This window comes from Heloderma suspectum, chromosome 7 (genome assembly GCF_057233095.1).
Source record: "Heloderma suspectum isolate Gila_16-S chromosome 7, 16-S_ref, whole genome shotgun sequence".
NCBI lineage: Eukaryota > Metazoa > Chordata > Lepidosauria > Squamata > Helodermatidae > Heloderma > Heloderma suspectum.
The window spans coordinates 49,028,200-49,100,288 of NC_139464.1; the positions used below are offsets into that span (position 1 = coordinate 49,028,200).

Here is a 72,089-nt window from a genome sequence, read left to right on the forward strand (position 1 = left end):
GTTGGCATATTGAGTGCAGCACTTTAACAGCATCATCTTTTAGGATCTTAAATAGCTCAGCTGGAAGACTGTCATCTCCGCTAGCTTTGTTGTTACTAATGCTTCCTGAGGCCCACTTGACTTCACTCTCGAGGATGTCCGGCTCAAGTTCAGTGACCGCACTGTCATGGCTATCAGGGACATTCAGATCTTTCCTGTATAGTTCTTCTGTGTATTTTTTCCACCTCTTCTTAATCTCATCTGCTTCTGTTAGGTCCCTGCCCTCTTTGTCCTTTATCATGCCCGTCTTTGCACAAAACATTCCCCTGAGATCTCCGATCTTCTTGAAGAGATCTCTAGTCTTTCCCATTCTGTTGTTTTCCTCGATTTCTTTGCATTGTTCATTTAAGAAGGCCTTCTTGTCTCTCCTTGCTATTCTCTGGAACTCTGCATTCAGTTGGATATATCTTCTCCTTTCTCCCTTGCTTTTCGCTTCCCTTCTTTCCTCAGCTACTTGTAAAGCCTCATCAGACAGCCACTTTGCTTTCTTGCATTTCCTTTTCTTTGGGATGGATTTCGTTGCTGCCTCCTGAACAATGTTACGGACCTCCGTCCATAGTTCCTCAGGCACTCTGTCTATCAGGTCTAATCCCATAAATCTATTCCTCACCTCCACTGTATATTCATAAAGGATATGATTTAGGTCATAACTGAATGGTTTAGTGGTTTTCCCTACGTTCTTCAATTTAAACTGAAATTTTGCAAAAAGAAGCTCATGATCTGAACCACAGTCAGCTCCAGGTCTTGTTTTTACTGACTGTATAGAGCTTCTCCATCTTTGGCTGCAAAAGACATAATCAATCTGATTTTGATATTGACCATCTGGTGATGTCCATGTGTAGAGTCGCGTCTTGTGCTGTTGGAAAAGAGGGTTTGCTATGATCAGCATGTTCTCTTGGCAAAACTCTATTAGTGTTTGTCCTGCTTCATTTTGTACACCAAGGCCATGCTTGCCTGTTATCCCAGTTATTTCTTGACTTCCTACTTTAGGATTCCAATCCCCTATGATGATATAGGGCCGCGGTGGCTTAGTGGTTAAGACGCTGAACTGCAGACTGAAGGTCGGCAGGTCAGCAGTTTGAGACCCAAGTGCTGCGTGACAGAGTGAGCTCCCGTCTTCAGTCCCAGCTCCTGCCAACCTAGCAGCAAGAAATTGCAAGTAGATAAATAGGTACCGCCTCAGCGGGAGAGGTAACAGCGTTTCGTGCACCTCGGTATTCAGTCATGCCAGCCACATGACCACGGAAGCGTCTTCGGACAGCGCTGGCTCTTCGGCTTAGAAACAGGGATGAGCACCGCACCCTAGAGTCGGACACGACTGGTTGGGGACACCTTTACCTTTACCCCTATGATGAAGAGGACATCTTTTTTTGGTGTTAGTTCTAGAAGGTGTTGTAGGTCTTCATAGAACTGATCAACCTCAGCAGCTTCGTCGGCCTCAGTGGTTGGGGGATAGACTTGAATTACTGTGATGTTGAATGGTTTGCCTTGGATTCGTACTGAGATCATCCTGTCATTTTTAAGATTGTACCCCAGTACTGCTTTTCCCACCCTTTTGTTGACTATGAGTGCTACTCCATTTCTTCTAAGGGATTCTTGCCCACAGTAGTAGATATGATGGTCACCTGAATTAAATTCGCCCATGCTTGTCCATTTTAGTTCGCTGATTCCCAAGATTTCGATGTTCAATCTTGCCATCTCATGTTTGACCACCTCCAGCTTACCTTGATTCATTGACCTTACATTCCAGGTTCCTAAACAATATTGTTCTTTACAGTATCGGATTTTCTTTTCACCACCAGACACATCCACAGCTGAGTGTCCTTTTGGCTTTGGCCCAGCCGCTTCACTCTTTCTGGCGCTACTTGGAAATACCCTCTGCTCTTCCCCAGTAGTATATTGGACACCTTCCGACCTGAGGGGCTCATCTTCCGGCATCATATCTTTTAGCCTTATGATACATTCCATGCGGTTTTCTTTGCAAGAATACTGGAGTGGGTTGCCATTTCCTTCTCCAGTGGACCACATTTTGTCAGAACTCTCTGCCATGACCTGTCCATCTTGGGTGGCCCTGCATGGCATAGCTTATGGCTTCAATGAGTTACGCAAGCCCCTTTGCCACAACAAGGCAGTACTCCATGAAGGCGTCATACAGAATTACAGAACCAGTATTACAGTATTTAAAATATGAGGAATTTCTACTCATACAGACGTGTGAGAGACCCTTGGTTCTTTGGATGTAAGGTCCCACGAACTGTTACTTTTAAGCAGGGCTGGCCCTACCATTAGGCAGGGTGAGGCAATTGCCTCAGGTGGCACATGCTGGGAGGTGGCACCAAGGTGTTGTAGGAGAGAGTTGTGGGCCATGCAGCTTGTCCTGTGCCCTCTAAGCTAGCTTGCTGGCTCAAGGGCATGCAGAAGGTGCTGATCCATCGCCAGTGTTGAAGAAACGGTCTGCTCAGCTTTTGTGCATGACATGGGAGAGGGTGCTATTTTGTTCTTTGCCTCAGGCAGCAAAATGTCTTGGGCTGGCCCTGTTCTTAAGGGAGCTGTTAAGGGAGGGGAGCGAGTTCTGTCCAAATGTAACAACACAGCTAACTACCAATCACAGCAAAGTCACCTCGCAAAATGCATGTGCACCATGACAGCTAAAGCAGCCGTTTAGGACTTTGCAGCCTCTTGCAGGTTTTATTCCTGCTGGATACTATAAGGGAACAGTCGAATGCTCTTCCCTCTCTCCCATGTGTTTCTGCATTCCTTGATATGCCTGCTTTCCATCTGAAGATGTCATGCCGCAGCATTTGTTTGGAAGAACTGGGAGGATGCTCTGAAGACCTTTGGTGAGCTTTGGTGCTCTGCTGGGAGTATGCAGGACAGCCTCCAAATACATTTTTGCCTCCCACAAAGCAGTAACGTCACAGGCTCGGGTACATCGGCCACACAGGTTCCTTAATTTTCAAGGTCACTATCAAAGCATGTGTAATATTGGATATGATTGCAGTTGGGAATACAGATTGCCAGTTTCTGCAATAATTGGCAGTCAAAGACAGAGCTCATTGGCTTCCACCAGTCAAACCCAACGCAAAACAATTGCTGATCAGTCATCAGTGGCAAAACTATTGCTAGTCATTCCCTGACCTCTAGTGGCATAAAACAACAGAATACAGATCCTGCCCTGATGAGCATAAGGAAGGAATGCTGACATGGAAAGTAGAGCTCAGAAATGCTTAGAACTTCAGGGTGCGTGTTTCACTAGGGATGTATGAATTTTGTTCGATCCGCTCCATCTTTGTTTCGCAGCTTGTCAGGTGTATTCCATTCCATCGTGTGCTCATTGCCAGAATTTGATTTTTTTAAAAAAAACAGATGTACAAGAATTTCATTCCCCTTGTGCGAATGCACATCGGTTCAAGTGTGCATTAGTGCAAGTGCAAATTTGTGCAAATCTCCCCCCCGAGTAAAAAAAAAACCCTACCCGTTCACAAGCGTGCAAAATCTGCACAACTCGGGAAAAGCCATCCTGCTGCAGCATCCGCAGGTCAAATTAGCAGAAATCTGAACTCATTTAAATCAGCTGCAGATTTATCCGACTTCCCTATGTCTCACCATACAGTTTTTATTGTGGCTGAACCATAATGGACTTGTACAAAGTTAGTTTAAAGTACAAAGACTAAAAGTGCTGTGGCACTTTCAAGCAGCCTTCCCAAACCTAGTGCCCTCCAGATATGTTGGACTACAGTGGCAGGGGGGTGTTTTGCCTGGAGTGTATGCGTTTCACATGGGGGAGGGGTGGTGGTGTGCGGTGTGTATCTCTGAGTGTCACCCAGTTTGGCTTCAGTGAAATGAGTATTTTGTTGTGCTTTGTGGGGGCAAATATGTCACTTGGCATTTGGGGCCCACCACTGCCTTGTACTCAGTTTCTTGGGCAGGTTACTTGTCTCCGAGCCGCATCAATTTGACTTCTGTGCAATGGGGGTTGGAGCGGAAAACTGTGGGTTCAAAAGAGTGGGTTTGTGTTCTGAAGCTTAGACTCCACTTCTGCCTTGCATTTAGGTTCTTAGCCAAGTTACTTTTCTTATAGCCTCACCAGATTGCCTTCTGGAAAATGAGTGTTTTGTAACTGGGCATGCCCACCATAGAAGCTATTTTATGCATGGTCAACCCCCATGGCAGCCATTTTGCAAGAGTGGCCATGACTTTCTCAAAATTCTAGATGTGCCCACTGACACAAAAAGGTTGGGGATCCCTGGTGTAACTCATGTATCTGAGGTAGTTTAAGTATGTTCCCACATAGGCCTTGGTTCCTTAGCAGTAGTAGTGTAATTACTTCTGAGAGTGGCTTCCTTCTTCGTTTTGCTTCTCTTTACCTCAAAACTGCTGGGCCTCAGTGCTGCTGTGTGGCTTTTTTAACACCCTCCAACCTTGTTCCTCATAAAGGAAAGGGGCTACTCAGTTCCTTGTAAGAGACAGAGGGCCCAGGCCTCTAACCAGGTGCATGATAGGAAGAAATTAAATTGGTGCATGTTTTTAAATAGGTTATTTTCTGAAGGAGCACTCACAAATATTTTTTCCAGTGTGTTTTCACTATGCTCTTGCACAATGGCACTATACACCACTGCACCTTCCGGATTTTACAAAATCATGGTTGTTTTTAGTTATATTATTACAGGAAGCCTCATTTTCTATGCTCACCAACCAGGCCTCAAAGAAAGATAGGCACCTGTGATGACCGGGCGTGGCCAGATTGTACATTTCGGCCTTGATTTCAGCTGTGAATAGATCCCAGCCTCAAAAAACAACAAACAAACAAGGTAAATTATAATTGCTTTCTGCAGAGAATTGGACAATCATTTTTTAAAGAAGAAATCCCTGTTCTTTGGCTAATTCCTCCACAAGTGTTTGCAAAAGATCACTAGAGGCTATTTTAGTTTATCATGCTAATTATAGCATCATAATTCTATCCAACCCAACGTCTCCCTGTTGCCTAAGATAATAACTTCCATTACTTGGGTGTGCGCTAAAAGTAGGCATTTTCCGTATCTGTCTTTCTTTCTCCTCCTAATAGTAGAAAGGCTAAATTCACCTAGATATTCCACATAATGTACTTGAGGTCATGTTAATTCCTTTGGTTCTCATAGACCCCTGCTACCTTATGTGTGCACTTTTTCTTTCATCTCAAAGACTCCTGGAGGTATGAATAACTGCCCCCCCCCAACACTGAATGGTTAACCCAGCCTTCCATAATGCAGTGTCCTCCATGTGATTTGCAAAACAGAATAAGGAAAAAGTTCTCAGGTGCCTGAAAAAAATGTTATTCCACCCAACACGTTTCGGAAAGATATTTCCTTCCTCAGGGGCCACTTATCTTTCTTCAGATGTATTGAAAAGAATCTTTCCAATATTTCTTCTATCTTGAAATGCTCAAAAACAGATAGAAGAAACTTTGGAAGGATTCTTTTTGATACATCTGAAGAAAGAAGAGCAGCCTCTGAGGAAGGAAACCTCTTTCTGAAATGTGTTGGGAAGAATAAAAAATAAAATAAAAAATCAGGCACCTGAGAACTTTTTTTCTCTTCTGTTTTGTGACACATAAAGTGCCTTCCCCTCTTGCTGTTTGCTGCATGTGTTTTGGACTACAATTCCCATCAATCCTAGCCAACATGGCCAATGGTTAGGGATTATGCCCAAAACGAATGGAGGGCACCATGTGAGGATACACCTCCTTATCTTAACTGCTGCATCAACATATGTGGGAATTGTGTTAGTTAAATGAAAGTGAAACAATGGGCTCCTTCACACGGTTTTTTGTGGTGCGATTGTTGTTCTTCATTCACAATATTTCCTATGAGAAATGCACAATGTCGTCCTGCAGCAGCTGTCCCGCACCTTCCCCATTTTCCCTGTGATATTTCTGTATGTGGAAAATGCAGTATTATTTGCAGCCACGCAATGGATCTGCCATCACCTGCACGTGTATTGCTGACATCGTGTTACAACATGCTTTGTGTAGGCAGGTGTCGGGCAGTGTGGTGTTGACATCACCTAGTGACAATAATGCCATTCTTTCATATTATGGCCATCTCACCTTCCTTTCTCATGATATAACCTACCCCTTAGGGTTTTTTTTATGTTTTTCACCTTCAAGCTGGCATCTTCATTATGCTGTCAACAATTTCCCCTGGATCTTGTTGCTGAGGTGTTGAGATACTTCAGATTATATATGAATGTTTCCGTCTTCTTTCTGTGATGAATTACAGAGTGTTTAACAGGACAGTCAGCAGGATGAAGAATGAGGATCACAAAAAAAAAAATGTATCATGATATAGAGCACTGACATCCGTTTAGTAAGTACTAAATACGTATGTAAATTAGCATTAGCGTCATTTGCATCTAGTAACTATGCACTTAGATACCAGGCCATGACTGAGGCGCATTATATACTATTCCTATGATGCAATTGTATGTATTCCAGTGTTCAATTAAACGAGGTCTACATTTGAATTGGGATGCTAGTTGCACTGGGGCGGGGTGGGGTGGGGCTGAAAATGAAGAGTGATCCTTGACCAGGTCAGATCCAATGTGCTACAGATTTGTGGGCCTTGGTTCCCATTCTGGCACAAAATGAGTCCAGCCCTCTCAAAATGAATGAGTTTTCCAGGCCGCTGAGGTGACTAAAGATGCAGTATTACTCAGTCTAAATATCTCAAGAAGATTACAGCCCACCCGCCGCCAACCCCCCCATCACAATATGGGCTTTGAAACGATGAATTAAAAAAACCCAGAATCCATTTGATTTGCCATCTTGGTTCTGTGCTTTTTATCGTAAAATCACACTGTATTTTAAACTTTTCTTCCCAGCCATGAGGACTAGAAACCTGCCATTCACCATACTGCAGTAAAGTACTAAAGGGTATATCTGTGGTTTGCAGTATAGTTGTCTGTGTAAATCTGTGGTTTGCAGTGTAGTTGTCTGCGTAAATATTTACGTAGCCTATAATGGCAAAAAAAAGGGAAAGCAAATGGCGGCCACCGTAGCCGCCGCCATTTGCGTTCCCCCTTTTTTTTCCCGTGATAGGCTACGTAAATACTTATGTAGCCTATCACAGCCTCCGCAGGGATGCAAATGGTGTCCCTGCGTTAGCCGTGATTGGCTATATAAGTATTTACGTAGTCTATCACGGCTATAATGAAGATGTGAATGGCGGCCACAGACGCAGCCGCCATTCGCAAAGCAGCGCGAACGGCAGCAGGTAGGTGCTCCGTTTCACGTGCCTTTCACAGGGTGGGGAGGCAGGGGGCTTCGTTCTGCCACGGATTTCGGGGGTCCACCGAGATCCGTGGCAGAATTTTCTGACATCCCTACTTCTCATCCATGTAGGAACAAATGATACCACCAAGCGGAGCTACGAAGAAATCATGTCAGACTTTGAAGCTTTGGGAAGGAAACTCAAGAACTTTGGGGACCAGATAGTTTTCTCATCCATCCTTCCAGTAGTTAGAAGAGGGATAGAAAGGGAAAGAAAAATACTCAAGGTGAATGACTGGCTATGACGGTGGTGCCGACGAGAGAGATTTGGATTCTGGGACCACGGGCTATACTTCCTGGAAGATGGACTGTTGGCAAGAGATGGGTTGCACCTCACAAAGGCTGGGAAGAATGTGTTTGGCCACAGCATGAAGAACTTTATCAGGGGGGCTTTAAACTGAATGCTTCGGGGAAGGGAGACATAAAGTTGGGGGTAACAATGGATGAAGGCTCATGCACCGCAACGGAGAGAACAGCTCTAATAGCACCCAATAATAGTCTTCACAAACATGTAGGAAGAAACCAAACTATAAAGCACATGGTCTTCAGTGTCTATACACTAATGCCTAGAGTATGGGAAACAAACAGAACGAACTTGAACTCTTAATACAGGAGGGAAATTATGTCTTGATAGGTGTAACTGAGACTTGGTGGGATGACTCTCATGACTGGAATACAGCAGTTGAAGGATATAATTTGTTCAAAAAGAACAGGAGGAACAGAAAGGGAAGTGGGGTTGCAGTGTATGTGAAAAATACATATCTCTGCACAGAAATACAAGAGGATGAGCTTGGTAGCCACATCGAGAGCATCTGGGTTAAAATAAATGGAGCAAAGAATAAAAGGAACATGGTGGTCGAAGTCTACTACCAGCCACCCAATCAAGGAGAAGATGAGGATGAAACTTTTAGCTAGTGTTTCAAGGAAGCACGACGTAGTAGTAATAGGGGACTTCAATTTCCCCGATATTTGTTGGGAGACAAATTCTGCAAAACATGGCCCCTCCAGGAAATTCCTTACTTGTGTGGCGGATAACTTCGTCCTACAGAAAGTAGAGGAAGGAACTAGAGGATCGGCTATCCCTGGCGGCGGTGGCTCCGGCGGCGATTCGGCGGTGGCGGCGGCCGGTCTTCTGACCAGCTGCCGCCGCCACCATTTCCAAGTTAAAAAAACAAAAAAAACCCGCACATGATAGGGTACGTACAGGTTTACGTAGCCTATCACGGCTAGATTTTTAAAAAACACCGTGATAGGCTACGTAAATGTTTACGAAGCCTATCACAGCTGAGTGGGGGAAAAAAAAACGCGCGTTTGCAAATGGCGGCGCCCATGGGTGCTGCCATTTGCGTACATGCAGGGTTTTTTTTTTTTCACTCAGCCGTGATAGGCTACGTAAACATTTACGTAGCCTATCACGGCTGACTGCAGGGACGCAAACGTTTTGCGTCCCGGCAGGACAGGAGGATTCGCAGCCGGAGGGACGGGGCGCCTCCCCCCCAGCCAGAATTTCGGGGGGAGGGACGGAGCGCCTCCCCCCCACCGCGAATCAAGCTTCGGGTTCAGGTAAGGGACTTTCGTACATCCCTAACAGTTACAGGAACTCTGTGGGAAAGCGACCATGTTATACTTGAGTTCTTGTTTCTAAAGGAATTATAAACCCTTCCAACAAGAAAAGAAGGTGGAAGACAACAGAAGAAGCCAATGTGGCTTCACAAAAAGCTTAGGGATGACCTGAAAACAAAAAAGGGCACATATAGAAAGTGGAAGAAAGGCCAAGCAACAAAGGAAGACTACAGGCATGTAGCACAGAATTGAGGGGATGGTGTCAGGAAGGCTAAAGCTGAGAATGAGCTGAGGTTAGCAAGGGATGCTAAAAGCAACAACAAGCCTTTCTTCCATGCATAGTAAAAGACAGAGGAAAGAAATGGTGGTTCAACTAATGAATAAGGATGGCAAAATGATAACAGATGACAAAGAAAAGGCAGAAGTGCTCAGTTCCTACTTTGGCTCAGTCTTCTCCCAAAAGAGGGTCTATGACCCCCCTGGCAAAGGCGAAGTACAGGCTGAAGGAGCAGGATTGCAGCTTGAGATCAATAGGCATATGGTCAAGGAACACCTAATGACTTTGAATGAATTCAAATCTCCATGACCAGATGAACTGCTTCGTAGAGTAATAAAGGAACTGGCAGAAGAACTCTCAGAACCGCTGTCTATTTTCTTTGAGAAATCATGGAGGACAAGGGAAGTGCCAGATGACTGGAGGAGGGCTAATGTTGTCCCTATCTTCAAAAAGGGTAAAAAGGAGAAACCTGAGAAATACAGACCAGTCAGTCTGACATCAATCCCTGGCAAAATTCTAGGGATGTACGAAAGTCACTTACCTTTAACGAAATTTGATTCACGGTGGGAGGGAGGCGCTCCGTCCCTCACCCTGAAATTCTGGCCGGGGGGGAGGCGCTCTGTCCTTCCCCCCCCCTGAAATTCTGGCCGGGGGGGAGGCACTCCGTCCCTCCCCCCCCCAAATTCTGGCCGGGGGGGAGGCGCTCCGTCCCTCCACCCCCGAATCCTGGCCGGCCGGGTTCGCAAATGGCAGCAGCCATAGCCGCCGCCGTTTGCGTCCCTGCAGTCAGCCGTGATAGGCTACGTAAATGTATACGTAGCCTATCATGGCTGAGTAAAAAAACAAAACAAAAACTGCGCGTACGCAAATGGCGGCGCCCATGGGCGCCGCCATTTGCATTCCTTATTTTGGCATGTCTAGTCTACGTAAACATTTACGTAGACTATGGAAAAAATAAGGGGAACGCAAATAGCGTAGACGCTACGCTATTTGCGTTCCCCTTATTTTCGCCATAGTCTACATAAATGTTTACGTAGACTAGACATGCCAAAATAAGGAATGCAAATGGCGGCGCCCATGGGCGCCGCCATTTGCGTACGCGCAGTTTTTGTTTTGTTTTTTTACTCAGCCGTGATAGGCTACGTAAACATTTACGTAGCCTATCACGGTATTTTTTAAAAATCTAGCCGTGATAGGCTACATAAATCTTTACGTAGCCTATCACGTTTTTGTTTTGTTTTTGTTTTTTTACTGGAAATGGCGGCGACGGCAGCCAGTCAGAAGACCGGCTGCCACAGCCGCCGCCGCCGAACCGCTGCCAAGCCGCCGCCATGAGGATTCGCCCAAGGTAAGTCCCGTCCCGGGGGGGCAGACCGTTTCGCCACCAATTTCGGGGGGGCGAATGCGCTGGCATTCGGCCTCCCCGAGTTTCATGGTGAAATTCTCTGACATCCCTAGAAAATTCTGGAGCAGATTATAAAGCAAGCCATCTGTAAGCACCTTGAAAACAATACAGTGATTACTCAAAGCCAACATGGATTTGTCAAGAACAAATCCTGTCAGACAAATCTGATCTCATTTTTTGATCAGGCAACCTCCTTTATGGACCATGGGAATGCTGTGGACATCATATAATTTGACTTCAGCAAAGCTTTCAACAAAGTGCCCCATGATATCCTAGGGATGGCGGAGAATTCATCCACGGATTCCAGTGAGCGCTATTTGCGTTCCCCTTTTTTTCGCCGTTTTATCTTACGTAAATATTTACCTAAGATAAATTGGCGAAAAATAGGGAACGCAAATGGTGGCCACCGTAGCCGCCGCCATTTGCGTACGCTGGGTTTTTGGTTTTTTTACCCAGCCGTGATAGGCTACGTAAATTCTTATGTGCCCTATCACGGCTGCAAGCCAGGACAGCAATGGCGGTGGCAGCAGCCCGGCCACAACCAGCCAGGAGACCAGCCGCCACCGCCAGAACCGCCGGGCGTCAAGGATTCCGCGGGGGAGGACTGGATCGCCTCCCCCCTCATCGAGGATTCCAGGGGGAGGGACGGAGTGCCTCCCCCCCCCACAAAAGATTCCACGAAAAGGTGAGTTTCGTACATTCCTATGATATCCTGATGAGCAAACTAGCTCAAAGTGGGCTAGATGAAACAACCATCAGATGGATCCACAGTTGGCTACAGAATCGGACTCAAAGAGTGCTTATCAATGGGACCTTCTCAACCTGGGGAGAGGTAACGAGTGGGGTACCGCAGGGCTCAGTCCTGGGCCCAGTGCTCTTCAACATTTTTATTAATGACTTGGATGAGGAGGCGCAGGAAATGCTGATCAAAGTTGCAGATGACACAAAATTGGGAGGGATAGCTAATACTTTGGAAGACAGAAACATCAAAGTGATTTTGATAGGCTGGAATGCTGGGCAGAAAACAACAGAAGGGATAAATTAGTAGGGATAAATGCCAAGTTCTGCACCTAGGAAAAAGAAACCAAATGCACAGTTGCAAGATAGGGGATACGTGGCTCAACAACACTACACGCAAGAAGGATCTTGGAATTGTTGTAGATCACAAGCTGAATATGAGCCAACAGTGTGATGTGGCTGCAAAAAAGGGAAATGCTATTTTGGGCTGCATTAATAGAAGCAAAGCTTCCAAATTCCGGGAAGCACTAGTCCCCCTCTTCTCAGCACTGGTTAGGCCTCATCTGGAGTACCGTTTCCAGTTCTGGGCACTGCACTTTAAGAAGGATGCAGACAAGCTGGAGAGGTTTCAGAGGAGGGCAACAAAGATGGTCAGGGATTCAGGGGACTGGAAACAAAGCCCTATGAGGAGAGACTGAAAGAACTGGGCATGTTTAGCCTTGAGAAGAGAAGACTGAAGGGAGATATGAGAGCGCTCTTCAAGTACTTGAAACGTTGTCACAGAGAGGAAGGCCAGGATCTCTTCTCGATCTTCCCAGAATGCAGGACACGGAATAATGGGCTCAAGTTACAGGAAGCCAGATTCCTGAAAAACTTCCTGACTGTTAGAGCAATACAACAATGGAACCAATTACCTAGGGAGGTGGTGGGCTCTCCCACACTGGAGGCATTCAAGATGAGGCTGAACAGCCATCTGTCGGGGATGCTCTGACTTGGATTCTGCATTGAGCAGGGGGTTGGACTCAATGGTCTTATAGGCCCCTTCCAACCCTACTTTTCTATGATTCTATGATTCTCTCTGTAATTTCCTACTAGTGCAGGAACTAGCAGATCTATGAGCGTTGGCAGCAGAGTTTTGGTTCTCCATCCCATCAGGACATATACTGGCATCCCTGTGATGGAGTAGTTTGATGGGCCAGGAAAGACATATGGGAGTCCAACTCAGGTGACAGTTTTGTGCAGCACCTTCTTTGCTGATTAACTACTGACTCTACATTTCCATTGCTCTGTGGATGTGCTGGGGATGTCCATTATCACTAATGACTGTGTCAGGAATTCCATATATGGAAAAGTGTGCCTTTAACTTCTGGATCACTTCTCTGGCTCCTTATCCTGTAGACTACTGGTTCCCAGAAGATGGAATAGTAATCTACAATTATGAGGTACTGCTTTCTCTTAAAATTAAATAGGTCTGTACCAATCTTCTCCCATGGTCATGTCAGAAGTTCATGTGGCAATAGTCTCTTTCTGTTGATGGTTGTCATGAGAGCAGCAGGTCTCACACCTTTCCATATACATCCCCAACTATGTGTTCATTCCAGGCCAGCCCAGTACACACATTCTCAAGCTCTCCGCAAGCAGCTGTCAACTCCCAAATGTGAGGCATGAATCTTTGTGATGCCTCTCTTGTGCAAAGAAGCTGGAATGACAAGTGTCTGCCTCCATCTTGGGCAGCCCGTCTTGTCTAAGTCCACCTTGGACACCGAGTTCTTCCTTGGATCAAAAATATGCTTCTGCTCCTGCAGGTGCTGGCCTTTTGTTTGCGGCCGGGCCATTCATCCAGAATTACCCACTTCACCACTTGCAGTTGTGCATCGTAATCCGTTGCCTCTTTAATTTCTGTGGCTTTGCTGTTTTCATTTGGAGGTAGCGCATCATGTTGATCAACTCAATGTCCTGATCCCCTGTACAGCTTCTCCTGTGCTGAGCTGATAAGCACTACTCATTGTGTCTGCTTTTCCTGGACAACAACTGATCTCTACCTAGTATTTCTGTAGGCACATCAACATGTAGTATAAACATTTAGGTACTCCAAGAAGAAGCTTTCTCACAATTGTCTCTAGCAGTTTGTGATTAGAAAGCACAGTTACTGGGTATCCATACTTATAGTGGTGGAAACACTCTATTTCAAACACCACGAACAGTAGCTCTTTTCCTATTTGTTCTGTCTCTGACAGGGCTTGGCTTGCATATTCAGTTGGTTGCTCCTGTAAAAGAACTGTACCCAGTCCCTTTTCAGATTCATCACACTGTAGAGTCAGCTGCTTTCCCAGCTGATAGTACCTGAAAATGGTTGATTAATTGCTTAAGGGTGCAATCCTATGTATGTTTAGACAGAAAATGTCCTACACCTCCCAGCTAGCATGACTGGCTGACAAATGTTGGGAGTTGTAGGCGGGACTTATTTCTGTCTAAATATGCATAGGATTGCACCCTTCATCTCTAAAATGTTCACTAATGTGGCCCTGCCCAGTCCCACTCTACAGTGTGTTTTGTCAACTGGTGTAGAGATTCTGCTTCTGCTGCCAAATGTGGGCAAAATTAACCAGGAAGTGTATCATTCCCATGATGTACTGGACCCCGGTCACATCCATTTGCGGTGGCATGTTCTAAATTGCCTCTCCCTAGCTGGGATCGGGCCTTAGTCTTTCAGCTGATAGCACATGCCCTATGCATGTCACCTGCCACTGTTTGAGTTTCATTTTTTCTGGGTTTACTTTGATGTTCCGCTCTCTGCACTGCTGGATGAGTGTAGTTTGTAATTATGGTAGCTTTCTGCCTCTATATCATTTGTCCCTTCCTATAATCACAATGTCATCTGCAATTATCTTCACACCCAGCAATCCTTTGAATGCCTGGTTTAGTTTCCTCTGAAACACTTTAGGTGCTGACGAAATGCCCATGGGAAGGCAGAGCCATCTATAGTGGCCAAAAGGTGTAAAAAATGCAGTCAATTTGCTTGACTCTTCATTAGGGATGTACGAAAGTGACTTACCTGTTCGCGGATTATGTTTATGGTGGGGGGGAGGCGTTCCGTCCCTCCCCCCGGAATCCTCGACTTGGGGGGAGGCACTCCGTTCCTCCCCCCCGGAATCCTCAAACGGCCGGCTGTGCTCTGCAGCAGCTCCACAGAGGAGCCGGCCAGGCCCAGCCAGGCCAGAGCCGTCTGCAGCCAGATTTCTGGTGCAGAGGGCTCTGGGTAACCCCCCCCAAAAAAACCGCGTACGCAAATGGCGGCGGCTATGGCCGCCGCCATTTGCGTTCCTTCTTTTTGGCCGTCTTAATCTACGTAAATATTTACATAGACTATGACTGCGAAAATCAAGGGGAACGCAAATAGCGTAGCGGGCGCTATTTGCGTCCCTTTTTGATTCACCGTTTTAGCCTACGTAAATCTTTACGTAGGCTAAAACGGCGAATCAAAAGGGGATGCAAATAGCTCCCGCTACGCTATTTGCGTTCCCCTTTATTTTCGCTGTCATAGTCTACGTAAATATTTATGTAGACTAAGACGGCCAAAAAGAAGGAACGCAAATGGCGGCGGCCGTAGCCGCCACCATTTGCGTACACGGGTGTTGTTGTTTTTTAAACCCACCCAGCCATGATAGGCTACGTAAAGGTTTACGTAGCCTATCATGTCTTTTTTAAAAAAAATCCACCCAGCCATGATAGGCTACGTAAATCTTTACGTAGCCTATCACATCTTTTTTTTTTTTTTTTTACCAAGACTGGAAATGGCAGCAGCGGCAGCCGGTTGGAAGACCAGCCACCGGAGCCACCGCCGCCACCTGGAAGATCCGCCCCAGGTAAGTCTCGTCCCGGGGAGGATCCGCAGAGGGGCAGGGGGGGCAGGCCGTTCCGCCACAGATTTCGGGGGGCCGAATGCACTGGCATGTGCCCTCACCGAGATCCGTGGCGGAATTCTCTGACATCCCTACTCTTCATCTAGCTTTACATGCCAGAAGCAATTGCCGACATCACAAACTGAATCTTCAGGCTCTGGAGACATCAGGCAGGATATCATCAGTTGTAGGCAATGGGTAATGGCACCTTCTGAGTGCATGGTTTAATGGCTTGGGCTCTATGTAGATCTGAGCTTGCCTAATGGTTTCTTTACTACAAGCATGCTGTTTATCCAGGGAGTGTTAGATTCTTCTATGATGGTGCCCCTTTTCTGCAAACTATCTAGTTCTTTACAAACAGGCTCATCCAATGCCACTGGAAGTTTCTGCCATGGCAAGCAAACTGGATGCAAACTAGACTAAACTCTTAGTGGGTCAGTTTCTAGTCATAGCTCTCCATCAAAACAACCATCTCCCTTGAAAATTTCTCCATAGTTCCTCAGAATAGTAGTTTCCATGGTCCAGAATCTGGGAGAATTCTGTACTGTACAGACAAAATTCTGGTGCTGCAGTCAGATCAAGTCCATTGCTTGGATGGCTGCATTACCTAAAAGGGTGGGTTGATCCCTTTCCTTTACAACTACAGATGTAAGTTGATACATTTTGTCATTTGGGGGATACGTTCGTGCCAGATTGCATTTCCCTGTTGTCTGTGTGATGCTCGTATTGTACGTTATCAGGGAGTGGCTGCTCTGCCTAATGTTTATGTTAGAGTCTAATTCATACTGGGGAACCACATTGCATGATGCGCCACTATTCAGTTGAAATCTCACAGGTTGTTGGCCCAGTAACATTATTGCAAATAATCTTTTTGCTGGTGATGTACCCAGAGTCTGGACTTGATATGGGTTGGGGCTCAGAGAGACTGTCATGACTTCCATATCCTCAGCACTGTCTGTGGCGTTTGCAGTCTCCTGCACATGTCTTAGTACATCCCCCTTCCCTTTTTTTTCTACACACACTCTGGAAGTGGTTGGGTTTACCACAATGTGCATATTGCTGGCCAAACTCAGGGCACTTTCCCTTTCTCTGTTCATGCTACCTACCACAGTAGATGCAGCTCACAATGGGTACAGAATCCTGATTTACTTGTTCCTGCTTTGATGTATTTGTGTATAACAGGGATTGCTTGCACACGTAGGGTTTTTAGTCTGGTTTTGGAGGCCTCTGCTTCCCAAGTTATATCCAGGTATTTGCCTAAGGTAAGATCACCCTCTCGGAGCAGGTGCTCTTCCAACTCGAGTCCAGTATGCCACACACAATTCTGTCCCTGATCAGCGAAACTTCTAGCTCTCCAAACTCACATGTACTTAGGGATGCTGGAGAAATCCACAACGGAACCAAATGAGTTCGGATTTTTATGAATCTGACCGCAGATTCTGCAGTAGACTGGCTTTTCCTCATCAGATGGATTCCAGACTTCTAACCTTCAGGAATCTTGCACAAATTTCATTGTAGAAAAATGTGCAAAAATAAAAAACAAAATCCTGGCTGAAAATGCACATTTCCTCCATAGGCTAAAGCATGAAAACGTGCATTTTGGAGGGATTTGCACATTTTGTGGGAATTTGTAAACTAAAAAATCCAATTCCAGCAATGGGTAGATGACAGAACGAAAGGTGCCTGACAACGTGCAAAACACAGACGAAATGGATTTTACACAATCCATACATCCCTACATGTCCTTTTCAGCACTGTGACACAGCAATCTAATCCTTCTCCTTTCTGCTGATTTCGTGTAAAGAATGTATATCTCGCCACTGTCTCACTGCACTTTGGACAGTGCACTTTGGAGACCAGTAGGCCTCTAAAGCTGCTAGCAGATCTAACAATGTTGAGGCAGTGCTGAGCTTTAGGCCGGAGTATATCTTTCTTCCCTGCTCCCCAGTAAGGTAAAATAAAAGTTTCACTTTCCTGCTTTCATCTTCTTTAGGTGCGGCCAGGTCTATACAGAGCTCAAACTCCTGCTTCCAGCAGGTCCATTCTTGGGCCAGGCTCTTGTCTACAAAATCCAGGCCTCCTGGAAGTTTCAGTCATTGTGCCATGTCTGCTTGTCCTAAAAATCACTCCAGATATTTTTAAAGCAACCACTGCCGCCATGTTTCATTAGCATAAATCTCTTGCAGTCTTTAGATTAGAGGAAAGAACTTTATTCTGTTCTATGAGTGCTCATCCAGACTTCCCTAGGCAAGCTGCAGTGAATGAGAGCCCCTACCACAAACTTCCTGTCCCAGAACTTCCTGTTCCCTTACTAGATTGTGAGTCTCTTGACTTAGTTCCATTACTCATGATACACTGCCTCCGCACATGGAGGATCAGGTTTAGTTGTCATGGCTAATTACCATTGATAGGCAATCCTCCATAAATCTGGTACTCACTGCCTTTTGTGAAGCAAGGTTCTGCTCCGTTGGGAGTGTGGTGTTGTTGTAAGTAGGGATGAATGAATCTGCCAGTTTTCTCCCACATTCAGTTTTCTTAGATCTCAAGTTTTTTCCCTCCCGAATATGAAGAAATTAGCACATTTTGGTGAGTTCTTATCAAAAAGTGAGCTGAAATGAAATTCTCACCCATCCATAATTGTAAGAAGTATATGAACCTTATCATAGAATCATAGAACAATAGGGTTGGAAGGGGCCTATAAGTCCATCGAGTCCAACCCCCCTTATAAAGGGCGTAGTGATGGGTCTTTAGCATGGAGCAGGAGCTAGAATAAAGAATGTTCCTTGAGTGTTTTCACTGTTGTCAGCAGCACCATTACCATAGTCATTTCTAAATGTTTCAAAATAAAAACTGTTTTAAATGTCTTTGCTGCAGTGTCATCTCGCTGCTGTTTTAGGGCAAAATGATGTATGACATGACTGATCTGTGTGTAGATTTTCAGATAGATAGATAGATAGATAGATAGATAGATAGATAGATTATCTATCTATCTATCTATCTGACTGTAAAGCAGGTTACAAGTGCTCCTATTTTGATCAGAGCAACAGTTTTCCCAGTCTGAATGCCCCCCTCCCAAGTTGTTATTAGGCTAGCCCCACAGCAGAAAAAACACAGGCATGGCACAGGTACCTGCATTTTTTTTTTCCTCCACTGCTATGCTCTGTAGCAGTTTCGGGGGGATGGGGTGATCTGATGAATGGCAGACGGGGAAGAGTCCTGTCCCCCTGCTTGTGCTGTTTGAGTTAAAATAAGACACACACACACACACACACACAACTTGGCTTACAAAGTGTTTTTTAAAGCTAGCAGATTCAGTCTCCTGCATTGTATGTGGTTTGGCCCTTACACTCTGTTAGCCCCAGGCACTGGCTCTTTAGATCAGAGGTGGGTGGGCAGAAGTTAGACCTCGATCTCCTGCTAGATCTATGGGTGATTTGCAGTAGATCAGCAAGGATTTCAGAGTCAGGGTTGTTGAACAGCAGCAGCAACAAAATGGCTCCCCTGACCCCTCCCACCCTAAATTATACTGCTGAAAGAAAGAAAGCTTGGGATAACCAGGAGTGGATTTTTGTGTGGAAGGACTGTAAACTCCATTCCGTTCTGATATTCAAAATAAAGTCCTGGGCTCAGAATTCTTTAATTTGAAGTGTATGTCTTTTTTGCATCAGGCTCCTGTTGGTGGATCTTGGGGTTCTAACAAAAAACAAAGTAGATCTTGAAAGCCTGAAATCTGCCCACCCCTGCTCTAGATCACCCAGCCATGTGGTAGTAACACTGCACTTGGCAGGTGTGTGTGTGGCAGTGGGGGCGGGGGAGCAACATGATATATGCTGAAAGAAGAACAATTCAAGAAAGATTCTTTTGTATGATAAAGGGAACTGGATTTTATTTATTTATTTACTTACTTATTTATTTATTTATATCCCTACTGCTAGGAACACTTGTATAAAAATATTTACAATGACTGCACATGAAACAAACGTTGAAAAATGGCAAGTACAATAGCAAAACATTATCCACCAAATTACAAAAGTGTACATGTAAAAAGAATGTACAGAAAGAGAGAGACAGAGAGAGACAGAGAGAGAGAGAGAGGAAGGAAGGAAGGAAGGAAGGAAGGAAGGAAGGAAGGAAGAAAAAGAAAGAAAGAAAGAAAGACTGTTTATACTAAACTTGCAGCCCTGAATTTGTCTCCCCCTTTCACATGGCTGGAGTGGCATAAAGCAAAGAGAGTGTCAGCCTCTTGCCACTCATAGTTTCCACTCATTATTCTAACATCTAAATGGCACGGATACATGGACTTAAAATCCTGATGCAGACCATAATTATGACATAATAATTCTTTCCATCTCCATGCAGCCATTTCCTGCTTGTCCTTCTGTTTGCAAAATGTAATTAGCGGGGCTTCTCCTTTGTCCCCTGGGAGATGTTTTGTATGAGATGAAGGCATGGGGAAAAAAATTAAGACAGGCACAACAAATTGAAGGCCCTTCCCCGAAGTGATCTAGCTAAGCAGAAATCTGACTCAGGAGCCCTCTTCTGACCCACAGGCAACATTTCTTGTTGGATATTATGCCCTTTAAAAAACAAGGTACATATTATACTGTTATCTAAAAAAAAACACCCCTATTTTAAAAACATCCCCCAACCCTGTCCTATGCATCAATGAGATAAAGTTGTTGATTACTTATAGATAGTTGGAATTTGGTGGTGAGAGGTGAGATTCCATGAGCCAAAGTTGAATGCCTCAATGATCTGACTAGAACCAGCCCTTTCCATCTTAGTGCTTATGGAATATGCACATCACAGACCTAACAGTTCGGTGGCATCACGGGGACCCCATCAGATTTTCATCATGCAGCGGCATCAAGTGGGTGCACAGTGAGCTCGAATGGAAAGTCACACGCCTTAATGACATTCCTCTGAGCGCTAAGGACTCCATTCTACATAATTAAGGCCCTTGCCTGCTCCTCCTCCCTATCCCACCTTCTGCCCACCTCTTTTTTTATTCCCCATTGGCTGCTGTTTTCCCCCTGATCTCTTCAGCAGCAGTAGTGCTATTCCTTTTCTTTAAAAAAAAAGATGGTGATGGAAATAGAAAAGCTTACATTTGTTATAATGATGGAATTTGGCCTCACTTCAGTCAGGCTGCTTCGATGATGTCATGTTTTTCATTTTTCAAGAAAATGTAACTAGGGATCTGTACTGTCATTCAATTTTGCGGGCCTGACACTCACCTCACTACACCTTCCACAAGGCATGGGAATGGGTAGTGGAATGCCTGGTGATGGATCCTAGCTGCTGAAGGTTTAGGGAGGGAAGTGGTTGAGCTTCGAGCATTTCTGTAGCCTGTGAGGCAGAGCATTAAAGTCCTTTAAGGTGGGATGCACAAATGATTGTGTGAGAGAAAGGAGATCGCCTCTGGCTACTTTGGAGGTTCTTCAGCCATTGTCATGGTCCCAGCGTCCATGATAGTAGAGAGTCTGCAGCAGCTTTTCTCTCTCTGGTGGATTCATTTCCACGACTGAGCATGTTAAGTGAGCAGTGTATGAATTAATTACTTTTGACAAACAGTTCTCATAGCAAAGTGACTTTACATCCCTCCCGCAAACCCCCCAATTTCCAATCCTCCCTCCCAATTCTACCCACATGACTCTCTCATTTCTTTCTGAGTACAAGATACAGAACCCCAATGATGAAGCTGAAGCAAAAGCAAATCCAGGTGAGGATGAAAGAGTAGCCATGGTGGTCTAGTTTGCCTTTGTAGTATCGTGGAAATCGAGCAGTGTAGATAGAGGCAGCGATCAAAATGAACAGCCCTGTGAAGGGAAAGAGAGAATTGGGGAGATGCCCTAAATCTACAGGTCATCTATACGATCTCAGGAGCCACAATGGTGGCACATGTAAGTGAGCAGCAAGACATAGAGAGACACAGGTTGGCTCCCATAATTTGAAGATGAAAAAAAATCTATACGGAGTTGATTGTACACGCTTGTTATTAGAAAACATCAAATCCATGATATAGCTTTCAATGACTGGGTAGCTCAAAAATTATGGGGTTATCTGGCCTCTTCCACATGGACAAAGTCTACCTGAATATTTTTATTTATTTATTTATTAAATTTATTAATTGCCCATCTGGCTGGTCACCCAGCCACTCTGGGCAATGTACAACATATAATAAAACAGTTTAAGACAATAAAATTCTACAGTAAAAACATTTTCTAAAATACCCTAACCCACTCCAAATGCCTACCTGAACAACCACGTTTTTAATGCACGGCAGAAGCTCATTAAAGAGGGGGCATGGCGGAGTTCCCTAGGGAGGGAGTTCCACAGAGTGGGGGCCACCACAGAAAAGGCCCTCTCCCTCGTCTCCACCAGTCTAGCTGTCCTGGCTGATGGGACAGAGAGAAGGCCGTCCGAGGCTGATCTTGTTAAACAGCCTGTCTGCTGTTGCTGGAGGTGCTCCTTAAGATAGGCTGGGCCGGAACCATATAGGGTTTTAAAGGTCAAAACCAACACCTTGAATTTGGCCCAGAAAACAACTGGTAACCAGTGCAACTCCTTCAGCACTGGAGTGATGTGATCTCGCCGGTAGCTGCCTTTAATCAGGCGAGCCGCCGCGTTCTGTATCAGCTGCAGCTTCCGAACCGTCTTCAAGGGTAACCCCACGTAGAGCACATTACAGTAGTCTAAACGAGAGGAGACCAGGGCATGTACTACTGATGGGAGCAGATGGTCGGGAAGGAAGGGGCGCAGCTGCCATATCAGATGGAGTTGATACAGCGCTGTCCAGCTCACAGCTGACACCTGAGCCTCCATGGACAGCTGGGAGTCTAAAATGACCCCCAGGCTGCTGACCTGGTCTTTCAAGGGTAGCAGTACCCCATTCAACACCAGGTCAACATCCCCCAGCTTCCTCTTGTCTCCCACCAAAAGTACCTCGGTCTTGTCAGGGTTCAGCTTCAGCTTATTCCTCCCCATCCAGCCACTCACTGTCTCCAGACATTTGGACAGGGATTCTACGGCCAACTTTGGTGAAGATCTGAATGAGAGGTAGAGCTGCGTGTCATCCGCATATTGGTGACACTGCACCCCAAACCTCCTGATGATAGCCCCCAGCGGCTTCATATAGATGTTAAATAGCATCGGGGAGAGGATGGAACCCTGTGGCACCCCACAAGTGAGCGGCTACGGGTCTGAAACCTCCTCTCCCAGTGCTACCCTCTGGTACCTGCCAGAGAGGAAGGACCGGAACCATTGCAATATGGTGTCTCCAATGCCCAACCCCTCCAGGCGGTCCAGGAGGATACCGTGGTCAATGGTATCAAAATTTTGGTATCAAAATTCAAAGTCAACAGTATCAAAATTTTGGAATAAATGCACTTGCACTCTGGACTAGTGCACTTAAACTCATGCACAAAGATAGCAGCTTACACTGTCACAAGGGTAGGATACTTGAAGGATTGCCTCTTCCCACATGTCCCACCTTCATTATCCGAGGCTCTCCTCCAAGTGCCCCTACCAAATGAGGTGCAGTGGGTGGCCATGAATGAAAGGGCCTTTTTAGCAGTGGCCTCCAGCTGTAGAATGCCCTCACCAGAGAAGTCTGCCTGGTGCCTACTTTAACATTTTTCCAGTGCCAGGCAAAGTTTTTAATTCCCACCCACCCTCTTCCGCACAGCCCTTTTAATATATGTGGTGGTTTAGTATTGTTTTAGCTCTGTGGATTTCTATCTGTTCTTCTCCTTTGTATTTTAATTTATTTAATGGTGTGAAGTTGTGTTCCCCTGCTGTTTTTTACATGGCCTGTGTTGTGTGAGAAGTTCTTTCATTTGTTTGTCCTGAACCTACAGGCAAGTAATTTCACTGGATGACCTCAAGCTCCAGTATTTTGAATGAGAGTAGAGTATTTTCTTTCCATTTACTGTATTTACAGTGTTCATAATTGTACACACCTCCATTATCATGTCCCCACATAATCGTCTTTTTTTCCCCAAAGGCCTCGTACACCTTCTGTCATAGGGTAGATGCTCCAGTCCATCTTCCCAATCATCTGAGGGCTGCTTTACATGTTACTGTCTTTGAGTCTTATCCTATGCACGATTAATCAGAATTAAGTCCCCCTGAGTACAGTGACACTTGTTTTCAAGTAAGTGTGTGTAGGAATACTGTCTTAATGATGGACTGCATGTACAGAGGCCTCCCTATGCCTGCAGTGGGCACTTATTCCAACAGCCATTACCAGTATGAATGGAGGAAGAGTGTTGGGACATACAGGGCTTTACAGTTATGGCAGAAGATAAAAAGTTGCACCTGCAGTCCCATTTCTCTTTAGCCAGTTGGTGCAGTTGGTGGCAGTGCTTACCCAGTGTTTCTGTTTTCCTTAGGTGAGTAAATGCACAACCATTTTCAAGGCTGCTGATGGTTATCAATGCTCTTCTAATGGCTGGAAAGAGCCTTTTGACCCTAGTTAGACCTCTCCTAGCTGGCTTCAAGAGGGGTAAGAAAACTGTCAGCATCATGGAAGTTTCAACCCATATTTTCTCCCCCCACTTCTAGGACAACCAGAGCTTTCATCTTTGCTCAGCTATAAGTATGCTCATGGAGGCAAGTAAAATCCAGGTGTGGAGTAGAGGCGTAACTCTTTGTCCGTGTGCTGTCTGTCTTACAGTGGCCTAGAAGCCAATGAATCTGGTCAGCAATCACCGATATATATTTCAACCATACACCAGACTTCCCCAGCCAGGCACCCTCCAGATGTGATGGACTATGGCTCCCATCCATCACCAGCACAGTTGTTGGATGGTGGGATTTGTAGTCCAATGCATTTGGAAGGCACCAGGTTGGGAAGGGTTGCCATACAACATTGTATGTGTACGTGTGTGTCTTACTTACAGCAAACCAGCATAATGGCTCCAGTGATGTAGAAGCGTTTTCCTTTCTCCATAGTGAAGAGCTGAACCGCAAACATGACCAGAGAGACAAAGGAAAAGATGATGGCCAGGATCATGAAGGCCTGCACTGCCTTGAGGGCAGCTAGTGACACATGGAAGAGAGAGAGAAAGGTTTGAGTATGAAGGAAGGCAGTATTGAGCTCAAAACGCACCACAGTGTTTCTAATAGTGCAGATTATTCAAAGCAGACTCAATGGTCTCTTACCGAGGTCATCACCAATGAAAGGAAGAGCTTTGCACTGGCTGCCGCTACATTCCAGCCAGAGCCCTGATGTGTTTGTTGGGCCCTTGGAAACTGAGCTTGCCATCCAGACCTAGAACAAAACAGAAGAGCCATGAATGTTTTATTGCCCTCCCTTCAAGAAAACCATCTTGCAGTTGCAGTCCTATCCATGACACAGGACTACTCAGAAGTAAGCCCCAGGTGATTTACTCCTCGTAAGCATGTTTAGGATGAAGCAGAATCCTGGGAAGCATAAAGGGGCTTGATTGGCAATTTGTTTGTAGAAGTGCCATCACCAGTTACTGTGCTTTACATTATTATAACCAGAAAAGATTGACATTTCTGCACCAAAAGGTTTTAAAAATTATACTGCCTGAGATCTGACATCAGTGCACAATTTGGAAAATATGCACACATGCATTAACTTTGGTTCATTCTAATTGTAAATGTGGAGGCGTTTGGGGTGGCATCAACTGAAAAAATAGGTTTTTTTTTTCAGTTGAGCTCACATATGAAGACAATCACTAATGTGACATTAAACACAAAGGGTGAAATGCAATGAAGTTTTTCCACTGATGGAACTGTTTCCATTGGCAGAACTGGGAGGTGGTGATTCCCCCGCCCCGCAGCCCCCTGTGCTCCCAAATCTGCTCTGGAGAGTTGGGGGACCCTCCGGAGCAAATTTTCAGGGTACGGGGGGGGCTGCGTGGGAAAGGAGGGTGGGATAAAGTCCTGTTGCCCATATATATATATATATATATATATATATATTCATTAATATGAACAGAACAAAAATATCTGAGATATTTGTGAAGTAGCAAAGAAAAATATTATTTCTATTATTAATAAACATAATTAGTATTATAAACATTAAATAATAATGAAAAGCAGTGCCCTACAAATCAAAAACCACGGAGATGGAGGTGAAGACTCAGCCAGCAGGAAAAGGTAGCTGCAGCTTTCGACTGATGCTGTAATTAACAAGTCCCAACTGTATACTAGGCGAGTCCCCCATTTTTATCCATGGAGCAGAAAACCTAATTTCAGCAGTTGAAACATGCCAAGTTAGGGGTTTATTATTTATTTTCCACATTTCTACTGTGCCCTTTGGAGCACAGTAGAAATGGGCATTGTGCTATTTGCATAAGGCTAATTATTATTACTATAGTTGTTGGTGCTGCAAACTTGGGGATCTTTGGGACAGAGCACGAGATTATGGGGTATGAGGCATGGAAGAGGCATGGAGGCAAGATGTGGTAAGAGAAGATGGATAAAGGACTATGGGCCTGGGAAGAGCACCTGTTTTCTTGCATAGAGTATAGCAGCCTTCTCTAACCTGGAACCCTCCAGATCATTTGGACTTCAACTCCCATGAGACCCATCCATCATGGATAACAGTGATTATGGGAGTTGTAGTCCAAAACATCTGGAAGTCATCAGACTGGGGAAGGCTGGGGTATAGGAAGCTGATTTATATCAAGTGGAATTATTTGTCCATCACGTCGAATGTTGTCTATTCTGATTGGCAACAGGTCCCCAGGCTTTCAGGCCAGGACTTTCCCATCATCAGCTTCCTGAGCCTTTCACCTGGAGATGCCAGGAACTGAACTTAGGACCTTCTGCATGCAGAGCAGGTGCTCCACCACGGTGGTCCTTCCTCACAGCTGTACTTTAATTTCAGTGGGGCTAGCATACGTATTCCTGATCACTTGTGCATTCTGTCCATAGATTTGCAATCTTTTCTCTCCAACTCTGAAAGCTAGAACTGTTTTTTTTAAAGAAAAAGGGAGGGAGGGAGGAAACAGAAGGAGAGTTTCTTGGGTGCATACATATCTCATCGGATGATATGCTTAAACCGAGCATATCTGATGCCCCTTGGACTTTTTCTGAAGGATCAGAAACTAATAAGCAAGGTGTTCACTCAACCTGAAGTGAATAATGTAAATGATCGTCAATCCATGAAACTCACTACTTGACTTACTGCTGCAGTGTTAAATACAGGATCGATCTCCTTCAAAAAGAATTTGGCTCATCATCTCTGGCACTAATACACCTTGGTGCTTCCTGCCCTCTGGTTATAGTACAGTGTAATTTAGTCTGATCAAAAATAAAAAAAGGTTTGTTTGATGGTCTCCTTGGCATTGCCTTAGTTCCAGAGGGTGGACTGGGTGATCTGTGATGGTACCCTTCCCGCCTTTTTTAGCGTTCTCAGCGGTCATGGTCATTCTGCAGATTGCCCACCTGATTAAATAATAACTTCCTAAGAATAAAGAAGTAATCTTTAAGAACTATTAAACACCATGTGCCCTGTGGAAAAGACCATTAATAGACCTCTAGATAGATCTTCTGTGTGATGCAGGCTTGGACAGATTTTTTTTCCCCTGATGGATGGATTTTTATTGGGGGGGGGGGGTAAAATGATTTTTTTATTGTAAACTACTACATTACTTATCCAGTCTTTTATTATATAGTGAGCTTCTCCTTATGCTGTTTAACTGTAGCTGTCCCACAAGAATGTCCATGATATACCAAGGTGGGTTGGATCTAGATCTAGTCATACTTAAGAGCAGACCCACTGAAATCAGTGGGACTTGTGTTAGTCGTGAGTAACATAAGCCCCACTCATTTCAGTGAGTCTACTCTAGGTCTGGCTATATCTGGATCCAACCCAGTAGGTCTCTTTATTTCTTTAAGAAGCAATCCTATACACGTTCACCTGGGAGTAAGCCTCATTGGATTCAATAGGGTGTGCTTCTGAGTAGACATGCATAGGGTTGCTCTGTTAACAAACTTGATGCGTTTTTCTTTGTTGCCTATATTTTTAACTTTATTATAAAATTAAATGCCATAGGGCAAGCCCCACTTTTTATATTTTAAAAGAAAACAAAGCAGCATGTAAATATTTTAAATAAATATATACATAATAAGTAAGTATATGGAAATTCTGGCACAGCAAGGAAGTTATGATCTAAATCCATGAGATATGCTCTTCTGTCATCTGTTGTCACATGTATGTGATTTTGAAAAAGGACAGGAGTTATTTCTTCAGAGTCTGTCCCTTAAGCCAGCCTTCCCCAACCTGATACCCTCCAAATGTGTTGGACAACTCCCATTGTCCCCAGCCCAACTTGAAAATTGGTCCTTCTGTTCTATTTTCCTTAAAGTTTGTCTAAATGACTAGAACTCATGTGCACACTCCAATTAAAGAAGGTCCCCATAGTTCCATACACAGTTGACAGGGCCCAATGTGGTCTACACCAGTGATGTAGTGGAAGGGGAACATGTGTGTGTGGCAGGGGTGGGGAGGATGCAGCGCTGGGGCTCTTTTAAGAGCAGAAGCAGTTATGTCATCTGCTGGAGTTCCATAGTAATTGATGGGCCCTTCTTGCTGCATAAATGAGGAGATAATGAGACTTCCAAGTTTTACTGTTGTTTATGACAGATTCACATAGAGGAAATCAGAGGGCGGGTTTGCATGATAATGGAGAGTAAATAAGCTCAGTTTGCAAACCACCATCCCAGTCACCCACCCTCATCAAGTTCGGACATCACAACAACCTGCGCCTGGTAAGTGTTATTATGCCAATTAGGTGGCTTGTGACTGGCACACATTGGGAGGGAAAATAAACCACCATGGCTTATTTTCGCTCCATGATCTTGCGAACCTGGTCAGAATATGAGGAAAAGTAGAGACTGGATCAAATCTTTCCTTTTCTTTGATGAGGTTCCTACTTCACTCTAGCAGTTTAACTGGTAACTTCTTTGCAAGATTGCTTGCATTTTAATTCAAATCCATTCATTTCATTTCAGCTAGCTGAAAAACAGCATTTGTTAAACCTCAGTATGTTTTATTAGTTGAACCAATGCAGTCAGAAGTAAGAACCGCAGAATTCAATGGAGCTTACTCCCAGGTAACTATGCACAGAATTGCAGTCATGCTGTCCCTCATACACTGGGGGACAATGCACTGCTGCTCTTTGGTGTGTGTCTGTCCGCACACTTGTACGCACGCACGTGTGCATGCATGCACACACACACACACACACACACACACACTGTCAAGATGAGCTTCTTTACTTCAAAATTTAGGAGGACATCACTGGTCTGCATGGTCAATGTGGCACAGCCAGTTCCTCATAACACGTATCAGGGAAAGCCACAGGTGGAAAGGTAGCCACCTTGTCCTAACATACTTCCTGTATTCCAAACCCAACAAAGAGCATGGGAAGCTGCAGCCGGACTGGGTGTTACAATGATCTTCCCAAGCCTCTATCTGGGTAATACACAGACCGCAAAAGTCTGTTCCCTTGGATCTCTGCTGAGGCAGGATCTGTGCCAAACATTGGAACAACAGAATGCTGAGAAAATAAAGAACTCGCTGTGGTTTCCTAAGCTTTTTGGCTTCGAAATGTCCTTCCTGTTGTTGTTCAATGTTATGCTGGCTGGCTCTTCTTTTTTTAAGAAAGAAATGAATAAATGATAGGCTGTTTTCAGGCAGGAGCATCCAGCAGGGGTCATCATAAACTAAAGCAAAGGAGCAGGTCTTGCTTGGGTTATGTAAATACACAGGGATGGCAGAGAATTCCGCCACGGATTTCAGTGAGGCTGAGTGCACTGGCATTCGGCCCCCCGAAACCCGTGGTGGAACAGCCTTCCACCCCCCGCCACCCCGTGGAATGAAACTTACCTGGGGCTCCGGTGGTGGCGGCTGGTCTTTCGGCCGGCTGCTGCAGCTGCCATTTGCGTCCTGCCAAGCTGCCGTGATAGGCTAAGTAAGTATTTATGTAGCCTATCATGGCAAAGAGCAAGGACGCAAACGGCGGCCGCTACGCCATTTGCGCCGCTGCTCTTTCCGTGATAGGCTACGTAAGTATTTATGTAGCCTATCACGGTAAAGGCAGCCATGCAAATGGCAGCTACTACCATAAGTATTTACATAGCCTATCACGGTGAAGAGCAGGGATGCAAACGGCAGCCATTTGCGTGGCGGCCATTTGCGTGGCTGCCTTTACCGTGAAAGGCTATGTAAATACTTACGTAGCCTATCATGGAAAGAGCAGCAGCGCAAACGGCGTAGTGGCCGCCGTTTGCGTCCCTGCTCTTTGCTGTGATAGGCTACGTAAATACTTATAAAGGCAGCATGGCTGGACGCAAATGGCGGCCGCTACGGCGGCCGCCATTTGCATCTATAGCAGCCCGGCCGCAGCCGGAACTCCAGCTGCGGACGGCCCTGGCCGGCCACTCCGCAGAGCTGCCGTGGAGTGGAGCCAGCCAAGGAGGATTCCAGGGGGAGGGACAGAGCGCCTCCCCCCCCACCGCGAATCACATCTGCGAAAAGGTAAGTGACTTTCGTACATCCCTAAAATACACTAGGGATGTGCGAAAGTCACTTACCTTTTTGCAGTGGTGATTCGCGGTGGGGGGGAGGCGCTTCGCTTCTCCCCCCGAAGTTCAGGCGAGGGGGGGGAGGCGCCCCGCCTCGCCCGCCCAAAATTCAGGCCAGGGGGGGAGGCGCCCTGCCTTGCCCGGCCGAAATTCAGGCCGGGGAGAAGCGCCCCGTCTCCCCGGCCGCGAAAGAAAAAGTAAAAAAACAAACAAACCCGTGATAGGCTACGTGACGATTAACGTAGCCTATCATGGCTGACTTTGGAAATCTAGCCATGATAGGCTACGTAACTCGTCACATAGCCTATCACGGGTGTGTGTTGTTGTTTTTTTTACTTTTTTATTTTATAATGGCGGCGGTGGCAGCCGGTCGGGAGACCGGCCGCCGCCCCTGCTGAAACGCCGCCGGGACCCGCCGCTGAGAGGGACATTCAGCCACGGTAAGTCCCATCCCGGGGGGGGGGCGGCGGAGAATTTCCCCAACACTTTCGGGGGGCTGAATGCCTCGGCGCTCGGCCTCCCGAAGATTTGTGGAGAAATTCTCCACCATCCCTAAAATACACACATAGTTTGAGCAGCCATGAGTAAAATGTCCTCATGCCTTCCTGCCTTTTACGTTCTATTACTAGTCGGCGGCCTCTAGCAGTCCAAATCAAACCAGGTTAACTCTGAAATACATTCCAGTCAATCGAATGGGACTTATTTCCTAACAAATCTGCTTATTAAAGCAGGATTAGGTATATCTCATTTCAACATCAGTCCTCACACCATTTTTCTGTAAAGAAATCCCAGAGACATGGAAATGTCTATTTTATGTGTGTTTTCTATTGCAGAGAAAGTGGTTTGGAAAGCACCAGTTTTGAATCTTCCATCAGACATTTCTAAAAAGTCACAAATATTCCTCTCCCCCACCCCCCACCCCACAAATTGCTTAGCCATGCCATGAAACAATTACAAAGGAACTTGTAGGGCAGCGGTTATACTCCTGGTTTGCTTATCTCATGAAGACTGCACTTATCATGGTGTGCTTACTGACATTTGTCTAATTAAGGTTATGAGCTGTCTCTTAGACCACACGCTGCTTTGGGTCATTTCAAATAGGCATGTAAAGCGTGTGGCATAGCAGGAAACCAACCTCAGCTGAGATGACTACTTTGAAGCTAATTTTACAGCAATACAGAATCAACACTACAGTAACTTGATTGAAATGATCAGAGTAGCCAGCAGTGGCAATAGGAATGATATTGGGCATTCAAAGAGAGAAAAACCTGTGTGATGAACTATATCTGATATTTATGAATGACAGCATAGGATGAATGTCACCCTACATGTAGGACTTAGGGAGCAATCCTACAGGGATAGGCGGCCACCTCCGAACTCGGAGGCGACCGCCTATCCAATGCAGGGCAGGAGAAGCACGGAGGGGATTGTTTCCTCCATGCTTCTCCTGCCCTGCATTTGCAGCTAGACAGCCAATTTCGGCTGTCTAGCTGCGAGAAGGCAGAGCGGGGGAGGAGGCTGGCAGACAATACATAGGATGTGTTGTACCGGCATTTCCGCCTTCCCCATCGCCGAACACCCCCCCACCCGGAATGCCCCGTTTTGTCTGCTCCGTGCTCCTCTTCTGAGCGTGGAGTGCGGGGCTGTTCTGTGCTGCCAGTGCATGGGGGGGGGGGGAGATCAGTTGTCTGGGAACCGACCTCAGAGCACAGAGATTCCATTCTGGGTTTAATTACAACCAGCCAGAAGGCTTAAGGAGCTATCCAAGGTACTGAACCTAATCCCCAAAATGGGTCCAGCACCCTGGATAGCTCCTTTAGACTTCTTACTGGTTGTAACTAAAACCCAGAATGGACCCTCCACTCCACCACAACTGGAGCCACCAGCCTCCCTTGGCTCCTGGTGTTCAAAGTTGGACTCTTAGGATCTAGTCACACATCCATCAAGGGATGTCTTCTCAATAAAAATAAAAACAGAGCTAAATAACTACGCAACAAAATCTTCAAAAAATGTCAGCCTCTTCTTCATAGGAACTGCCACAGTGAGGGCTAGGATGTTGAGTGGTATAATCCTCACTCCCTCTGTGGTAGTGGGGTGGCAGAGAGGAAGCTTGAAGGACAGATTATGCTCAGCTCATGGCTGGAGTCTTACTGATGAGCATTGTTCAGCTTGTGGAAGAATTCTGGGCAATGTGTTTCAAGTCAAGAAACACTTCAGAGTTGAAGAAAGAGCTTAAACTTGCTCTGTGATCTCAGACACATGAAACTCTCCATACATTATGCCAGTTTCCCCCAAGCTGGCACACTCCAGATGTGTTGGATTACAACTCCCACAATCCCCATGCTGGTTGGAAGATGATGCAAGTTATAGTCCCAAACCTCCGGCAGGCACCAGGTTAGGAAATCCTGCTTTATGTTGTTGTGGGTTTTTGCAAAGAGGCTTTCCTGAACTGCTTGGTCATTCATCTTGTGTTTGCTGTTGGATCCTCTACTGCAGAGTGTCTGAGGAAATCTGAATCCACCAAAGCTTGGCCTGCTAACATCTTTAAAGTCTTAGATGTCTGCGTGCAGGCAGGTAATTGACCTGTGCTGTGCATTTTACAATCTGTTCTCCTGGATTTGCAGGCAATCCCCTATTGTGACACAACAAGGTCTTAATCTTAAAACATCCAAGGCTGGATGCAGCTAGCAAGTACACACAAGCAAAAACCGTTCCCTACACATCGTTGTTTTAATCATCACACAGACAAACAGAATGTGGTGCATAACAGAAACCAGTGGAAGGTATATTAACCATACATTACTATGTGTGCGCCTTGGATGCGGGTAGGACTAATCAATCAGGAACTGAAGCATCAGTTAATTAGTCTAATCCATTAACTGGCTGTGTCTTTGTTTTTTTAAAAAATGAGATGTCGTGTCCTGTAATAACCTCTGAAATGGATTTAGCTGTTCCGTTCTTTAGAGTTTGGTGGAGCATGTGTGGAATACTTTGCCCCTCCCCTTCAAAGAATACTTCCAGCAAAGCCCAGTGGTCTCTGTGGGTCTGTATGTGAATATCCACTAGGGGGCGGTATAATCACAGGATGTTGAGAGGAAAAAGATGGAAGCCGCCTGAGAGGAGGGAGGGTGTCTCTCTAGAATGCCTTTGGTTCTTTCATTATTTAATGCGGAGAAGTGATTGAAGTCCATTAAGGACAGATGTACCCAATGGACTGGTCTGGAGAACTAGCATAGTCTTTAAGGTGCTGCAGGACTCTTTGTGGTTGTAGTGAATGCATATAAGTTACTGGTCATGTCCCAAATCTGGCGCATATCAACCAAATTGTGATTTATCAGTATTTACCAGTGTCAGTCAGAGAAATGGAGAAGTATGTATATCTGTTTGGACTACTGTAAACACACTCTTCATGGGGATGCCTTCAAAAACTGTTCAGAAACTTCCGCTGGTCCAGAATGCTGTGGCCAGACTGTTGACCCAGGCTGGTTACGGAGAGCACGTGACTCCCTTGTTGCAACAGTTTCACTGGCTACCAGTCTGTTTCCAGGCAGAATTCAAAGTGCTGGCTATGACCTATAAAGCCCTATACAGCTTGGGACCAGACTACCTGAAAGATTGCCTTCTCCATAGGAGCCTGCCCTGTCCTTAAGATCTTCTGGAGAGTCTCTCCTTTTGAGACCACCATCTTCAGAGGAATGCTTGGGGGCAGCCTGAGAGAGGCCCTTTTCAGTGGGCGCTCCCAGGATGTGGAACTCTCCTTTCAAGGCTGGCTAGGTTCCCTCCTTCTTTGTTATCCTTCCACTGGCAGGCAAAGACTGCTTTATTCAAGAAGGCCTTTAGCTTGTAAGTTGGTCTGTTGGGCTGGGTGCTGTTTTTTTTTTTTTTTATTCTGTTACAGTTATGTTTTTATTGAATTTTAATGTATTGTTTTATTATTTTAATCAATGGTTATTGTACCTGTAAGCTGCCTTAAATGCCATTTTTAATAGAAAGATGGGGAAAATCAAATAAATAAATAAATAATATTTTCAGACATTCACAAAATTCATCTGGGTTTGTCAGCACTCACTCACATATGAATGTTAACATTCACCAAATTTGGACACACACTGCAAAACCTATATACCTAGTTAATAGGACAGTTTAACTGTTAATAGATAGGCTCTTTTTTTAATTAGTGATTTCAGCTAGTTTTAATTTTTGTATTAATTGGGAGTTTTTAAAAGTGAAAACAAACCCATAAAGCACACCCTTTGGTCCTGAAGACTGCTGTTCTCCTATCTGTCCTGAGATGCAGTAGTAAAATCAGTGTTCCGGTTTGGGCAGGGAGGTTTACAATATAAATCAAGGACCATGGTAAATAACTATCTTCCTATCTTCACATTGTTCCTGGCTTTGCCTAAATAGTTCACAAAAATATATATTTTATGATTCCAGAAACAGATGAGGAGGAAAAGACCTTATAATTATGTAGCAGACTGTCTGGCAGGTGGGACCGTAAAGCATCTCAAAAGTATTATGTACTAATTCCACTCACTCAACTGGTTTCTGAGTGGGGCGTGTCCGGGTGTTTTTACTCCAGGATAGGAGAGTGGGAACATCACCATTTCACGGTTGAGGTTGCCTTGAATTGCTGCTTTGTTTCAGATAATAAATAGAGACTGTTCCAGTTCTCAGGGTGTGACTTGTGTGATAGGTTTCAGCAGGCAGAAATGCAAAGTGAGGCACCTTAAGCTATATAAGTGGACCCAAAACGTTTCCTTATATTTATTTTTTCTAGAGGGGATTTCTCTTCTGGAGGTAAATCAGCATAAAAGTATTACTCTTAAATTGGCCTTTATGTGCGTGCGTGTGTGTGTGTGTGTGCGCGCGCATGCAAAGAATGTACTGGACTCTTGGTCAGAAAATGAGTGCTTTGATTCCCTTGGCCTACATCAAACTGGAGGAAATCAAAATGTCCTGTCAACAATATCCCAGAAAGGTCACATTGGAAGGGTCTTGCTACTTACATTAGCAGTGGTGGAGACAAAGAGCATGACCACCGTGGCAGTGTGGAGCACAAAAATACTAGCCAGTAGTACCAACATCTCGGCTCCTCAGTGCAGTGGTGCCTCAAATGCAGAGAAGTCTGTTGGGGAGAAACACAGGTAGGAGAATATTTTTAAAATGGTGCTGAATCTAAGAGCACTGTTTAAAACTAAACCGTGTATATGCACACAGCTTAAGACACTGGCTTTAAATTCATGACGACAACATAAAGGGACACAGCACTGCAAACGCTAGCAAATGTAATGTAATTATTATTCTGAGATATTAGCGAGGTACTGTAACCACTGCAACTAGTTTTTCAGGAAATTAAAAGTAGGCTTGTAGAAAAATCCTGGGTATGTTTGGGAATACAGATAGAATAAGTTTATAACCACCAAGGAAGTTTATAGCTATGCAACATTTTCTTCAAAAAAGAAAACAAAAGAAAGATACACTTTATTTTAGTTTTATCCTACCTGCTGAAGCAAGGGTGGGGAACCTGGTGCCATATATAGACGTCAGCGTAGTTTCGTGCAGAACTCGGCCTAGCTTCAAAGCCCACCATCTTTGCAAACTTTTCCCACATTGCCTCTGGCCTCACCTACCGCTGGAATGTGAACTCTGGCAAGTTTTGACCAAGGTAATGCCAATCCAGACAGGAAAAAGGTTCCCCATCCCTGTTCTAAGGAGCACAGCACAGCTACATCTCCCCTGGCCCATTTTATTCTCAAAACAACCCCTCAAGGTGAGCTAGTCTGAGAGTTAGTGCCTAGCCCACCGTCACCCAGTGAGCATCATAGTGATTGGGAATTTGAATCCCAGTCTTCCCAGTTCAACACGCTGACCATTACACCACACACCAGTACTTGATATTTCAGTATCATATTCCAGGCAATACAGTCAAGAAAGGAATTTTGCTTTCCATGAATACTCATTCTACTCTAAATATTCTTTAACTCAGGGCTTACCTAGATGTTAGATAGATCAATGATTGGATCTCCTGACATTGATTTTTATACTAAAAGCAGATATGGCCAGGGGCAGGGGGGAGTTCCAGAGCCTGTTCCACAGCAGCCACTGAGAAGGCTCTGTCTTCAGTTCCTGCCAAACATGCTTCCGACGTTGACAGGACAGAAAAAAGAGCCTTTCCCAAAGACCTTAACACCTGGGCAGGCTCAGATTGTAGAATACAGTCAGCTAACTTGCTCCCAAGTTGTGTCAGGCCTTCTAGCTAATAACCAGCCCTTTGAATTGTGCCAGGAAATGGACTGGTAGCTAATGAAGCTGTTGTAATATGGGAGTCATGTGCTCCTTATAATCAGCCCTTGTCAGCAGTGCGACATACCTGGAGGGCACCAGGTTGAGAAGGTTGCAGTAGACCAGGAAGTGGGGCACCTATGGCCCTCCAGATGTTGATGCATTTCTATCCCATCCCTCAACTTTGCCCAGGCTAGCTAGGGCTGATCTGAATGGGAGTTCAGCAACATCTGGAGAGGCACAAGTTCCCCAGCCCTGCCATAGACTATGGTATACAAGGGACTGAGTATGATTTGGGCGTGGAATGTTTGGTAATGCATGAGTTCTCTGCCTGGTGAAAGGCAGCTAGAGTGGGGGCCACTTGGGCTTCATGGCTCAAGGTGCTCCACAGTACTGGTGTAGCCACCAAGAAGGCCCCATCTCTTGTCCCAACTAAACATGCCCCCATCATCAACGGGACACAGAGAAGGACATCTGCACTTGATCTCAACGAGCACACAGGCTGATACGGGATGAGGTGGTCCTTCAGGTATCCTGGACATAATCCATTTAGGGCTTTAAAAGTAATGCCCAACCCTTTGAATTGTGCCTGGAAACAAACTGGCAACCAGTACAAGAACTGCAGGGCAGGTGTAATATGGTCCTAAGTGCAAGCACACACAACATCCTTGCTGCAGCATTCTGATATGCTCATTCTCTCTCTCTCTCTCTCTCTCTCTCTCCCTCCCTCCCTCTCTCTCTCTCTCTCTCTCTCTCTCTCTCTCTGCATTGAATCATGCAACCTCCCCACTGGTGGCCTGAATTGGTATAAACTGGTCCTGGCATCCCCAGGCCTTCATGCTAGATTATTGTCAGTCAGGCACCATGACATTTAGGAAGGCCCGCTGTTGGAAGAGATGGATCAATGATGTTACTGTAGCAGTTCCTGCACAAGAACAAACACTGCTTTGAAACGTGGGACCCGCCCAATAATTTTTTAATACAATGAGCTTGCTTCAGTACATTTCCAAAGAAAGCTGCCATTTATTTGTAATTAACTTGATTCATTTTCCCATTCTTTCCTGTCCATGCAACAAGTTCTGATTAACTGTGGAATTTCCTCAGCGGTGCTGACTGTTTTTGTCTGGAAGTGGGAAGAGCTCAGAGTCTTAGTCACTCTTGCTGCTGCTGCTACAGTTAAAGAGAAGCAGCTGCTGGGTTCTTCATGGCAGCATGGGAATCTCAGGTCTCCCTTCCCAGAATGCCTTCTTGGCTAAGGGCATGACTGCCCATGCACTCCCTGAACATGAGACAGTGTGTGAGCACTACACTGGAAGAAGTGGTGACGATTCCCTCCAACCCCCCAAAGTCCATTGTCATACCAATAGCTGCATAACCCTTGTACAGCATGTCAGATGACATAGACCCCACTGTCTCTGTCACACCAAGATCTTTTCTACATGAAGCTTTTAATTGGCTATTAATCTGCTGCATCTACTTTCAGTTTCATCATAGAATTGAGATCCGAGCACTACATGAAGAGTGTTTCCTTTCCTGGTTTTCTACTACATAACCTCTCAGTGGCACTGTGGTGTAGTGGAATAGTGCAAATACACAAGTGAAAAAAGCAATTCCTTTTGCTTTTACGATTAAATGCCACATTTTCCTTGCTATAAAAAAGCTCACGGAAAGTGCTCTATATAGAAGCAAAACTGGAGGGTCATGACATCGTCTAAAGAACCTGTAAACAACCATAAGTAGGGAATGATTAGTGCATGATAAATGCCTCCTGTCCTGTAGAAAAGTCCCAACAGGCAGAGGATAAGCATGGGTGCTGCCATATAAATGCCCAGAATGCATTGAGCCCCTTAGCTTTGCACTTTTCCCACTTTGTGGGATTGCTGTCAGTGTAATCCAGTCATGGGAGCCGTTTTTGCCCCTGTTACAACAGTGCCCACAGGTACAGTGTCTTGCTTTCCCCCATAGAAGTTGTCAGCTGCTCTCTTACATAGCAGAAGGTAAAGAGATGCACATGGAGACACCACGGGGGTAGGAAATAAGGCTGCCCTCCACCTCTGATGCCCCAACTGTGTCCCAGTTTGCAGCCCAATTACTCATAGATCACAAACAGGACCCACTGAGAACTGAGCCCTTCTCCCTCCCCCTGGCCCAGTCTGGCCAGCCAAATACCCCATCTACGCTCCAAATACCCCATATATTGCCTCCGTTACAAACTTGGCAACTCTCCCACATGACTCCCATATTCTATACTCATTATTTGGGAATCACTGAAAAATAAAGGCCTAATGCCAAGCCCCTTTCCACCTCACATCATGCTGACCAAAAGCACTAGAATTTCATCTTGCTTGCCAGTGATACTTTGATCAACAGTTCCCAAGTACAAACAGATCAGAGATGAACAACATGTTCCCAGTTCCTAAGTGCCAGGCCTGAACTTCTAGGCATCAACCTCATGTTTTAACTACTCAAGGTTCTTGGCTTGCTTTTATTTCACCCTGGGACCTTGTGGGTCATCCAATGTAGAGGTGGGCAGACTTTGGGCTAATGGTATCTATTTTGTTTTTCATAGAATGTTGAGGTCCACCAACTGGAGTCTGGTGAAAACAGTGGCTGGGCCGGTGGACCAAAATGCAAAATGGTGGCTCAGTTGGTGAAGCCAATCAGCTCCTGCATCCTATGAGCCATACACTGTGATAACCTGCATAGGAAAGTACAGATCTTAATCTGAGTTACTACAGATGAGGGATTCAAACACAAAATGCTCAAACTGGCCAGTGGAACTGCACAAAGCCCTGGTTAAAAGTAATCAATTAATACTAAATTTTTACAGGTGAGAGCACTAAGTCAGAGAGATAAACAATTAGCACAAAGACAGCCATGGCAAAGGGGTTCGGGAGGGGCACTTGCAAATTTAGGGAATAGCAAGCTATGTAAGTACTCCTAAGTCCCATTTAACAGCCGGGAAGCACTGAGAGTGCTTTCAGACAGGCAGCTCGTAGTGCTGCCAATCAAAAGCAGATATTCCATTTTTTCCTCCTTAACATACTTTTTCTGGTAAGAAAAAAGATGGAAGATGTGGTGGGAAAACACCAGAGAGATAAAAATGGGAGATGAGATCTCCTGGACCCCCATACAATTCCAGGTTTGAGGCAGGGCAACTGTCTGCAAGATAAAAAGCCTCATCTGGAAGCACCCTGGGACTCAACCAGTCATGAATCAGGCAAGCAACTGTGCCTAGGCTGTAGCCTTCTCATTGTTTCTGTTATTAAACAATTGGGAGTCAGAAGTCCTTGCTGGTCTACTCAGTGGCAATGCCCATGTGTCCCGTGTCGAAGGTCCCAAATCCAGTCCCTGGCATCTCCAGAGAGAGGTGGGGAAGTCCCTCAGCAGAAACCTCAGAGAGCCGTTACCAGCCAATGCAGTGGAGGCTGGTGGAACCGATGTCAGTGGGGCAGTGAATCCTCAGGGTCTCAGTCAGGGTCTCAGGGAATGAATCCTCAGGGTCTCAGTCAGAACCCAGCAGAACTCTAAAGGAGCTATCCAAGGTGCTTTATGCTCCTTTAGAGTTCTGGCTGGTTCTGACTGAAACCTGGAGCGGATTCACTGGCCCACTGACATCAGAGCCACCAGCCTGCCCTGAGTCAGCATAGACAATACTGACCCAGATGGACATTGTTCTGATTTGGTAGAAGGCAGGGCAGCTTCCAACTGCACATTGGCCAGTGCTGATCATTCTACCTGTCCCTGGTCTAATCCATTGATCTGGTCCAAGCAAAATTGTTTACTACTCATTAGTCATTGGTAACAGCAGCCACTGCTTTGTTAATGGGCCCCGTCACTGATCAGGAAGAAATGCAGCAACAGATTAGAAATAGGGGAGTGGTGTGCTGATGATACAATATATAATGACATGGCTTTGCTTTAATAATGCATTTTGTGGAAATCTGAACAACAGGGCTTTGCAGAGGCCCGTGTGTCTACCTTCTCCACTCCCTCCTCTACATCTAATTGCAATCTTGTGTGCCTGAGAGACCAGCTTTTAGAAAGGATTAGGCCCTTTTCGGAACAAGATGATATGACTTTCTCCATTTTTTACTGGGTCTGTCAAATATCACGGCTCCATCCCCGCTTAACCTCCACCAGGATCAGCAAGTAGCCAACAGAACTGTAGCCCCAGTTAGAAGTGAAAATGACTTGCTTGGTCACACTCTGGCCCAGACAAGGCCAGGCTTCCTCACCAAATGCTTCCTCAAAGCTATGAGGCACTTCCTGGAGGTGCAGCAGCCTTTCCTTTCCTGCACTGCTGTGTCTGACTGCCCGTTTGCCCTCCTTGATCAGTGCCCCATCCTTGCTGCTATTTGTTTGGCTGTATCTTCCTCCTTCACTTTTATTGCCTTCATTGTGATGCCCTCCAGACAAAGCCTCTGCATTCCACACAAGACTTTGTACACTGTCACAAAAGAATAATATTACTATTACTGCGGTGATAGTAATATTAATCTTTCTACCCACAAAATTGCCCTACACAAGTGTTCTGCATGTTCCATTGGCAATCCATAGCCAAGAGAGTCCCTCTAATTGCAAATCAAGTCTTTATCTCATACAAATGTTATGTTCTGCTGCCCAAATCCATTCAACCTATCCAGAAAGTATAAAGAGATACTCCACATCTCAAAATCGTTCTTCTTCTTGGCAAGGAAGTCATTGATTTACTTAATTCTTGGATCTATTCCTCAGTAGTTATGGCTTAAGCCCAACCTTCTGATCTGTGAACCCTGAAAGCCACACCCTGAAGGCAGATGTTTATTTTATTATGGAACTGCTACATTTGTTGAAGCTCATTTTCTATAGGAAATTCGATTTGATAACCCAAACGATCAGAATTAGTTCAGTGAAGGCTCTGTGGGATTTCTTTCCTTCTAAAAGGAAGCAGTGTCGAATCTTGTGCATGTCTACTGACAAGTAAATCCCATTGAGTTCACCAGGATATAGAATTGTAGCCTTGGGAAAGGTTTTTGCCTTTTGTCTAATATCCCAACAATATGAAACTATATTATGGCTATCTTGGTTTTCCTGTGTGTGACTGATAGAATTGCTATGACCTAGAGGTTTTCTACAGGAGGCTGTTAATCATTGTATCTACTTTCGGTTTCATCACAGAATTGAGATCCAAGCTCTACACAAAGAGCTTTTCCTTTCCTACTTTTCTGCTACATAACCTCTAGGTGGAGCTGTGCTATAGCGTTAGAGTTCAAAACAAGGAGAAACACCACTGTTTCCCCTATTCTAAAATAGTACCCCATTTTCCCCATTCTAAAAAAACCCAGGAAAGTGCTCTGAAAAAACAGAAGCAAAACTGAGGGATCACAACATTGTCAAAGAAACCATAAACAACCGTGAGTAAGGAATCACGAACGCACAATAAATGCCTTGTGTAGAAACACTCCTAGTCTACTAGTTTTTTATTGCCATTTTTATTCAATTATCTATCTTATTACTCAATGTTTCAACAATGTAGCCCCCTGCAATATGTGGCAAGTAACTATACCTTTTCCATTTATTTGTCTGTGTACAGTTGTCAGTTTTCTAGTAAAGAACTTTTGACAAAATGCTTCTGATTTTGCATGGAAAATCCATGCAAAATTCAAAGCTTCTGAAGTCTTGACTGATCACTTGTTCGCCATGCTCAGGTGATCCAGTTCGTGACAAAGGATGGATCAGAGAAAATGTAATTCTTGATATTTCTCTAACCCAGAGGAGGGATACCTAGCCTTTCCTGGGTTTGCCCAACTACCGTAATGTTTCTTAAGGTACGCTGAAGACATTGACATTCTGGGTAAGCTCAGGTTCAGACCTAGGGCATCTTCTTCCTTTCTGGTGAGTCTACCCAGTCATGTCCAGTTCTGAGTTCTTCCACAGTTGAATCAGGACTCCTTGCCCATGATACACAGACTGTTGGTACTAACATTTTCTGCTGTGGCACCCCGGTTGTGGAACAAACTTCCTAGAGAGGTTTGCCTGGCACCTATGGTGTACTCTTTCCAGTACCAGGTGAAGACCTTTTTATTTTCCCAGGCATTTTTAGCATTCCAGTTTTTTAGCTCTGTTGTCTTAAATCTGCTGCTAGGTTTTACTCTGGTTGTATTTTTATTCTGTACTGTAGTTGTAATCTATTATACTGTATTTTGTATTCTCTGCTGTATTTTTGTGGTTTTAATTTTGAGAACCGCCCTGAAAGCTTAAATAAATAAATAAATAAATAAATAAAGTGTGCTTTGTCACACTCTTCCTATATTAAAGTCCTGTGAGATCCTTCTACATCAGGGGTGTGGAACCGAATTCCATTTTGAAGAAGCTCTCAGGGGCAGCATTCCCATGCTGGGCGGGGCCAAAGGCAAATGAGGTGGAGCCAAAATTTTAAAAAATACCAGCATATTTTAGCTTAAAGGTCTTACTGCAAGTAACTAAACATCAGGAGAGGCATTTCAACCTTTAAGAATGAGGGGCAAACACACAAAATCCAGGAAATCACCAAGCAATCAGTTGGTGGGAAAGGATATGGGGAAGGGGTCCTGGCCATCTGGGAAACCCCAGGGTCCTGGATTGGGACCCCCAGGCCTGAGGTTCTACACCCCTGTTCTAAATGCATATGCATATCTTAGTCTCAAAGATGACATGGGAGGGAGAAAGAAAGAAAGAAAAGACAGGTAGTGCTTACTAAAACATAAGATTCCTGGCATTTCATTTGTTGGGACAATGTACAAAGGGGAAATCCTGGAAATGTCAGAACAGAATTGCAACTGAGTAAAGGCTTGATAAAGTTCAACTCCGCCTGCACTGAGACAGGAGAATGAAAAATATGCGCACAATGCACCTGAGCAGTGCTTGCCTTTGCTATTTCCTTGTGGCCTCACCCCACTCCAAGAGACAAGCCTTTTCCATGCCTCTGAACAGTGATTAACAAAAAAGAAACTCTCTGCCCTGGTTCCTTCAGTGCTGCCAAGTGGGGGGAAGATCAGATCAGAGTCGGCGGCCCAGGTTTGGAATGCTGAAAAGGTGAGGCCCTGTCCCAGGTTTTGCAGGTTATCGGGCTAGAGGACTGCAGTCAGACCGAGGGGTCAGACCAGAACACTCGCAGGGGCAAGAATGCAGAAGAGAAATGAAGAGTCTGAACATGCTCCACCAAACCCTTACTCACAAGACCTCACTCGTGAAGAACATAGGAAGCTGTCTTATACCAGGTCACCCTCTTTGACCATCTGGGCCTGTGCCATCTACTCCAGCAGCAGCTCCCTGGGGTTTCTGGCAGAGATCCCCACCACCAGGCAGAGATTCCAATCCCTCTGACCCTAACCCTATTGGGACCTTGGAGCTAGAGATGCCGGAGACTGAACCTGGGGCCTTGTGCGTGAAAAGGAGGTGCTCTACCATGGTTGCTGCCGCCGCCAGAACAACTCCTGTGTGGAGAAGCGAGGGCATGCAGGAAGGGGGTGGGGCTTCCTCAACTGTCATTTACCAGTTGGGTTGTCAACTCATCAGGACAGGTGCAAAAAAGGCTGAGTGGGGGCTACGGACATGTGTGTTCGAGGTGGCAAAAGGGCTTCTGATGGTGAATAATGACGTATTCAAGGAACTGTGAATGGGGTCTTACAGAAGGGAAGAGAAGGGAGAACTTGCAGAGTGACCAACATTTGGGCATTCCAAACAGCCTTCACTTTGGAGGGTGTTTGTAGTCATGAATTTCTCCTTCGACCAGATTCTCGGACATAATTGCACTGTCTTCCCTCAGCGGAAGAAACAGCTGTTACAGACAATCAGTTGATCTGGTGCTTGTTGTTTCCAGCTTGTGATAGGGAAAGAATGGGGCCAGAAGGGCCCCCAAAACATGTTTTCAATTCCCTCAGTCAGGCCCTGGGGAAGCGGAAAGATTGCCCCCTGCCGCCGCCACCCCACAAATAGGAAGTAGCCCTCACTGGTCTGCAACACTTACAGTCGATGGAAGTGGTGAAGTATGTACGTATATCAACTTCTAATGCATTCATTGTGAGAGTGGCAGTGAAGTCTCGCCTGGCAGGAACCATGCATATGTAATTGAAGGGTGGGTGGGAGAAGAAGCAAGACCAAGAGACTCCCAAATCTCTCCATGGCTTCCAGGGCAACTGAGGCGATGAGCTCCCTACCCAGTTGTCCCTAGCAGCAGCACTGTTGCTCATCTCACCTCAGCTTTGTGTGCTCCTTCACACACACGCGTGCATGCATGCACATGCACACGTACACACACACACACACAGGAGAGATGGGTGACAGAGAGGGAGAGAGAGAGATGGAAGAAAAGGTGGAGTGCAGAAAGTGCTGTCAAGGGTGGGGGTGGGGGGAATAAAAAAGAATAAGGAATGGGAGAGAAGGTGGGGGAAAGAAAGAGAGGATGACAGAGAGAGTGTCCATCAGGAACCAGGAGGAGATTGTACATTGATTGGGTAGCTAGATGGGGGCAAAGGAAGGGTGTGTGTGTATGTGTGTGTGTTGAGGCATGTTAGCTGCAGGCCTCTAGGGTTTTGTTGTTTTGTCATGCATAAACTAGGAGATGGAACAGGCACACAGAAGGGGCCACACAATAGCCTTCCCCTACTAATGGCTGCTCCCTCCCTCACAAATGTGGCAACAGCCAGCAAAAAGCTAGCTTTGATTCAAAAGGATGAGTAATAGAGCAAATAGTGACTTAAATCAAGGGCTACGACAGTTGGAAATTAAAGTGATGAATCAAATGCTAGAGCAAATACATGGCAAGATTTGTGACATGCTGAATAGCGGGTGCCTCCCTCAATAAAATATAACATTCATCTCAAAATCAGTACAACAGCACTTGGGATTCTTGGATCATTTATGCCCGCACTGCCAACCATCTGCTGAAACAAGGAAGAAGTCAAGAGGCAAGTGCATGTTCTGATCTCTATTCTCACCATGTCCTGGGAAAACAGGATTGGGAGCCTGTGCTGCTTTGGTACTACGACAGGTTCCAATAAGTCAGTGCTGGGGTGGAGGGATTCCTACTGCTTTTCCTGCTTTGTTCCAGGGGCTTGGACATTCATGGCAGCAGCACGCTCTCCTCCTGGTGGGAGGCACCGTAGCTCAGCAGCAGAGCAACCACTTTACACACAGAAAGTTCGAAGTTCAATCCCCAGCACCTCCAGTTAGAAGAATCAGGTAGCAGGTGATGGAATGATGGAAAAGGCCATTTCTGCCATTTCAGACCCTGAAGAACCACAGCCAGTCAGAGTAAACAATACCGGGCTAAATGGTCATATAGTTTGGCCTTGTATAAGTCAGCTTCCTATGACATAAAGGTGAAGTCACATTCCACTCTTCTTTCCTTGCACAGGAAGTAACTGAGTTCTACTGCAAGTCCAGTTTAGGATATATGACAGAGAAATTCAGCATCCTAGGAAGACCTAATGCCAGGGTCTCACCATCCAGTGACTCATTTGCTAGAAAGGATGCAGCAATCATTAGGACTTTAGGGACATACCCATTCCCACCACCACCACCACAGAGCTGTTTACACGGAGGTATTGATTAAAAAAGACAGACTACAACAAAGCCACATCAATACCCCATGGAGCTGTCTCCTCTTTTTGATCCTCTTCTTTTTCCGTTCCTGCCTGCAGTGCCTCTGGTGTGCTACTACAGGCAGGCACCCTAACCCAAAGCCAGTACATTCTGTCCTTGACACTTTAACTTGACTTGGCAAGTCAGTTCTTTCAACAGGGAGATCCCTGGGATGTGTGTCTGGATCATGTTTGTTTGTGAAAGCTTCAGGGCTTTTCAATTTATGAGTAGTAATTAAAAGGATTCAAATATGCACTCTGCATGTACATACAATGGCTCGGGGGCAAGGGGGGGCGGTATGCTAATATGCAAACATACACAACAAAGTTGGGCTAAAGCAAACAGTAATGGGAAGCGCAGCTAAGCCAGCTGAACATGTGTCGGCTGGTTATGCTGAGTGGTTTCGTAGGAGGGAAGCCCATGAAGAAATGGAACAATCTCTCAAGGGAAGCAGTGGAAATCCCCACTAATCAAGCCTGGTCTGACAGGACTGGGCAAGGCCCTGAAAACATACTGCAGGGAATCACTTTGCTCCAGCTCGTGGTGAGTGGAGGAATGGAAAACATGAGCTCCGTCTTGCTTTCCCAGCACTGATGGCGATGATTCATTCGGAGAGTGGGTGATGCTCTCAGCCGTGAAGGCCAGTGCCGAGCGACTGGCTTTTGCCCCAAAAGAGGCAGCCTCAGAGCGCTAAGCCCCATGAGAGGCGCCACAGAAACTCTGCCACTCTGTTGGCAGAAGGGAGGGGCAGAGGCATCTGCCTGAGGCCTGGAAGGCGGCCAAGTGCAACCACTGGAGGAAAACACTGTATCTCCTTGCAGCACCCACCCACTTCTACTCCAGACGTGCAGGGAAGAGGGAAGGGGCAAGAGCAGGAGCAGGGAACAGAGGAAGGGGGGAAGCAATGGATGGAAGCCACACCGAGGTCTTTCCCCCAGCCTTGTCACAACACTTTTAAAATCATGATTCATGACGTGTCTCCTTATGGCATCTTTACACCTCAGGAAGGAGTTGGGTTTATGCGCCGCTCACATACGTCACATTAGCAGAGGCTCTTAAGGAATTCTGTGTTGCTGTTGTTGTTTTCAAGGGTGCAATCCTATGCATGTTTAGACAGGAAAGAGTCCTACAACTCCCAGAATCCCCCAGCCGGTATGGCTGGCTGTGGCATGCTGAGAGCTGTAGGACTTTTTGATGTCTAAACTTGCATAGGATTGTGCCCTTAGAAAGGCATAAGAAGAACTCCTGAACTGCAAGGGAGAGAGAAGGTAGAACATTCATTTGAACTGGGAGTCCCGGTTTCAAATTTTACCTCAGCCATGAATTCACTTGGGTAGCCTTAGGCAAGCCACTCTCTCTCTCTCAGTTCCTCTATGTGTGTAAAGAAATAATTATAAAACTGGCCTACTTTACAGAGTTGTTGTAGTGATCACTGAAATAACATAAACAAGGCACAGGAACTTGCCATGTGGGTACACCCTAGATTTCAGAGTACTTCCCCAGAGATTCTGCCCTGCTTAGAACTTTTCTTACGTGATTGTCATGATGGTTGAATAGTAAGAAGGAGACATGTTTCTTTAAAACTGAAAAGTGCAACCAATCTCTCACGGTTATAAGAAGGCTCATATTGAGACGGGCTTTGTGGCTTTGGGCTACAGTCCTGATACAAGTATTTACATGTATGCGCTCCACCTCTGTGCTGACATTAAAATCATACATGTTTTCATAACTGGGCTTTGATTAGGTTCTCTCAGACAGATTAGCAACAGGATTTCCTGTCATAAAATATAAGCAGGTTTTTAAAGAGGACTAGCCGCTACCCTCCTGATTGTGAGAGTTAACCTAATTTGGGTTGCCCAAAAGTATTTCTCCTGGGTAGCTGGTCCAGCATCACATACAGAGGATCACAACTGCGTGCTCTTCAAGTATGTACTTTGTATCCTTGAGGTGGAGCCAGCGCTCAGTGGCAGGGCACCTGCTCTGCACGGAGAAGGCCCCAGGTTCAATCCCTGGCATCTCCAGTTAGAACTGGAAGATCTCCTGACTAAAGCCCTGGAGAGCCACTGCCAGTCAGGGTAATATCACTGGGGGCTGGGGGCTCCGATTTCAGCGGGGCTGTGACTCCACTCTGGGTTTTACTCAGAACCAGCCAGCACTCTAAAGGAGCTATCCAAGGTGGTGAACCTATTTTGTGGATAGGTTTCAGGACCTTGGATAGCTCCTTTAGAGTTCTGGCTGGTTCTGACTAAACCCCAGAATGGATTTACAGCCCCGCTGAAATTGGGGCCACCAACCTCCACTGGGAAATACTGCGCTAGGCAGAGCATTGGTCTGAGTCAGTATAAAGCACCTTCTTATGTTCCTAGTTTATCCAGAATAACTATCAGCTCCTAGTTCCATTTAGGTTATTACATGCTACCCAAAATACATATTGAAAGCATGGGTGTGGGGATGGGAATATGAGTGCAAAAGACTGATCTGTGAGTACAAGAGAGTCAGAGGGTTTAGGGTTAGCTAATGCGCATGAAGTCATCTTCACTATGAGCAGGCAATGGCAATAACGACGTCCGTGGCATGTCTAATCAGAAATGAGCCAGTTCTGCTTCTACAAATCCTGGCATTGTTTGCATTTTCCTTCCTGGGCGTTTTAAGTTCTTTGCTTCTTTGGTCTCCATTCCATTTGCTGTGACTCCATCTCCCTTTCAATCAGTCCCCACACCCATCTCCTTTAAAAGGGCCACAGCCCATTGGCATCGCATACTAGGACATTGGACTCCAACCTTTCTATTTTAACAGATCTCCAACAGACTCTGACCTGAATCTGTAAGATGGACAGAATGTCCATGCACTCTGTTCTCTTTTGTCAAGAGGTGTGTCCACACACAACCCATGTAATCACCAGGGAGGAATCCCGAGTGTAATAATGAGGGCTTGCAAGGAGGGGGAATAAGATGTGGTCAGCTGGGACTGTGAGATTCCAAAGCACCCATCAGGTAGCAATACACAAAGGCACAGCATGGCCGGTGTCCTCTCTTTTTATTTGCAAATGCGGAGAGTGCTGTAAGTGGCATCTTTTGCCTTGGCAATAAGAAGACTGATGCCCTTTTCAGATGTATTTAAAGTGTGTACATTCAAGAGCTGAGCCATACATTTGCAAATGTCTTCATCTTTTTCCCAATTAATTGGGTGGATGCAAAATGAAACCCTCCTGAAAAATCATGAGAGGCAGGAAAGGCATTTTTCTGAAATTTTTGAGAGGGGGTTGCCGTGCTTCCCTTACTTAACCCTTTTCTAGCTTTTTTTACATAAACAACAACAACAAAGCTTGCACCATTGCATTTGGTGTGAGGCTCTCTCCACAACTTTCCACTGGCCATGCTTCCCAGAATGACTTGGGAGCGACCAACATCACTTCATGTGATGTCACTCCCAGGGCATTCTAGGAAATGCAGCCAGTGAGAAATTGTGAAGAGAGCTTGCGGCTGCTGTGAGCAGTTTAAAAAGCAAGAACCATCCCTACCCCAGAAAACCCTCAGCCACTTCATAAGGTGAAGTAACATCAGTGGTAACCCCCTCCTGAAAATTTTAGAGAAATTTTAGAGAAATGAGGGGCGGGACTCCCATACATGAACAGCATGTATGCGTGTAGCCTCTGGGTGGGTAATCTGGCACACTACAAGACTACTTCATTCTCTACTGAATGGAGAGAGCCTGCACATGTTCGTGCTGTACAAAAGCTGGCTCTGTGCAAAGCAGCTGATCAATATGTGTAGGGCTGAAGTGGGGGCAGCAGTACGATCCCATGTTCTTTTTCCATGCACTGATTGTACATGCTTTAAAATCCTCTCAGAAGGGCTGAACATGCCTTTGCATGGAGAAATATTTAGGGGATTGCTTTAAGGTTAATTAACTATAGTGTTTCCAGATGCCTGAGACATTTGGCTTTTTATCACAATGTATTTGAGTATATACACATTATTTATATGCATTTTTCTTATGAGCATGTTAAGTGATGACCTATGGTCAAGAAAATAAACGAGCTCTGTCCAGCTGTCAGACAAAGCCATGAAATGGGTGGTGAAAAGGCATAACTCCCTCAGCCACACAGCATGCTTTGTCCCTTTGTCCTTGCTTTGTGATGATCATTTCTAGAAAGCCAACGGTGATGAAGCCAGGGGCGCTGTCTCAAATGCTTGGCTGAGGAATACACACCTCAATATCGGACAACTGTAACTGGATTCTCTAAATCACAGGTGGGCAGAAAGCAGATCTCCAGATGTTATGAACTTCTTCTCCCAGCATTCCTGACCATTGGCCATGCTGGCAAGGGCTTCTGCGAGTTGAAGTCCAAAACATCTGGCAATCTTTCTTCTGCCCACCCCTACTCTAAATCACCACACTCTACACCAGCCTTGCCCAACCTGTTGGACTACAATTCCCAGCATCCACCAGCTGGCTGTGCATATTTCAAGGCTGGTGATTAGGACTTGGCCCCCTCCTTATTTTTTTGAAATGCCAGGAATTGAAACACAAGTTAAAATTTCTGCTAGGAATAAACTGCATGTAATTATAGAGGACCTATTTTTAAAAAAGCGTTGTTTGCCTAAAAGAAATCACAGCTTTACATTACAAATTTTCAAGGTGGCTTGCATAAAACATCTGTTAAAATTACAATGATACAAATAACAGCCTTATTAATAAAACTAGCACAGAACAGCAGTAAAACACAGTAATGATAAGATATCAGCAATTATTTTTTAGGCCTAGCCAATGAAAAAACCTGGGCAGATAAATAAGGTAGGTCTTGGCCAATAGTGCCTGAAACTCATCGGACTAGGGAGTAGGTAAGCAACCCTGGGGAGTATATTCTAGAGGTGGGGTGTCACTGCTGAAAAGGCCCTTTCCCCAGCTACCACCTGTCTCCGCTCTGACAGCAGGGACACATGGAGAAGAGCTTCTGATTATTATCTTAACAAGCAGGCAATTAATGTGGAAAGATGTAGTCTTTTAGCTGAGCAACTCTTAAGAGAGCATAGGGCAAACATACGATGACATATAAGAGAAGCTTGATTGTGAATGATTACTGGTTCAAATCCATGGTTATCAGCCATGGCAGCTAAATGGAACCTCCACATTGAGAGACAGTGTACCTCAAAATACCAGCTGCTGGAGAGAAACCATAGGAGGAGGTTGTTGCCTTCCACCCGTGCTTGTTGGCTTCCCAGAGGGAGCTGCCTAGCCACTGTGGGAAACTGGATCCTCGGCCTGATCCAGCAGGGCTGTGGTTAAACAGCAGACAAGGCAGATATGGGTCCCCCTCCCTATCATGTGATGTTCCTTGAGCAAGCTCCATCTTTCCTTTCTCCTCCTACACACTACAGGCTGAGTCACCTGAAACATTCTGGCATCCAACCATTCTGGCATCCAACCACACTCCTTGTATGCATCTGAAGCCTTCTGTCATGTGGCCTTGCACGTGCAGCGCACCACCCAGTAATCATGAGCACAGTCCTCATGATGTGTCTAATACAGGAGCTGCAACGTGATCCAACATTTGGGAAAGACCATCGTTGCTCATGGGAGCTCCTACTGTCCATGACGTTCATCTAGCTCTCACCCAGGCTTGCTTTAAAACTGGTGGGGTGGGGTGTGGTGCAGTGCGATTGGAGGGAAGAAAGCTCCTAAGCATTACCCTCACTTCTTTGTCTACCAATGAGACTGTCTCTTAGTACTGCTTTGAATTAATAAGGGGTGGGGTGAGGGTAAAAAGCAACAGTATTTTCACATGACCCCAGAAGTGCCTTTTGGATTCCCCATACCAGTAATGCAGACATATGATCTGCATTGGCTAGGATGCACATTCACTTTTAAAACACATGGTTTTGCTTTTTAAAGCACAGTAGTGCATCATTCACACATGCACAGGAAAGGTTCAAAGGCATCATTCATGAAAATGCTCTGATACAGGCATTTGGAATCGGAATATAAGAAGAGCCATTCTGGATTAGACCAAAGACCAATCTAGTTCAGCATTCTGTCCTCACAATGGCTAACTAGATACTATCCAATGGGACATGAGTGCAGGAGCACCCACCCACTCTTGTTCCCCAGCAACTGGTCTACAGAAGCACACTGCCTCTGATAAGGGAGGTAATATATATAGCCATCAATAGCCTTATCCTCTATTAACTTGTCTAATTCCTTTTTAAAGCCCTCCAAGTTGGTGGCCATCACTACATCTGATGGAAATGAATTCCACAGTTTAACTACACACTGTGTGAAGAAGTATTTCCTTTAATCTGTCCTGAATCTCCCACCACTGATTTTCACACTGGATGACCCCAGATTCTATCCACTTTTATGCACCTCTGTCATGTCCCCCCTTATTTGCCTTTTCTTTTCTAAGCTAAAAAGCTCCAAATGCCATAACCTTTCTTCACAGAGGAATTGCTGCAGCCTCTTAAAATATTTGATTGTTTTCCATCTTTCTGCAATATCCTTTTGGCAATACGGTGAGCAGAACTGTACACATCCCTCCCATGAGCATCTGAGTTGCACTTCTATCTCTTAAAAAAAATAACCTCAAAGCCCTTTCTTGGTGTGCACACCACAGGTAGTACAGTGGGACCCAAAGCCTCAGTGAAATATTCATACTATTGATATCATAACATGTCTTGTGTTCCAGTACTGGGAAAAAGGCGGGGTATACATAAATATACTGTTGTTGTTGTTGTTGTTGCTGTTACTGGTCTTGTCAATCCTCAGGATGTTGCTAGGCAGGAGATGGTGGGCCAGCAGTATTACAGAAGGCTAAATAATTGCCCATTTTGCTCACCAGTTCTGCACTGCCATGTTATCTGGTAAGATCCAGGGGCAAAGTCTAGAACAGCTTTCCTCAACTTGGTGCCCTCTAGATGTGTTGGACTACAACTCCCATGGCCAATGGCCATGCTGGCTGGAGGTGATGTGTGTCCAACATGACTGAAGGGTGCCAGGTTGGGCAAACCATGCCGTATCTTCATCGAAATCCAGTTTCATTCTCTTTATTGAATGTGCACAGAAAGAACCCTCCTCTCAATGGAAACATGTTGAAATGGACCACACCTAGGGAAAGCCGCATTCCTTCGGGCAGCATGCAAGTCTGTTCAAACAAATTATTTCCACCGCAGATAAATAGATATGCTACTATTACCAACAACTTACTTTTGAAGTGCAATACTGCTGCTGTTAATCGAATGCCTTTTATGTGCATGGGTCTAAGGTTGCAATTCTATGCGTGCCTGCCAGGGAGAGAAAGCCCCGCTGAGCACTGCGAGAGCTGCTTTTGAGTGGATCAGGCTGCCTGCAACATAATCCTAAAAGTGTTTTCTCATTTTATCCACCATTGGAATGTGGCTGCCTCCAGGGTGAAAAGCAAAGTGGTGGCCACTGAACTAGCCCCATGGAAGCTCTCTGGTCTGGACTATGGACTGATCAGGAGTTTCAAATTGCTTAACTGCCTGCTCATAACATTAACTAATTAAGTATCACTTTCTACAAGTGATACTTGGCAGGAGTATTCAAAGGTGCATTCAAATTGCTTACAACAATAATGCCATCTGCATTGTGAAATCCCACATGCGCATGGTGCAAAAAGAGTCTGCTAATTGTAGCCATTAACTAATGAATGCTTTCATACACATAAATCCAATATAGAGAGAGCCAGTGTGGTGTAGTGGCAAGAGTGTTGGACTAGGAGCTGGGAGATCCGGGTTCTAGTCCCCATGCGGCCCTGGAAGCCCACTGGGTGACTTTGGGCCAGTCGCACACTCTCAGCCTAACCCACCTCACACGATTGTTGTTGTGAGGATAAAATGGAGAGGAGGAGGATAATGTAAGCCACCGTGGGTTCCTTGCAAGAGGAAAAAAGGCGGGGTATAAATGCAATAAATAAAAATAAATAAATAAATAAATAAATGTTTATGGGTGGATCACCCCTGGAGAAAATACTTAAGATAAATTGCTGGAGAATGGAGGATGCCGAGCTACATAGCCTCCTCCTCAAAGCTTGCTTGCAACAAATTAAGGGTGCAATCCTGTGCATGGTGAGACAGAAAAAAGTCCTACGTCTCCCAGCATTCCCCAGCCAGCATGGCTGTTGGGAGTTGTAGAACTTTTTTCTGTCTAAACACGCACAGGATTGCACTCTAAGCCATTCAAATCAATGTGGATCCACCCTGCTTCAAATACACCCACCCCTTAAAAAAAAATCCTAATCATTATCACTCTTTCAATTTAAAGAATGTCTTCAACATCGCTCATGCTAACTAAGAGTCTTCCCAACTCAAGCTAAATTCTCTTGGCTATTGGGGGCTGGGTAGGGGACCTGGTGCCAGCCCAGACCTACTACTAATAAAACAGGGCTCACTAAATTGTGCAGGGACAATTTACTGAGCTCAGCCAAACTTGTGCGGCAATCCACGGGCTGTTTCTTCCAGGGTTTATTATCTGCTAAAGCAAATGGACTGCTCCACAGTGAGCAAATTGTAGTCTTGACTGTAGCCATTCGAAACATCAGTCCTGCCTTCCATTGACGTTTCATTAGATTCCTTAACTTTTACCCACCAGTGAAGTTTCCAAAGGCAAGAGTGTCAAAACAAAGGAATGATGTGGCAATTTCCCTCTCTGCAACAGTTTCACATTACCAAGCTCTTCCATCCCTTAAGTTTTGCTCCCTTAAGTCAACAGGCAGGCTTTCAGTGTTGCAGCAGGCAATGCTGCCTGTGGCATCTCTTCTTCTTCCTGAGACACCAGCAAGAAATGTGGCTGGACGAACTTTAAGTGAAACCAGTGCCTTAACAGCATAACCCTCAGAAACGTTCCAGGCATGGCTGTGGAGAAAAGGCAAGGCAGCCTGCTCCTAGCTCAAAGCAAGCCATCACACTCTCAAGCACAGAACAGAAATGTGCCGTCAGGTATGTCAGAAAGCAGACTTACCTGGGAGACAGAGGTCTTCTGTGGAAGGAGCGTTCTTCTACTCCTGCTGCCTGAAAATGCAGAGCTGCAAGTGAAGGGAGCACCCTAGCTGGCAGGGTTATAAGTTTCCCCTGCTGGTGTATTGGGATGTGCAACTGGGTGGTGTCCTTTGACTGTATTTGAGACGAGAGTTTTCTATGAATCAGTCTGGCTTTAAAGTGGCCAGGGGTGGGGGAGAGATTAATACACCACTACGCCCTGCTTTCTTGGCAGTGAGCCAGAAGTTGCTGGGTGGGAACTGGCAATTGCAAAGCTTTCCTTTTCTTCGTGACTCAGTGCAAGAAGAACAGCAGCAAGAAGAGGCTGTAAAAAGGGGTGACCTCCAGCCTGATGAGCAAGGCGTGAGAGAGAGAAGGCAAGGCATCCGGGCTGGTTCTGTTTAGACAAACTTGAGTCCTGGTTGCCAACCATAAACGGAGGGGGGGGGGATGCATGGTTACAAATGCATGGTAACAATGCAAAAGGGATACAGTGCACACAAACAACTGGTCAGATGCAGAGGGTGGTGATGTCCTCATGAGTCACTGCCCCACACCAACACCACCCTCTGCCACAATGCAGAGAATGTCAGCCATTCAGAGAGAACAGCACTTGGGGATACCGAGAACGTTGGCTCATTGGAATGCCAAGTTATCCAGTCTTAGGCTGTGTCTGTCATGGGACGCGTGGTGAACCCGGTGAGACCAGCTCGTGTCCATCTTCTGAAGGCATGCATACATGTGAAGCACTAATTCTGTGGGCTGGGTGTTCTCATGTGGCACACCCGCCCTGTGTCTCCCAGACCAAGGGGCTTCGACCCACGAAGATTCCTTGCTGTCTCCACGTTTGGGACCTTGAGCAAGATGCCCTCAGGGTGTCCTCCTTCAAGTGGGCTTAGGGTGGCCAGGTGTCCTACTTTACAGAGGACAGTCATCTATTTTGGAGAGCTGGCAGAGCACAATCCTCTATTTGAAGGCACCCTCTGCTTGAAAGGCTGTTCAGTGGAAGTCTGAATTAAAGTTAAAGAACCATGGGAAGGGAGAGCAGGACAGGGGCCTTGAAGTTGCCCATTGAGAGCTGCCACCTGGACAGCAGATTGAGCAGGCTGGCAGAGTTCACCCGGTCACAGTCTTTGCCACTATGGTGAGAGGTGCTGCATGTCTATTAACCCTATAGTAATTCTTTCTGGATTTGCATTTATACCTTAGCATATGCAAATATCATGCAAACTGATGCCCTTTTTTATCCTCTTTTTGGCGATGCGTAAGTGGCCACCCTTGGCTCACCTCTTCCTCGCCACTGTCACCACTGTTTGCCTTCTCCCTTGGGCCTCAATCCACACAGCCACTCAGAGGGAGAGCGCAAAGCAAGCGGGCGACGAGGCTCCGTCTCCTCCCTTGTGTCGCTGCTTGTGTTCTCAAGCAGGGCAGGTGAGCAGGTGGCAGCAGCAAGGTGGAGCGCAGCAGGGCCAGGAGGCTCTGGGGATGGCAGGGCGCCCCCCGTGGGTGTGGTCCTTGTATCAGAACAGCTGGGCAGCTTCACTGAAATGAGTACTCTGGAAGGTTTCTTCTCCTAATTTTTAAAAATCAGATTTAAAGAAACCAACAAGGCATAATTTTCTACAGATACAGCTGAATGAAAGAGGAAGCCTAAGCCAGGGATGGGGAACCTCCAGCTCCTGGGCCTAATCTGGCCTGTGGAGGTTCCCCATCTGGCCTGTGGAGGCTTGGTCTCTCTGGCAATGGAGGCTGGTGGCTCCGATGTCAGTGGGATGGTGAATCTGCACCAGATTTCAGTCAGAGCCAGTCAGAACTTTAAAACACCTATCCAAGGTGCAACGCTTTAGGCTTCTGACTGAAACCTGGAGCAGATTCACTGCCCCACTGACATCGCAGCCACCAGCCTCCACTGCTCTGTGGACGCCCCACCCCCCCAGCCTCATCCCCTGGAGGTGAGGAATCCCCACTGTTATCTCTGATCCTAGATTGGAGCTAACACTGAGGATTCCCTTGCTTAGCACACCACTTGCCCTCCAAACTGGGAGGGGAAGTGGCGTGCTAAGTGTTTTGCCTGCTCCCTTTCTCCCCAGTGGGGGAATGGGTGGGGCGACAAGCTACCCTGGCTGAGACACCAGGTGGAGGAATGCTCCTCCATCCAGCATCTTGGCAAGGGAAGCTTCATTGCATACAGGCTGTTCCCAGCCAGGGAAAGCTGGTGCACACTGACACTAGGTCCAGGAGTTCCAGCTGGCACTTTGGCTGGGGACCAAATTGGCATGCTCCCTGGTGGAAGGAGGTATGGCCCCACACCCCGACATCATCAGGCTCCCCCACCCCAGCCCACCGCACACACGCTTGCCTAAGCCTAAAATTACTACAACAGAGAGAGCACTACATCACTTCCTGTTCTACTTTCCTACAAAAATGTGAACACTTTAGAGTTTCAACAGACCTTGGCATACCTGATGCTGCTACTGACCCCCTGCTGCCTGGCGACAGCTTTGACAGAGGCATCTTGGGGACAGAGGGAGAGAGTACAAGCAGGGCAACCTGCCTTATTAGCTTTTCAAGGCCAGATGGTACTTGCCTTTTTGAGGATCATTTCTTGGGTTTCTGAGTCTGAGCTACAGCGCTGCTGTACCACCAGAAGTCCCTTTTATCAAAAGAACACACCTTAAGATTTGAGGGGCCAATAGTTTATTGACTGATGTACGCTTAGGCCTCCTCCAAAAAGACCCATACATTTTCTTGGAGTTTTTCTTTGCCATCTGGGAATTATGGCAGCTGCCTTGCAGTTCTGTCCTGTTGTGGGTGGGAGGGTGAAGAGGTTCATCGAGGACAAGGGGGTGGATGAGCTTGTTGTCTACGGGACAATCTACTAAGATGCAATCTGCACTTTGAACAGGGGAACATGACAGTTAGTAGGACAAAAGGGAAGTTGGGGGATGAGTCTTAAAACCTGAAATCTCTTCCTTAAAAGGGAAGTGTTGGAAAGCCCGGTTGAGTGCAAAGTGTTAATGCAGAAACAACAGAAAGTCCCGTGCAGACACATCCATTGTCTCTGGAACTGGTTTAAGCCTCGGATCAGTATATCAGCCTTCCTCCACCTCAGGCCTCACAGATGCTCAGAGATGACAGGACCTAGTCCAACAAATCTGGAGGGCACCAGATTGTGGAAGGCTCAGTATCTGTATGCAAACGTGCACACAGTGTAATTATATTGGGTTCTCTCAAAACCCGTTTCATGAGACCAGCTGTGCAGTTCTCTCTCTGGTTAGCTTCCAAGTAAATATGTTCAGAGACCATGTGAATGCTAGCTTTGCAAAGTCTGTCCTCATTTGACTCTGAGATACAGGATGAAATGAATACAGGACGGATAGAAGAATACAAGTGGTTCTGGCAGGACAAGCCTGGAAAGGTCAGCAAGTCAGCAGGAAGGACAAACTGTGTTCTACAGACAAGGGATCAACTAGCCGTATACATCAAAGTTTCTCACAGGAACATATATTTGACTGGACACACTCTGTGTAGCTGATTACACCTTCATTTATCACGGCTAGGTAAGTGATGGGGAGAGAGAAAAGTCCATTCTCAGGACAAACCTCCAGGCTCTGCCTCTTCTCAGGTGCATGTCTTCAGTGCCTGGCCACTGCAAAACAGTGTCTGGAGAGGTCACCATTTCCAGAGAGGTGGGAGGAGGGCTCTTAATTATCCTCTCCTCCACTGATTCTCCCCTCCAATCCTCTCTCTCCTGCAACTTTTTCATCAGCAGGGGTTCCAGATCTGGGTTTGTGTATTTGCAAACCTGGGTGGAGGAAAAGCAACTGGGTGGAATGGGGAATTTGGAAGGGCTCAAAGAAAGGATCAAGTCTCCTGCTTCTCTGAAGGAAATCCTGCCCTCCCAGTCCCATTTTGCAAAAGAGACGCGGCAACTTAAGAGGCAAGGTGAAGATGGAAAGCATAGTTTCCCATAAATGAGTGCAGTAATTCTTCTGAATTGTTGCAAGCTGCCAGCCATAGTTTACCAGATGCCTGGGAAGGGTGAAATGCACAAGGTTTTATGGAAGAAGGCACATCACTGAAAGACTGAAACACTGTTTTATTCCTGTATGTGAAGTACTTGCAAGGTCTGAAGATATCCGTGTGATATGGTGCTTTGCAGAAACATGTGATGACATTGTGATGAATTGAATTTGTCATGCATGACCCTTTGGGGCTAGATATATAGGAGCCTTCATTGAAGCCACAGGAAAAAGAGAGTTCCAGTTTTGCTATGTGGGATGCCCTGTATTCTTCCCACCCACCCCCCAACACACACACACACACATACACACGGCTCCCTGGTTCAAAGACAGAAAGAGATTAGCATCTCAGGGATGGTTTTCAAGCCATTGTTAGTCCACTATATATGCTCTCCTTCTTCCTGAGGACCACCAAGATAGATTCACAGGTCAAAATCAAAAGGGCTTTGTGACAAATTCTCCAAGCTCAGTGGGGTTCTGAGTCTGTCTCTTCTCAAATCAGTCCTCCTTCCCCACACCCAAAACACTCGTAAGGAAATTCAGGAGTCTGTTCCAGACTTCCAGTACACCACAAGGAGCCACAATATGGGTCAAAGTAAAACATTTCAGATGTGTGTGGCATAGAAGGGAGGACTTCCATGCAGCTGGAAGATCTTGTGAGTGACCATGATTCTGATATGATGCCTATGTCTAGTCATTTGCACTGATCATGTGGCAAATTGTGTTTTTATTCCATCTGGCTGTATGGTCTGTCCCTGTCTTGAGCCTTGGACAGAGGTGTGGACAGACATTTCAATAAAATGCCGTTCATCTGCAGATCAGATTCGCAGAAATCCGAACTCATTTGAATCAATTGCAGATTTCTCCAGCATCCCTATTGCTGATAAGTAGAGACTGAGAAATTCATTTCAGTTCATTTTTGAGCAAAATGTTCCCAGTTTGCACCTCCCAGACCCGAATGAGGACCCGATGCCATCTGCAGTTGAAGTCTGGACGTGTCTGAGCTTCCAACGTGATACATGCTACAAAAAGAAATGGGTTTGGAAAATGCATGCATTTCAAAAATGTGCATGAAAGACTGCTTTCTTTTGAAAAATGCACACAAGTCACAAACACGCTTTAGTCAATGGGAGAAAAATGATTAACTTTCCAAAATGCACACAATTGATACGTACATTTGGGGAAATGGCCCCCCAAATACACACAAATTTTGATGCAATCACCACCACCACAGCCCCCACTTCACAATCTGATACAGACTGAGTCAGAGTGAGTTTCAAGGTAGAAGTTGGAGAACTCATGTTTTGCTGATTGCTTCACACATCAGTGGCCTTGTAGGCCCCTTCCAGCCCTACTATTCTATGATTCTATGATCCCTGCTTGCTGGATCTTGGCCCTGACATTGTAAAGAAAGACAATGCTAAGGCCAGTGGATGCTGATGATGCTGATGTCAGTGGGGTGGTGAATCTGGGTTTCAATCTGCACCTTGGATAGCTCCTTTAGAGATCTGGTTCTGACTGAAACCTGGAGCGAATTCACCACCCCACTCACATTGGAGCCACCAGCCTCCACTGGCTATGGCTCTACTTAAGCCTCGGAGAAGACTGTGCAGGTGGCAGCTGTATTTATCATTTTAAAACAGATGCCACTTGAGCAGGACGATAGTGCAAGTGCAAGATGAGACCCGCCTAGAAACCAGCCTTTGTGTCTTTTTTCATATTGCACATGGCTTCTGCTGCTGCTGCCACGGTATGCTGGATGGCCTTTTTGCAAGCCAAGCTCCTTCCTGCAGGTGTACGACTGGGCCATTCCAGTCACACTCTCTCTTTTGGCAGTTTTTCAAAGCTACCATCCCTCCCATGCAAGAAAAACAGATGCAGGGATAGCACGTCATCTTTTCCAAACACTATTTATTAATAGCAGTATAACACTAATCCCTTTCACAGAGATGCCTAAACAGTAATTAAATGTAAGTGATACACAGGTCTATGCCACGTACGTACCTCTCTCACTAAACTGAATGGAACCTGTAATTGCTTAACTTCGGCTGCATCATCGTGCCCTTTGTACAGCTGGGAAACTGAAACTGTTCACTGGCAGCCTGGGGCCATCATTCAAGATTCACAATGGATTGCCTTGAGGCTGAGGCAGTTTTTAATACTGTTATCGCTTTTCATAACAAGACCATTTCAGTTTTCATGGAAAAAAATTCTAGTCCTCATGGCTAGAACGAGGTTGAGAATTTAAAAAAACCTTTAAAAAGTAGGACGTAAGTTAAAAAGTGGGTGGGGGGAAGAACCTCAACTGTTCTGTCAACTTGTGATTTTAGGAATCTAGCTCATGTGTTTTGAAAATTTGGGATCTCAATCATCACGTGCTTTTTGCTGACAAATAATTAAAACCAGAGCTGCACAGAAATGGTGCTACCCTATTTGTGGGCAGAGAAATTGAGGGGACAATTTCACCGAATTTCTCCAGGGGAAGGAGAAATTCTCTACAGTTTCTCACAGATAGGGCTTGCTATTGAGAAAGGTAGCACAGCTTCTTTCTTTTTTCGGAAGGGGTTTTCTTGGGGGGTGCTGCCACTGCAAGTGGCAACAGGCATGGCATCAACAGTGTTGTGGGCTGGCCCCCATTTTGCGTCCACTACAATGCAGGAGTGAGGGGGGCACTGTGTCTATCTCCAGGGCAGAAGTGAGCCAATCTGCCCTCCAATTTCCTGAAAGTTTTCTTCACCCATGAAAGAGGCTTCCATTGTTCTGCTTTGTTCTCATGGTGTTTTTCTAGGGATGGCAGAGAATTCTGCCTTGGATCTCGGTGAGGCCAAATGCCAGTGCATTCAGCCCCCCGAAATCTGTGGCGAAACAGCCTGCCACCCCCCCGCCACCCCCCCACGGATTGCCCCCGGGACAAGACTTACCTGGGGCGGATCTTCCGGGCGGCGGTGGCTCCGGCTGGTCTTCCGACCAGCTGCCGCCACTGCCATTTGCAGACTTGTGGGTTTTGTTTTGTTTTTTCAAGACGTGAAGGCTACGTAAAGATTTACGTAGCCTATCATGGCTGGGTTAAAAAAAAAAACCCGCGTACGCAAATGGCGGCGGCTATGGCCGCCACCATTTGCGTTCCTTATTTTTGGTGTCTTAGTCTATGTAAATATTTACATAGACTAAGACGGCGAAAATAAGGGGAACGCAAATAGCGTAGCGGTATTTGTGTCCCTTTTTGATTCGCCGTTTTAGCCTACATAAATATTTATGTAGACTAAGACACCAAAAATAAAAAAGGGACACAAATAGCGCCCACTATGCTATTTGCGTTCCCCTTTATTTTCGCCGTCATAGTCTACGTAAATATTTACGTAGACTAAGATGGCCAAAAATAAGGAACGCAAATGGCGGCGGCCGTAGCCGCCGCCATTTGCGTACACAGTTTTGTTTTGTTTTGACCCAGAGCCCTCCGCGGCCGGAAATCCGGCTGCGGACAGCTCTGGCCTGGGCCTGGCCGGCTGCTCTGCGCAGCCGCCACGGAGCACAGCCAGCCATCGAGGATTCTGGGGGGGAGGAACGGAGCACCTCCCCCCCGTCGAGGATTCTGGGGGGAGGGACGGAACGCCTCCCCCCACACCATAAACATAATCCGCGGAAAGGTAAGTACATTTCGTACATCCCTGTGTTTTTCTAATTTATTTTTGTGGTGGTTTTGAGCTTACATAATCACTGCCAGGCAGCCAAGACTGCTGCTATGTGTGTTCTTTTCTCTCACATATCCACTGCTCTGCAGCCTCCCAGGCTGCCTGCATGCCCTGATCTGAAAAAGCCCTGTGGGTAGGGATGGCGGAGAATTTCTCCCCGAAACTTCGGGGGGCTGAGCGCCAACGTGTTCGGCCCCCCGAACAAGTTTCGGGGAGAAATCCTCCGCACCCCCCCCCACACCCCGCACCCCCCCGGGATGGGACTTACCTTCACCGAATGTCCCTCCCAGTGGCTGGTCCGGCCGGCGATTCGGTGGGTGTTCGAGCGAGGTGGGAGCGGCAGCTGGTCTTTCGACCGGCTGCCGCCACCGCCATTGCAATGAAAGAAAAAACAAAACGCCCCCTGATAGGCTACGTGACGATTCACATAGCCTATCACGGCTAGATTTGCAAAGTCAGCCGTGATAGGCTACGTCAATCGTCACGTAGCCTATCACAGGTGACTTAAAAAAAAAAAAAAAAGAGTGTACGGATAATGGCGGCCCCCATAGGGAGCCGCCATTCGCGTACGCGCTTTTTTTTTTTAAAGTCACCCGTGATAGGCTACGTGACGATGTACGTAGCCTATCACGGCTGACTTTGCAGATCTAGCCGTGATAGGCTACGTGAATCGTCACATAGCCTATCAGGGGGCGTTTTGTTTTTGTTTTTTTTACTTTTGCGTTCGCAGCCGGGTGAGGCGGGAAGCCTCCCCCCCGGCCTGAATTTCGGCCGGGCGAGGCGGGAAGCCTCCCCCCCCAGCCTGAACTTCGCGGGGGGACCAGCGAAGCGCCTCCCCCCCACCGCGAACGGCCTTCGACGACAGGTAAGTGACTTTCGTCCACCCCTACCTGTGGGAGGAATGACCTCATGATATCTTCCCCTGGAAGCACAGGAAGGTAGCTGAGGAGGCTACAGTCTGCCAGAGTGATGATTGTACAATGAAAGACAGGGCACTCGTGCACACTCCTCAGCCACGGTAAGGTAAGCACCAGAAACCCAACCCCAACCCATGAGAATTTCTCTGAAACGTTTTTCGCCACTGAATTTCTTTTTGAAAGCAATTCCCTTTCTATCAAATTGAATGAGAATGATAAAAAAAAAAAAGAATGGTCAAAAAAAGAGAAATTTTCAGCACATCTCTAATAAAAACCACTTTTGAAATATGGGATGCAAAGCAATACAATTTTAGCTTTAAAAGCTCTGGGGTTAGATCCAGATTTGGGCATGTGCAGCTGGACCAGCAGAAGTAAACTTCCTCACCTCTCTGCCCCATGGCAGCCCCTCCAGCCCCCTGAAAATGCTACACCAAGGGTTGGGTAGCCCTGCTAAATGGGATGAGCTCTAGTCCGGGGTGGAGGAGGGGTCCCACAAAATTAGAAAGGGGCGCCTTCAGTGAGCAAGCCCTTCCATCAACAGAAGGATGCAAGCCCCAGATTCTAGAATTAGGCTCAGCCTACCTGTCTCTAGTTCACTCTTGCATAGCTTCATGAGTCTATGTGTGAGTTGTCATCCAGCCACAAAGCACATGCCTTGTGGATTAGTGTTGCTGGAGTGCTGCATAGGTGGATGCAGAGCAAGGCTGGGTAATCTTTCAACCTTTTCCACAAGCAGAAGGGATGTCAGCAGCAAAGAGAGAACAGCAAAGAAAAGCAGAGCCAGTCAGAACTCTGAAGGAGCTATCCCGGGTGCTTTGCAAAGCACTTTGGATTGCTCCTTTAGAGTTCTGACAGGCTCTCAATGACATCCAGAGCGGATGTATTGCCCGCTGACATTGGAGCCACCAGCCTCCACTGCAAGCAGGCCTTCTTTAGGCTAGTCCTGCCTAACACTGTTGTTCCGTGTTCTTCTACACAGCAACACAGCCAGCTATTCAGTGAGGAAGCAAGTCATACCCTAGTGTGCTATTCTTCCTGCTGTTCCACATTCCCAGCAAGGTACTACAGCTCATCATGTGCTGAAGTGGCTATAGGGTTTAACCCTAGACCTAGGAGTTATGAACTCACTGAGTAATCTTGAGCATCTCTCGGTCTCCAGTCTCAAGCTCAGTTCTCCAGCTGCAAAATCGGAGCCAGAATGGCTACCGCGTGTTAGGATGATAAACAAAAGGCTAACCGGAGTGCCCATCCATGCTAGTTCTGCAGTGCACGTCGATCTGACTGCTGTGAAAAATATTGAACACTGAGCCTTTTCAGGCCCAACTAATCCATTAACTCTGGGGTGTGGTTGCTGCTGTGAAGCCACTCCTGGTGGTAAATGCCCTGTCAAGACGCTGCTCTCACTCATGCTGCATCAGGTGTGAACGATTTGATCCTGTGGGATGGCCAGCAGGCTCTGGGGAGGGGTGCACAGGAATGGCTGACATGTAGCCGAGGAGCAACTTTTGTGATGGGAATTAAACGTGAGGAAAGCAGGGAAGGCACCCGTCCCGGAACCAGAGAGAGAGAGGAAACATCAGCGCGATATACAAGTCCCAGTTGGGAGGGTGCCACTGCAGTCGTGTTCTGCTGCGGGCTGCCCATACAGCGGCCTCTGGTTGGCCACTGTGGGTGAGAGGATGCTGGAGTACCTAGGCCTGTGGTCTGATCCAGCAGGGCTCTCCTTAGGTCCAGGTGCCTCTTCTCCAGGGGCAAATGACTCCATTTCTTCTAAGGAGAGCCAGTTACCTATACATAAAAAACAAAAACCAGAGGTAGCTGTGCTGGTCCATGAAAGAGAGAAAAAATCCCAAGATCCCCAGTTGGACATTTGCTTTATTAGGACCACCCCAAATGCCACAAAAATGAGGAAGCTTTCAAGTTATCCAGAACTCTTAATCAGGCTAAAGCAGGAGTAGGGAGCCTCAGGCACAGGGACCAAACCAGGCCCACCCAGCATTCCCCAGACCGTCACCCCGTTTCCCTCAACCACCGTTTGGTGTTTCCCAACTTTTGCACAGTTTTTTCCCATTTCTAAAAGGTTGAAATGCCTCTCCTAAGGCTGAGTTACTGGCTGCAAGAGCTTTAAACAGACAATATGCTGGTGTTGTTTGTATTTGGGGGCCCACCCCCTTTGCCTTGGGTGCCACTCATCACTGGAATGCGACCCCCAAGTGCTTCTCCAAAACTGACTTTGGGCTTCAGGCTGAAAGAGGTTCCACACCCCTGGGCTAGAGGGTCCAAAAATAGGGTGCCAGGCTGTTCTAGCTGTCCCTTGAAAAGATTGAACCAGTGACCACAAAGAAGAATCTTACTACTTTGTAGGCATTCAGGGGGAGGGGTGAGAGATCACTCTCTCTGCACAAGTTGTGAGGTCTCTCTTCTCCCTTTTTCTTCAAGATGTAGGTCAAACCTGGCCCATGGATGCCACCAACGAGAGCATTTGTGTCTGATGATTCGTTCATGCCACCAGTGTACCTGGCACTTTCTAGAGCACAAGGGGGCAGTCCCCTGCCCCAAGGAGCTTACAGTCTAACATTCAGCACAGAGGAAACAGCAGGGGGAAGGGAGCCAGGGTGGTGGTGGTGGTGGTGGTGGTGGTAAACAACAGGAAAGCAATAGGCAGCTGTTTCAGTTCCATGTGCTTAGGCTTAGTTCCATGCAGAGATGCAGTAGGGCAGCCTTCCCCAACCTGGTGCACTCTGCATGTGTTGGATTACAACTCCCATAAGCCCCCAGCCAGCAGCACATGCAGAGGGCACCAGGATGGGGAAGGCTGCAGTGGGGCATGGGTACTAGCAGATTGTGCAAAGCCTTCACAGAAAAGGTGGGATTTGAGAAGGGATTGGAAGGAAGGAAGGAAGGAAGGAAGGAAGGAAGGAAGGAAGGCGGCATCACACAAGTGTTCTGGGAGACAGTGCCAAGCATGCTGGCCTTGCCATGGATTTCTACCCCCCCCAAAAAAAAAAAATCAGGGCCAACTCTAGACCAAATGGCACCTTCAGCATCTCACACCCACTGCTTAACCTCTGAATATCTTCTTTTTTATTTCCTCATTTATAGCCCATTTCACGACTGTGCTGCAGGATGCATCCCTGCCATATGGATGCATTTGTATGCCTGACTCTGATCACCATCACTCACATGCATCCTGTCTGTGGAATGGGCACAGCTGTTGCTGTTTCCCCACATCAGTGACAATAAAAGGATGTGAATAACTGTCGGCCGGGGCAGGTCAGTGTTGCCAACTTTACAAGTGATGGTGAGCTCTTGGTACCGCTTGTTTCAGCTGCTGAATGGACAGCTGGATGGATGGTCCGGACCATGACAGCTGGCTCTCCCAGGAAGCACAATGCCTGTCTGCCCCCAAGGCCAGTGCCCCATGCTATCTGCTGGATCACCTGCGCCACAATCCAGCTCTGGTAGCCATGCAGGAGACAGTGACCCACAGTTTGATTTGACCACCACCCCAGCTAGGCAACCTGGTGCCCTCCAGCTGCCATGGACTACAGTTCCCATAAGCTCTGGTCAGCATGGCCAGTAGAAAGGGATTATGGCAGTTGAAGTCAGAAACATCTGGAGGGCACCAGGTTGCTCTCCTGTACATCTTAGCCCATTGGCTGAAGCTAATAGTAGGGATGCTTCAGCAATCTGAGCTTTGCAAATTCTGATGCAAACTTTTGGGATCCGTACCTCCCAGACTAATGTGCTGCTTGGAACATCATCACCCTCCAGCCTTTGCACTTCTCTGGATTTTTCCATGCATCAAAATGCATTTAAAATGTGTATTTGGGAATAAAACACTTTCATGAGCTTGTACATTTAGATAAAATAAATAGCTTCATAAATGCATCATTTGTGAGAAAATATGTTCCAAAACAGGTACTTCAGCATATAACTATATACTGATTTTTGTGTGAAATTTGCCAAAACTTTTTCGCACATTACTGCAGTAAGGGGACGAAAGGACGTATGAATGAGCACGTGAGAAATGGACATGTGCTGATAATAGGATGATCTGTGCATCTCTAGGTGACTTATCATACTGCAGTTATAACTGTGGGAGCCCATCGGTGTCACATGCCCCAACAGTTATCACTGCAGTATGATAATGGTAAAACTGCTATGTGTAGAGTCAGCCTAGGTCAGGGAAGCAGAATCCCAGGCCTGGGACCAAATCTGGCCCTCTGGGGTGTCCCAGAGGGCCACACCCTCTTCCTTGGTCCCACCTTCTTTCCTCCAACCACCAATCATGTGGCGTTTCCCAGCTTTGGTTCCATTCTTTCCCTATTCGAAAAGGCTGAAATGCCTCTCCGAAGGTGTAGTTATTGGTAATAAGTGCTTGAAGCTACAGTGTGCTGGCATTTTCAGCCCTGCCCCTTTTGCCCTTGGAACCCGCCCTTCTGGCCTTCAGCCCCACCCACCACTGGAATGTGGCCTCCGAAAGGCTCTCTGAAACAGAGTTTGACCCTTGGGTAGCAAGAGGTCCTCCACCCGTGCTTTAAGTCAGTGGAGCTGGCATGGGCGTGGGGCACTCACAGCCATGAGGCGAGGCAGGGAGGGGCGGGGTACGGGAGTGATAAGAGCACAAGGTGGTTATTATCATATTGCACTTCCCTGAGCATCACATGCTTGTGTCCCTGTGAACAGCAGAAGGATGAAACCACAACTGAATAAGGATGTTACGATATTTAAACTGCCAAGCCACTGCCCCGGTGTTATGATAAAGCAGAATAAGGTACCACTTCAGTTTTTGGCAGCTTCTTGGAGAGATGATATTTTTAAAGTTACATCCACTCTCTTTTTTTCTTCTTTAAAACAATGAAAAGGTGATGCTTATGATGTGGAATGATCAGCTTTATTAACTACAATTAAAACATTTCTTGTTTTCACCACCAGAAATGTCATATCAATGGTAGCAATACTACTTTTTTCCACCCACAGGTAATTAAAGGTGTGTGTGTGTGTGTTAAAGTCTCCTCCAGATTAAAGAGGAAAAAGTGATCATCATAATCATTTTATACAGGGCTTAGAAGTGCTCAAAGCACTTCACATATGTGTTATCTTGTAATCCTGACAGCACTCCTGCAAGGTAGGGCAGTAATATCATCCCCATCTTGCAGATGAGAAGCAGCCGGGTTGAGGGAGGGAGGGAGAGAAAGGCCTGCATCAAACCTCCTAGTGAGTTCATAACTGTTGGTAAAACTGTTCCCAGTTCATGCTCTTAACCACTATGCTCTTCTGCCTCTCACTTCTAGCACTGAAATCACATGTATTCCCATTGTAACTCATGCAGATGCTATGAGAGTGCCACTCCCTGTAAAAAAAAGACTTTGGGCTTGTGGGAGGGAGTGGCCATAGGTAACCTGAGCCAATTTGTAGGCGTGTACTAGAAGCTACTGCCAAGGAACATATGCTTCACATTTCTATCTCCCCATGATCTTTGAAAAGTTTATAAGTACACATGTTGATTGTGCATATGCACCTTGAAACCATGCCCAATGTGTTCAGGATGAGGGTGCGTCTCTCTCTCTCTCTCTCTCTCTCTCTCAGTCTCTCTTTCCTCTTCATTCATACACAATACAGACACACAATTTGCTTTGCTCTTTTTGAAAGCGTTGCTTTTCTTGCAATGCATTATCACTCTGTTTTATGACTCCCTGGTTCTCGAGACACCATATGGGCAGGAAATAATAGTATGAGATTCAGCATAGAAATATGCAAGCCATTTATCTTGGGGAAAATAATGTGAAACAGATATTTCAGTGGGAGGGAGAATTTGGAACTTTAAAAAGGAGAGAGCTATTGTGAATGCAGATGTTAGCTCAAGAAGGTTCAGTAGTGTGCTTGCTTGCCCTGCTGATGTGTTTGTGCTTAAAGCTCCATACGCACCTGGGTCCTCACCCCATTCTTTGATCAGAACAAACACTGCTGCACATTTGTACATGTTTAATTTCCCAGAGGTATTCAGACTACAAAGTTGCACAGCTTTGCATCTTTAACAGAGACCAGGGTAGGGGTGGGGGAGCAGGGGGGTGGAGGTGAGATAGAAGGGAACAGATTCTTGTAACGGTGGCAAGGAGATGCAGATGTTTATCCTCCATTGGCCCCACCCCACTGACAGATGGATGCTCAATGCAGTTCTCCCATAGTTTCTGAACTTTTAGGAGATATTGAGCTTTCAAGTTTCTAGTTTCTCTACAATTCTGACAAAGCACACCACAGAAAGTTCTCCTCTGATAGATTATTACAACACAGAATAAGTCAGAACGTGGCATAGTCACAATTATGGTGGTAGGAGAATTATGTATATGTTCAAAAAGATTATTACAACACAGAATAAGTCAGAACGTGGCATAGTCACAATTATGGTGGTAGGAGAATTATGTATATGTTCAAAAATCATTGCAAAGTATCATGTTTGCAATCCTGAACATGAGTGCAGACAGTAGAATTTCTTTCCCAATAAATGTTCACAAATTCACAGAAATTACAATCAGGTTCAAAAAATGTGTATTTTTTAAAATGTGCATTTTTACACTTTAATCAATGGGGGGAAGTGTGCATTTTTGAAAAATACCACACAAATGTGCATTTTCCTGTTAGAAATTTTCACTTTCCTCATTTGAATGAGCCAAAAGAAAAGTGAAAACTAAAATGGGTGCAAAGTGAATTTTGGAGAATTTTGGAAGTTGGTGGTTCTTTCATCCCTAGTCAAAATAGCTGCAAGCTTCAATCTATTCATCAGTGGGACTGTAGCCAATCAACTAAACTTTCACTGGCATAATAAAATGTGCTCCCCTATCAGTTTATGGGGAGACAACAAGCAAAGCCTGTGTGACAGATCTTTAGAAAAATCTGCTCCCTCAGATGGAATGGCTCCCCCCTCCCTTGCACCCAGACCAGTTGAAAATGAAGCTTAAAGATAACGTTTTTTCCATCCAAGCTGTTCGCCAAATCACACTGTTTGCTTTCCAAACAGTTGAATTTATCCAAACATTGATTTTGACTTTTAAAAAATCAGGATGGAGAACCTGAGGGTAAAAAAAAATACAACAGCTCAGTTGGATACGAGGCATAGATAATTTGCCTGAGATGCTGCTGCTTTGGTGGTCACACAGCTGTCATGTGACAGAAAGTGAGCTGGAGGGCCTCTTCAACCAAAATTGTGACACTGGGGTGTATCCAACATTGATCTAATGGAAGTCCCATTCATTTCAATGGGTCTATTCTAAGTAGGACTAACATTGGATACAACCCACAGTACGCTACAGATTCAAGCTTTCTGTGGCTCCCATGCAGAAAATACAGTGATAACACAAGTATGAGGAGTCTGGATCCAGCCTACAGTTAAATCATGTGCTACGCGTGGAGCCAATGTACAACCAGGGTTCATCCAAGACAAGTTGGTGCTGCTGCTGCTGCAGAAAATCCACATGGCATCCCCATACATTAATTAACGTTGGGGCACCATCCATAGGGAAAGTCTCCTGTGCAAGCAAGCCTCATTGAAAGTAACACCACTGTGTTCCTGCACAGCTCTTGGTCATTTCCATAGGTCTCGTGTAGGAGAATGTCCTGGTGGTTTATGCCACATGGGTCAGAAACTGTCTGACTCCCACTCTGCCATCCTCAGTGGCACAGAAAATTGAATACCCAAGCTGACTGCTTCGTCTGACCTCATGGTAGAGCCACCTCTGAGTTCTGCCCATCTATAGTGTAGTCCAAATCGCATAGACAGGTTGCACATAGAGATGGCCAAATCTGTCAGTTTCAGATTCTTGTATTTCCAAGCTTAAATTCAGTTTGAGATTTTTTCTCATGAAAATTTGTACACATTTTTGGTGTACACTTTTCCTAATACATGCATTTTTATATCCGCCTTTCCTAATATACATACTTTTGCAGCAATTTCTACTTGAAAAATTGGACAGAGGACGGAGGTAAAACCTTAGATGGGGCCGCAAAACAGAGAGACTGTGTACCATCAGTGGCAGGGGCATCATTATGGAGGCCACTTAGGCATGGGACCTGAGCTGTGCCCTGGATCTTTTGAACTGTCCTAATGGGCTTTTTTTTTTTTTTTTTTCATTTTTCCATTGACTTGCATTGCAAAACAGAAGCGGCCATAACTTTTTTAGTTTGTATGATAAATAAATGAAATTTGGTGATCTGGTAGCACCCATGTAGCTGATTGAGCCTGCCAAATTTCAGGGAGTTAGGGCAGTAGCTTTTGTGCTAGTCAGTGGTAAAATTTGCTTTTTCAAGAAAATCTGTCAAAGCAAAGAGCTATAAATTTTTTTTGTGCTTCCACAGAAGTGCATGAAGTTTGGGGACCTGACAGCCCCTATGGAGCTGACTGAATCTGCCAAAGTTCAGACAGTTCAGTCCAGTGACTTTTGTGCTAACCACAAGTAAAATGTGCTTTTTTCAAGAAAATCTGTCAAAGCAAAGAGCTATAAATTTTTTTGTGCTTCACATAACTGCATGGAATTTGGCGACCTGGCAGCCCCTATGGTGCTGATCCAACGTGCCAGATTTCAGGCAGTTAGGTCCAGTGGCTTTTGTGCTAGCCATGCATAAAGTTTCCTTTTCTCAAAGACCAAAACAAAAAGTAAAAATTGTCAAGCCACACAGGGGATTAGAGATCCTAATCAGAAGGTGTTCAAGGTAACCATTAGGAGGCCACTATCCCTAATCTCTGGTGCAGGTTTTTTTGAAAAGTGCAAATAGTACT

General features: G+C 45.9%; 1 protein-coding gene across 1 annotated transcript; it reads right to left on the reverse strand.

Annotated features, from left to right (window-relative positions):
• Positions 1-19,092: 19,092 nt before the first annotated feature.
• On the reverse strand, positions 19,093-54,830 carry EMP1 (epithelial membrane protein 1). Its single transcript, XM_084810065.1, has 5 exons — positions 54,666-54,830; positions 34,808-34,926; positions 24,396-24,504; positions 24,132-24,272; positions 19,093-21,049 (listed from the first exon to the last, which is right to left on the reverse strand). Exons 2-5 carry the CDS (start codon positions 34,883-34,885, stop codon positions 20,889-20,891), a joined length of 489 nt encoding a protein of 162 aa, XP_084666191.1. The 5' UTR covers positions 34,886-34,926; positions 54,666-54,830; the 3' UTR covers positions 19,093-20,888.
• Between the last annotated feature and the right edge of the window lie 17,259 nt (positions 54,831-72,089).

Coding starts and splice junctions, on each gene's coding strand:
- EMP1 (XM_084810065.1), bottom strand. CDS start 34,885: ATGTTGGTACTACTGGCTAGTATTTTTGTGCTCCACACTGCCACGGTG. Junction 24,273..24,395: donor TTTCATTGGTGATGACCTCG/GTAAGAGACCAT, acceptor ATGTGTCACTAG/CTGCCCTCAAGGCAGTGCAG. Junction 21,050..24,131: donor AGCCATTATGCTGGTTTGCT/GTAAGTAAGACA, acceptor TTCCCTTCACAG/GGCTGTTCATTTTGATCGCT.